The sequence below is a fragment of the Danio aesculapii genome, chromosome 6 (assembly GCF_903798145.1).
Source record: "Danio aesculapii chromosome 6, fDanAes4.1, whole genome shotgun sequence".
Taxonomy (NCBI): Eukaryota; Metazoa; Chordata; class Actinopteri; order Cypriniformes; family Danionidae; genus Danio; species Danio aesculapii.
The window spans coordinates 15957897-16025396 of NC_079440.1; the positions used below are offsets into that span (position 1 = coordinate 15957897).

The following is a 67500-nucleotide window of genomic DNA, read 5'->3' on the forward strand; positions in this document are numbered from 1 at the left end:
ATTGTTAAATATTTATTCAGGAAGATTCAGAGTCTTCTGTTGCTTCGAGGGGGCGTTTCCTCCTGCTAGTTCCCTCCTGGAAAAGAGAAAAGGCCAGTTAGCTAACACCACACGTCCCTCTGTTGAGATCCATGCCAAAACGGAACTGATTTACCAGGGGTGACCAGGGACTCTCTGTCCTCTTGCGCCCCTTGCTTGAGTGGCGTTCTCTGCCCGCTGCCTCCTCCTCCTCCTCCTCCACCAAGGCCCTCTCGAAGAGTCTGTGGCGCTCATGTGCTTGGAGAGGGCCGAGGTGAAGCGCGTAGAACTTATCTGAGGTTGAGGTGTCATGGCACATGAATTGCGCCACCTTCCTGCGATCCTCGGAAGAATAAGAATTCTTTGCCTGCGTCAGAGACAGACAGACAGAGACGTTTTGGGGTCAAAGCCGCTGGCAGTTATGGGGGTCAGCAGGGGGGCACTGGCATAGATACTCACGTGGGTCGCGATGGCAGTTCGGACATCAGTGAAGGTGGGCTTGCCAGGAAGCCCCATGCTGGTCCACGCAGATTGAAAATATTTGTGATGGGTTCGACAGGGACTGGGTCTGGAAGTAAAAAAAAAATAGGAGGCCTGGCTGCCCCCGGGGAGGCTAGCCCGCAGCTGCAAGAACCTCCGGAACCAGCTGTATTCTTTGTTGTTGAGAGACAACTGGGCCGCGCCGAAGGCTCGGTTTGTCTTATGCGTGGTGATCTGGGGAAAAACAGAGAGAAGATGAGTGAGCGCCTACCACTGGTAGCCCCCACCCGCAAAGTTCCACTCACGTTAATGACATAGGCGGACTCGTCCGGGCTCCTGGAGGCCTCTTCGACCTCCTAGATGGTCAGGTTCTGGAAGACCCCACAGCGATGGCCCGTGATGCAGGTCAGGTAGCCGGTCAGAAAACCATAGAAGCGCCACTGCTGCCTGGGGTCTGGGCTGGACTCGAGGCCGTCTGATGGAAGGAAGTTAAGGGTTAGACTTTTCCAACAAACCTTGTTACACCACCAACGGTTTAAACTTAGCGATAACTGCTGGTGCCCCAAGGCAAAAAGATAATCTCTGCTGACGTGGCTCATTTGACCGAGAGCCGCAGGTGGCCGGGAGCAGAAGAGGGAAGAATGGAGAGAAGGTCAGCGTTTTCACAAGTGGTGGTGGAAACGCAGACCGGCGGGACCGAACACTCACCTAGAAGGGCAGGTATTTTTCTCCCAGCCGTCCGGTGACCGCGTAGCAGGGTGGCTTTGGAGATGAGTCTGTCTTCTTTGGCCTGCTTGATTCTTACCTCGTGTACCACGACGCGGCGGCATATGCCGCGAATGAGAGCTCAAAACTCCCTGCAAACCAGCACCAGGGTGGTACTGGAGAGGCGGCAGGAGACCGGCAGGGTTTCGGAGAGATAATCCAGGAACTGCGCGACGTTCTTCAGGTAGTGCTGCCTCGTGGGCTCAGCCATGCCGTTTGGCCTAGCAGGGCAGACCAGGCTCGGATGCGCGCCGGTTGGTTGAGGAAGGACAAGGTTTCTGGGTCTGCGTGGCCTTTCGCCATGAAGCCTAGGAAGGCCTTCACCCTCGCCAGTTTGGAGGCGACGTTGTTCCGCAGACGGGCGGTGGGCTCGCTCCCCAATTGGAAACCCTCAAACTCTTCCAAAAGCAAGTCTGCAGAACGGGGGCGAAAGTCAAAAGTCAGCCTAGACAACATACCCCCACCACCAGCCCAACAGAAAAGTGCCATAACCATACTCAACTCAAGGCGCGGGCGTGGTCCGGGTACGAGTACTTGGTTGGATCGTACGCTTCCACAGGCCCGGACGCCACCCGGAGACCTCGGGCCGCCCCTCGCCTGGGGGCCGTCCCTCGCCCGGGAGTGGGGTCGGGGGATGGTGCCGGCAGGGCAGGACACGACCTTGCCCGCCGGCTCTTCCTCCCCTCTTCCCCCCTCCTCAACTCGATAGCGGCGGGTGAATTCGAGCTGGGTGGACCTCACCTTGTCCACCTGCTTGCGGAGCTCTGAGAGCTGGGCCTGTATGCGCTCCGTTGCGAGCCTGCAGCGGGGGTCGGCGCAGGGACGCTCGGCTTCCAGGCCATCTAGTTCCCGTTCCTCTTCAGAGGACGACGCCAGCCAAGACACCACGGGTACCATCGGTTGAGTGGACTGCAACCACCGCAACTCTCAAGCCACTTTCCGACGCTTCGCTCGGCCCATGGCCTCCTTCCTGGCCGAGACGGAGAGCTCGGCGTGCTGCATCAGGTGTCTATCTAGGCGGGCAAGCGTCCTCTGGCAGGCGGGCACCGGGCACCGGGCACGCCGTCTTTCGCATGTCCACGTGGCCAGCGGCGAGCACCAGCAAAAGCTTCTTCTCGTTCGCGTTTGACACCTTGTGAACCACGGACAGGTGCGGCAAAAGGTGGCTGTAGACGTTGAAGCAGAGTGCACATGCGGCCATGACCGTCCAAGACCAAGGCTAGAGGGAGATAGACCCACACGCCACGTGGAGCGGTTTAAAAGATGGCGGACGAGGCGTCCACTTCCGCGACATCGACACTGGTCACCCCTCCCCCTCTTAAAGGGGAAGACCGATACCTACGAGACCTCTGGTCCAACATATATAATTTGGAAGCAGTTGTTCCGACTTTTGGTAGATTTTTGTCCTGGGAACAACACACCATTTCAGGCAGCCTTACCGAGTCAGCAGCGGGGACTTTTTTTTGCGCTGCTTTTTGATTCCCTTTTCCCATACAAAGGGATGGGCATGAGCCCCGTCGAACACGCGCCGTTTTGGGCAGCTTGGACTGCGCCAGCCCGCAGGGGCTTTTTGCATAAGCTTTTTATAGTTCCCTTCTCTGCTCCCACAAAGGGATGGCATGAGCCCCGCCAAACACCCACCGTTTTGGGCAGCTTGGACTGCGCCAGCCGCAGGGGCTTTTTGCATAAGCTTTTTATAGTTCCCTTCTCTGCCCCCACAAAGGGATGGCATGAGCCCCGCCGAACACGCATCGTTTTGGGCAGCTTGGACTGCACCAGCCGCGGGGGCTTTATACATGGCTTTTTCCCACTTTCAAAGCAGTTTCGTAGAACCCCATCGACCACGAACCTATTCCAGGGCTCACCACATCATGAACAGCAATCATCAAAGAGGGGGGGGGGGGCCAGACCATAACACCCGGACACCACTGACACCGGCGGCTTGTTTCACCTCGCCAGAGACTACTAGCGGCCACCCTCCGCCACCACCACCCACCCCCACACACCTCCGGGGGAGAGGGGTAGGGGGCTGGTGGGGCAGGGGGAGGGACCGCCGAGGGCTGGCAAGGATAAACCCGAAAAGGTAGGCGGGCTTGCAGGCGGGCGGGAGATGCAGCACTGGTCCCTCGCACACACAGGGGCTGGAGCCGGCACCAGCCTGTACCCCACGCGGCCGCTTGGCTCGATTCACCACGCTGGAGACTCTACCGAGCTCACCAACCACCCCCAGCCCTTGTCCAGGGCGAGGGAGGCGCGGACTGAGAATCAGCAGGGGGGGGGGCAAAGCACAGGGGTCAGGCGGGCGGGCTGACGGGCAGAGCGGCGGACATGCTCTTGGTCAAAACCAGATGGGCCATTTGAGTTATTTCTCCCACAGATAGAGGCGGGAAAGGGGGGGGGTTGTGTGCGGAGGGACACCCCCCCATGCCTCCCTCAAAGCACGCCCGAGGCAGGGAGGAACCAACCACACCCATAGGGGCCGACCCACCAATGTTGGGGGGGTGTTGGGCGGGGGGCCTAACCCATGGGGCGTCAAACGAGCTCCTATCGATCAGCATACTTGGTCCACGCGCGAAACGGTCAAAACCTAAGTCCACTTTTTCCCGGCCGCGAAACCGTCAGAACCTAAGTCCACATTTCTTCGCCTTCCCCGAATTCTTGATGGGAGGTCAGAGACAATTAGCGCCGGAGACGCACCTCTAGGCGCGGGACGTCCCGGAAAAGGGGTCTCCCGTCGGGCATGGCTTGGCGGGCTGGGGCCTGGGTCTTATCAAGTACCCCGGTGAGCGTCGACACTACCAGCCACGCTAATTCTCACTCACCCAACTGTGGCACTGGTGCCCCAAATGGACTTGATTGTTTTCAAAAGCTGACTGGAAAGACCTACCATCCACCAAATCAGGTTTTTTTGTTCCAATCAATTTTTTTTTACTTCCTCCTGTTAACATATGCTTCATACTTCTGTGCATTCTGGTCCCTGCTCATGCAGAAAGGAAACTATTCATTTATTTTCTTTTCGGCTTAGTCCCTTTATTAATCTGGGGTCGCCACAGCGAATGCCCTTCCAGCCGGAACCCAGCACTGGGAAACACCCATACACTCTTGCATTCACACATACACTACGAACAATTTAGTTAACCCAATTCATCTATAGCACGTGTTTGGACTGTGGGGGAAACCGGAGCACCCGGAGGAAACCCACGCCAACACATGGAGAATATACAAACTCCACACAGAAAAGCCAACTGACCCAGCTAAGGCTTGAACCAGCAACCTTTTTGCTGTGAGTTGATTGTGCTACCCACTGCCTCACCGTGATGCCCGGATTCTATTATATATAAATGTAGCAATGTTCGTTGTTAAGGGAAGAAGAAGACAGGTTCGGCGATTCAGGTAAGCAATAGGTTTTTATTTTTCTTTAAGTGGGTGCACAACACCCGTAGTGTGCGTGTGTGTGCTCTCTCCCTCTTCTCCCGGCTGCTCCTTCTGTTCTCCTTAAGAAGGTTGTCTCTCCGGCCCAATCACTAGAATAAACAGGTGTTATTTATTATTTCTGATTGGCCTGCTGATTAGCCGCCGGGCTCCAAGCCTGCTCTCCCCCCTCATTGGGTGTTCGATCATGCTTACCTCTCCACAATAAATATTATATATTTTAGAAACTCTTCATGCATTGCAGTAATGTTGTCTCTGGTTGTTTAGTCTGTGCTTACAGTTGTTTAGTCATGTTAACATTTTCCATGATGAGCAATATTGCCTCAAAACTACTTTTTATTTGTGAAGCGATTTTTACGTTTATGTATGTTGTCAGTGGTCTATTGAAAAGATTTCTCAATCTTATTGACTTAGTTTGGTTCAATGGATAAAGGACTCCCCTCATGTTCAGGGCAATATTTCAGATCTATGTGAAGAAGAATTACGAAGACTTGCCATAGTTTTACCACAGTAAAAAAAAAACAATTGTTAATGTGGTTGTAGCTGAGTGTCACGGATTGGCCAGGCTCTTCCACCAGCATCACGCAACGAGCACCTTCACCTGAGTATTAACCACGCACAGCTGCACCCAATCACTCCTATTCACTATATAAGCACACACCTCACTTCAGTCAGTGTCCGGTCTCGTTCCCACGAAGCGGACTCATAGCGAGTACCTCCTGGTAGTCACTATCACATTGATCTAATCTCTTGAATTTACCTGATCTCTGTTTCGTTCCAGTCTGTCCAGTGTTCCCGGTATCCTGTCTGTATTGAGTGTGTCGTCAGTCTGTCTTCCCCGCAAGCCCCCTGGTGTGTGCATTCGGTCTCCCTCAGTGTCTGTCATCCATCCTGCTCCGAAGAAGGAATATCAGCTCAACCAAACTACATTCACATCCCCATTGTTATCCTTGTGTGCTCCGCTGCTGTAATAAACATCTTTCATCATATACTCACCTAACTTGTCCGTCTGCTTCCCTAACAGAAGACCGGACCCCTTCAACTACAGCATGAGCACTCCCGATCCCATTCAGGAGTTGGTGGACTCACTGAAGGGAGTTCTACTGTCAGCTACTCCACTTCCCGAAGCACCACCAGCACCGAGCACTTCTTCACCGTCCACCCACTCATCCAGTCCCATGGCTCGACCAGCGCCCTACTCTGGCGGGGCGGAGGAGTGCAATGGCTTCCTATTACAATGTTCTCTGATATTCACAATGCAACCAGATTTATATCCCACAGATCGGTCCAAAATTGTGTTCATCATCTCCCTTCTCTCTGGGTCGGCTCTCCGATGGGCTGAGACCATCTGGCAGCAAGCTGGGCCGGTAACAAATTCCATTCTTACCTTTACCAATTATTTCAAGGAGGTCTTTGGTCGTGCAGATGGAGAAGTAGCAGCCGGAGAACAATTGTACCACCTTAAACAGGGAGCCATGTCCACACAGGACTATGCGCTCCGGTTTCGTACTCTGGCTGCTGCTAGTGGATGGAATGAACGATCTCTCCTAACTACTTACCGGCTCGGATTGGAGCCCCACCTTAGGTTACAGCTGGCAGCCCTCGACGATACCATGGGGTTGGAAAAATTCATCCAACAATCAATTCGATGTTCTGATCGTCTGAAGATCTACCAGCATGACCTACCCTCAGTGTCTCAAGCACTCCTTCGTCAAGAGCCAGTCGTCCCTTCAGAACCAGAACCTATAATCATCGAATCTGGTAGACTCACGATCACTGAGCGACAGAGGAGGCTGACCCGGGGTCTGTGTATGTACTGTGGTGCCGAAGGACATGTCAGGCTGGACTGTCCCATTCGTCCAGTACGTTCCTTGGTGAGTGTGTTCAGTTCTCCCATTGAAAAAATGCACCCTCTCACCACCAATGTTCAGTTAACTGCCCATTCTGTCTCTATTTCATGCACGGCCCTCATCGACTCTGGGTCAGCCGGAAATTTCATCTCGCACGCCCTCTGTCGCCACCTCCAGCTCCACACCGAGGCCTCGACGCACGTCTACCAGATTCAGCCTATCACCAACGATATCCATTCCCAGGCACGTATCCATCGTAAAAGTGAACCCGTCACTCTCCAAGTGGGTTTACTTCATAAAGAAGAGATTCAATTTCTGGTTCTGGAGGGAGCATCAATGGACATCATCCTAGGGCGCCCGTGGCTGGTGAAGCATGATCCCATCCTCTCTTGGGGCACAGGAGAGATTAAAAGATGGGGTAACGAATGCGTCTCCAGCTGTTTTCCCTGACCTACCCTTGCAGATTCAGAGACCCATAACAGTCTACGCCACGTCTGTCGAAAGTCCAGTCGAGAAACAATCCATCCAGATCCCGAAGATCTACTCCTCATACGAGGATGTATTCTGCCCCAAGAGAGCTTCCCAGCTACCTCCACATCGGCCATGGGACTGCGCCATAGACCTGCTTCCAGATGCTCCTATGCCCAGAGGTAGAATCTACCCGTTGTCCCTTCCGGAAACTAAGGCCATGGAGGAGTACATTCAGGAGGCTCTGAGTCAGGGGTATATTCGCCAGTCCACATTACCCGCTGCCTCAAGCTTCTTCTTCGTGGCCAAGAAGGATGGAGGGCTGCGGCCATGTATAGATTACCGAGTTCTGAACCAAGGCACCATCAAATTCAGGTACCCACTTCCTCTCGTCTCTGCGGCCCTGGAACAACTCCGATCCGCCCGGATATTCACCAAGTTGGACCTCCGCAGCGCATACAACCTGGTACAAATACGCGAGGGGGACGAATGGAAGACGGCGTTCGTGACCCCTACTGGGCACTACGAGTACCTGGTCATGCCCTATGGTCTGGTCAACGCCCCCTCCATATTCCAGAACTTCATCCACGAAGTCCTCCGGGAGTTCCTCCATATCTCCGTCATCGTCTATATTGATGATATCCTGATTTACTCCCGGAGTGAGGCCGAACATCGCCACCACGTTGCGGAGGTCCTACAAACCCTAAGGAAGCATAAATTGTATCTCAAGGCTGAGAAGTGCTCATTTCACTTACCATCTGTTCAGTTCCTCGGATACATCATTGATCGAAAAGGGGTTCGCATGGACGAGGGGAAGGTCACTTCCGTCATCTCCTGGCCTGAACCTAAAACCATTAAAGAACTCCAACGATTCCTAGGGTTTGCCAATTTCTATCGACGTTTCATCCACAACTACAGTCTTATCACCGCTCCACTCACCAACCTCCTAAAGAATCAACCCAAAACGCTGTCCTGGCCACCCGAAGCTGCCACAGCCTTCCAAAGACTCAAGAAGTCCTTCACGCAGGCTCCACTCCTGACTCACCCCAATCCCGACTTACCTTTCGTGGTCGAGGTGGATGCATCGACCACCGGAGTAGGAGCCATCTTGTCCCAGCTCCATGGTAATCCTTCACTACTCCATCCATGCGCCTTCTTCTCCCGAAAGCTCAGCCCGGCGGAAAAGAATTATGACATCGGGAACCGTGAACTTCTAGCCATCAAGCTCGCCCTGGAGGAGTGGCGACACTGGTTGGAGGGAGCTAAACACCCATTCCAGGTGATCACCGATCACAAAAACCTACAATACCTTAAAGATGCAAAAAGACTCTGTCCTCGTCAAGCCCGGTGGTCCTTATTCTTCTCCAGATTTCAGTTCTCCATATCATATCGACCAGGATCCAAAAACATCCGGGCAGATGCACTCTCTAGAATCCATGACCAACAGGAAATCAGTGAGACCCCGGCCAAAATACTCCCAGATCAGATCACTGTCTGTCCTATCACCTGGTCCGCTCCAACAGCTGTCGCCACCCCAGAGTCTAGAACTCCGCCGGGCTGTCCCCCCAATGGACGATTCATCCCTGAAAATCAACGGGTAGATCTCATTCACTCCAGTCATACATCTCTGGGCACAGGACATCCCGGGGCCAACAACACCCTCTCGCTGCTATCCCAACGCTTTTGGTGGCCGAACATGGCGAGGGATGTGAGGAGATACATCCAAGGCTGTAGAGAATGCGCTATGTCAAAGAGTCCTCGTCATCTACCTGCAGGAAAACTCCATCCCTTGCCCATCCCAAACCGCCCCTGGTCACACCTAGGAGTTGACTTCATGACAGACCTCCCATCATCTGAAGGTAATACTTGCATTTTAGTCATTGTAGATCGATTCTCCAAATTCTGTCGTCTGATTCCTCTGAAGGGTCTACACACAGCCCTAGAAACCGCCGAAAACCTATTTAACCATGTCTTTCGATGTTTTGGGCTACCTGAAGACATAGTCTCGGATCGAGGACCCCAATTAATCTCCAGACTATGGAAAGCCTTTTTTAGACTCCTAGGTGTGACCGTCAGCCTCTCGTCTGGCTATCACCCACAGACCAACGGCCAGACTGAGAGGAAGATTCAAGAAGTGGGGCGGTACCTCAGGACCTTCTGTCAGTTTCTGGAGCCAGTTTCTGGGCTGGGCGGAATACGCCCAGAATTCCCTGCGGCAACCTACCACCGGACTTACGCCATTCCAGTGTATTCTGGGCTTCCAACCTCCACTCTTTCCCTGGGATGGCGAACCTTCTGATGTCCCTGCAGTGGATTACTGGTTCCGGGAGAGCGAGAGGGTCTGGGACGATGCTCATCACCATCTCCAGAGGGCAGTTCGCCGAGCCAAGGAGGTGTCAGACAAGAAGAGGATTCCTGGACCTATCTATGCTCCGGGGCAGAAAGTTTGGCTCTCCACCAGAGACATCCGCTTGCGACTGCCCTCCCGAAAACTTAGTCCCAGATTTGTTGGTCCCTTCACCATCCTGGAACAGGTCAACCCAGTCACCTATAAGTTACAGCTACCATCACAAAATAGAATCCACCCCACATTCCACGTGTCACTCCTCAAACCCTTTCACGACCCTTTGATTCCCTCCACAGAGCCTGGCCATGAAGAGGAACCCCCTCTTCCACTGATGTCAGAAGAAGGGTCCATATATAAGGTCAAGGACATTCTACGGTCCCGACGTCGTGGTGGTCATCTGGAATACCTCGTAGACTGGGAGGGATATGGTCCAGAAGAGAGGTCTTGGGTCCCCAGATCCGATATATTATATCCCGCACTTATGGAGGAGTTCCACTCCAATCACCCCGAGTTCCCAGCACCTCGTGGACGAGGTAGACCACCGAGGCGTCGGCGGTCTAGGCCCTCAGGAGCGGGCCCTGGGGAGGGGGGTAATGTCACGGATTGGCCAGGCTCTTCCACCAGCATCACGCAACGAGCACCTTCACCTGAGTATTAACCACGCACAGCTGCACCCAATCACTCCTATTCACTATATAAGCACACACCTCACTTCAGTCAGTGTCCGGTCTCGTTCCCACGAAGCGGACTCATAGCGAGTACCTCCTGGTAGTCACTATCACATTGATCTAATCTCTTGAATTTACCTGATCTCTGTTTCGTTCCAGTCTGTCCAGTGTTCCCGGTATCCTGTCTGTATTGAGTGTGTCGTCAGTCTGTCTTCCCCGCAAGCCCCCTGGTGTGTGCATTCGGTCTCCCTCAGTGTCTGTCATCCATCCTGCTCCGAAGAAGGAATATCAGCTCAACCAAACTACATTCACATCCCCATTGTTATCCTTGTGTGCTCCGCTGCTGTAATAAACATCTTTCATCATATACTCACCTAACTTGTCCGTCTGCTTCCCTAACACTGAGAGAGCAAAAAAACAACAACAAAAAAAAAAAACTCAAACTACAATTATACTGTACACCAGTGGTTTCCAACTGTTGTCTTCCACCTGCCCCTTTTGTTGTATATTCCCAGTGTGTAAACTGAAGGGTTTATGATGTCACTAACCAATAATTATTTTGTTTTAGTCCCCTAACAGTTGTTCGCTGTAGGCTTAGCTATGCTAATTTTGCAAAAGTTAAAAAGATGAATATGTATTTAAGTGTCACATATGAAGTGTTGTCAGATATTGCTATGAAAAAAAATCAAAACAATCCTTCGAAAAATGTACTAAATAAGTTAAAATATTGTATTTAGCAAATAGGGTACTGAATCGCTAACCACAAACTCCATGCTAATAATGACTAGATCTGGCAACAAGGAGGTGTAGACGCTTCAGACATGACTTCTGGAGGTGGTCGCTTCAGGAGCTCATTCTCTCAGTCTGCGTCTGTTGGACGTGAATTTACTAGAAAGAATAACACAGAAGATCTTCATATTTTTTTGTTCTGGACATATGTGATCTCAAAGCTGGCAGTAGGTCTGGCTAACTGCTTCTATTCTGCGCTCCCCTCTTCCATTGTGTGCATTTGATGCATCCTCTAATTTTCATGGAATTCAGGAGCTAATTAATTTTATCTGAATTTTATTATACTACAAAAATCATTTCTAGACTTTTGTAGACATGTACGGATAAATATAAAAAAAGATTTATACAGTTATCCAAGCAATTTAAAAACAAACAAACACAGGCTCATTGAGAAAACGTACCCTGTATACATTCCTGGAGAGCACGAATTATGTAGCCAGAGCAATGCATGGCTGCATTTCGTCTTTAAAACGAAAGCTACGAAGCGGTATGATGCCCACGGTTTCTGTTTCTTTTTGCGCTTACCAGCTGACCACTTACCTGCATGTGGACAGCTTTTTCGTGGTTAGCAGTTTTCCCAGTTGCTCGCCATTTAAGTCGGCAGATTGAGACGCAGAGAGGTGTTGACCGTGATGACGGGTTTCAAGTCTGATAAAGAACGGTTCCAAAAAGCAGGTAAAATGACAACAAAAGGCAAAAAATAAAATAAACGAGTAGATTACAGGGTGAGAACATGGTAAGATCTAAAAAAACACTCAGTTGGGTTTAGGGAATGAGGTGGGGTAATCGGTCAGTCAGTCAGTCAGTCAATCAGTCGACAGCGGCCTCCAGTGGATTTATGCGAGAACAGCAGGCATGAATGGCACTTGCAAGAGAAACTTGAGATCTGAAAAAGCGTACACAGAGGCCTCTGGTGGATTCGCAAAAACAAAAACTGCAAAAAACTTACCTCCTCGAACGTATTTTGCAAACTCCAGAAATGTACATAGAGGTACATATCAATAATGAGCCTCGGTTGAAAAATAAAAAAGGTTCCTACTGGTTGTGATAACTACATATGTATCGCAATTACGATAGTAAATGATTACTGATATTTAAGATGAATATTCCAATTGTTGTGACATGACTAATGTGAATTAAGTAAATTGTAACATTTGAAACGTTCTGTTTTATCATCCGACACTTTGACGTGTTTTTGTGTTGACTTGTGTGATGTGTGATGTGCAGATGGTGATGTATCAAAACGCAGTTAAACTAAATTACTTAAATATTATTTTATTATAGAATAATTGTATGAGTGTATACTGAATTCAGAAAGTACTTAGAAAACTATATAAATTGTGTTAATACCAGGAAAAATGAAGCAAATAATTGCTGTTTATAGAAAAGTGACAAAGATTAGACAAAGATGTTGATCTAAAATGGCTCATTATTCCCTTGAAGTTATTCCCAAACAGCTCTGTTTCCAATTTAAAAAAGGTTTAAAAAAATACGCACATCCAGAAGGACAAATGCATTCAGTATACTCAGTCAAATAAATGGTCCCATTAAACATCCTGAGAGTGATATATTGGCCTCACATATACAGTATAGGAGCTTTCAGTTATTCACTGGTGGCAGGATCAGCTTCATCCTCATGGCGACTTCATGGACGGGCATTTGTTTGGAGTAAAGTCCCTGAATGCTAACCTCATTATTCACAGAAAGCAGGATGGTCTGGATGTCAGCACCCCTGGCAACATACAAATAGATACATAACCAAATTAGTACATATAGTTATTAATAATATATACAGTTTATTACATATAGTTTTATCAGTTTGTAATCTTAAAAAATGTTCATACTAAACATGCAAATGCTCATGACATTCTTATAAACTTACAGTGGACAGTGTTTTTCCAGGTTTCTACAAAGTGACTGAATAAACCAGGAGCCTTCGTCAGGCTTTCTGTAAGAAACGTGTCCGTCTGTGGTTGATCTGGCAATCAGGAAATCTGTGTCAGATGGGATAGTGATGTCAAAATCATCACCATCCACCTCCATCTCTGACTCTCCATCTCCTGGACCATCTGCTTGAGCATTCACACGAAGTTGTTTTCTCAGCCCTCGACATGCCTGTATGAAAAACAGTTTGGGCTTCCCGACTAGCTTTTGGCAGTTAATGCCAGTGAAAGGATCTCGTATTTCGTCAACAGACACAAGATCGCCATCGGTTCCACACACTCCTTCTTTCATGCCATGGGAGAGAACGCAGCACACAAAACAGTCTCCGTCTACTGTCCTTCCAAGAGCTTGCAAGATGCTCTTCATTTCAGCTGCAGTTTTATTTCTGTGCGTCACCACCTCGAACCCTAGCCAGCGGAAAACTTTGGCTAGGTACTCTGAGAAAGAGTGAAGAGAGAAAATGAGCAACTCCATCCATTCATAAATTATAAATAAATAAAAAATTTAAAAAAATTGTAAAAATGTATGATTAAAACCTTTATTAAACCAAATTTTAATACCTATTAAATTTCTTTACCCAATAATTAAAGCAAAAAAAAATAAATAAATATATATATATATATATATATATATATATATATATATATATATATATATATATATATATATATATATATATATATATATATATATACACTTTAATAAATGCTGGATTGTTGTAACCTAACATTGATTCAAATATGGCCAAACCCAATGTGGGGTAATTTTGTTCAATTCAAACTTAATGGTTGGTTTTGTCTATATTTGACCCAATGTTTGTCCAAATTTGACATTTACGGTTAATACACTGTAATAAATGGTAATATCCTATGCTAAATACAAAAATATATATTAATAACAAACTTTGATCCTCATCTGATCCCCTTCTTTCTTTCATGCTGGTAAAATCGACATTATTGATGATGACACAGATCCCTCGTGGATTTTGTGTAATTTTGTATTGAGAGACCTGAAATAAAAGCCCATGTAGATACATCAGTGGATAAAGCACATACTTGATAGCAACATTTACTTTATTTTGAACGTATAATTGGAAGATATAAACATCACCTGCTGCACTGAAGAAGCAAAAATGGCATGACCCATTAATGCTGGGAAATTTTCCAATACACAATCCTGCCTTAGAAGGGCTATGAATTGGTCACAAGTTTCCTCACCTCTTCCCATAAGTTTGTCAAGCAGCTTGATGATTTTGGTCTCTCTTTCGGAAACATCTGAGAGGTTATTATAGTCACGCTGAGTGATAAGTTTAGCTTGTTGCACATTCTGCAGGATAAAACTGGCTTCTACAGATAAAGTGTCTATGAGGAAGACTTTATGTTTGAGAATCCTTTGAGTGGATTCCTTTTTACTCATGGTTCAGGATCAACTCAGAAGAACTAGAGAGGAGAAGAACAGAGATGTTAATGGATGTTAATAACTGCACTGCAATGCACCCTCTACAGATTGAATGGTAGTACATCTTGTGCTCGACAGAGTTTAACTTTTTTTTAAGTTTTACATCAAATACACCTAAGTAGATATCGGATAATCTTTTTTAGCCCTACTTTTGACAAGACCTTACATGTTTTGGATGTTCCCTTACTGTTTACTAGTCAACCACATTCAATACATTTTTCAAAGTTTGTGATGTACAGCTCAAGCCATGTGCCGAATTTGGCATTCCATCTGATGAATTAATTCCTTAATTCAGACTCAAAGACAACTAAACATTATCTTTGCATCTTTATTTTACAAACGGTTTTTATTGCATTGGAATGGCACTGGCTTCAACACCTGATACTATACACTCATTAGGTACTTTATTAGGTACACCTTACTAGTACCGGGTTGGACCACCTTTTGCCTTCAGAACTGCCTTAATCCTTTGTGGCATGGACTCAACTAGGTAATGGAAATATTCCTCAGAGATTTTGGTTCATATTGAGATGATAGCATCACGCAGTTGCTGTATCAACTGTTGATACAAGGCATGATAGATCCATGCTTTCATGTTGGCACCAACAACCATGCCACGTTCAAAGTCACTTAAAACCCCTTTCTTCCCCATTCTGATGCTCAGTTTGAACTGCAGCAGATCGTCTTGACCATGTCTACATGCCTAAATGCATTGAGTTGCTGATATGTGATTGGCTGATTAGACATTTGCGTTAATGAGCAGTGGGACATGTGTACCTTATAAAGTGGACAGTGAATCTATATCTATACTTGGAAAAGATGAAACATTAAAATTAGAGCGTCTGACAAACTCTCATGTTTGACACTCCTTGTTATCATATTTCTCTGCTATAAATGTACTTCCTGGGCAAAAATGTGATTTATATTGCAATTATATTGTATTTTTACCACTGCAGCTTACCACTGTAAGATAAAAATGCATTATCCCTAAATTTAATATCATTCCTTTCTTTGTTTCCTTAAATTTTCTATTATTCCTCTAGTGTTATTTCACAACACTATCCATTTACATTTTTGCAGTTTTTTTTTTTTATTTTATTTAGATTTTCTTGCATATTTAATATTTTATTATGATTACTATTATTATTACTATCAACACTTATAATAACCATTGTGTTGGAGAGGTTTTATAAAAACAAAAATACAGTCGCTGTATAAATAATGACATTTGTACTTAAATATAATGGCATTTGTACTACAAACAAATAAATGGGAAAAAAATACATGCTAATGCACGAAGTTACAATGAGTCAATAACCTAATAATAGCCAGTAGTCCTCACACGTGCACAAAGTGAAATAAAAGCTCTGTTCATATATTATTAACAATAAGTAACACAAACCAGGTAAGAGGCAGCTTGTACTCGCTAGTTTATAGATTTCTCGAGGCTTGATGTTCACGCAAGGAAACTGTTTCATGTCACCGCGTTTAGGTGAGCTGCTCTTAAAATTACTCTAATGTGTGAAAAAACGATATTAAAACTGTAAGGCGAGTCTGATAAAAGAGCTTGACATGTTCGTTGTTTGCTTTCGTTTTCATTGTATCCAGCAGTATCTAGCAGAAGGGTTTTGCACAACATAAATCACATTTATACAAGTCGTTTGCAAACATCGACCTCTAAAATGATCCACAGTTATAAGTTAGACGTGTAGAATAAATGTGATACTTACGGACAATTTAAATGGGAGTTTGCCTCGCAAAACTGGCCGCGGTGGGTGTGAGTTAGTGTGGTTGCCAGATATTCTGGGTTGCCTAGTCTTCTGTTTTTATCTACCTTGATTAATAGTCTGCAAAATAGTGTTGGAAATGTTAATAGTCAACCAAGGACGTCAAGTTAAATTGTTACATGAGCGTCTGTATGCTTTTCATTGTTAGATTTATAGCTTATTGTTTATTTTCTTTTTATATCGTTAATTGTCTATATAAATTAGCTATGCTAGGCCAATCTGTTGAAACCTCTCTCTCTCTCTCTCTCTCTCTCTCTCTGTGTGTGTGTGTGTGTGTGCGTGTGTGTGTGTGTGTGTGTGTGTGTGAGAGAAAGAGAGAGAGAGAGAGAGAGAGAGAGAGAGAGAGAGAGAGAGAGAGAGAGAGAGAGAGAGAGACACAATGTAACATTACTTAAAAAACGAGTATATACTGTAACCAAAATTTAACCATTTAAACATTGTTTTTTCGAGCAGCAGACTGTTATGGACTTGGATAACATTGGTAAGTTTACTCTCTCAATTATTCAAAATTAAAAATGTCAGAAAATGTTGAAAAGAGAAGGATCAAGGAGGATAAATGACATGTGAGTGTTTGAATATATGAATTATTTCTGAATATTGTATGTGTTTAAAGGGGAATTTTCAAATTAAGCTCACTGTGATGTATATTTATAAAGTAGATTTATTATTTATTGAAACTAGTGCTGCTTGGGGTATAAGACTGTGTTCTCAGTTTATTTTATTTAGCAAAGTCCATTGTAGCTCTCAATTTAAATACTGATGAACTTTTTAGTTAACAACATGTACTCGGGTATTTGATTTTATTTAGAGCTGGTCATGATTAAAAGGGAATTATGTAATTATGCACAATGTACTGTTATCACTCTTGTAAGTGCATGTTATACCTTGACGATCAGGGTGAGGTCAATTTTTTGGTAAGGTTAGTTTGTGTAATAGATGCTTCAGTTAATCAAATGTATGTGTTAACTTAAATTACATCTAATATATTAAAGTTTTCAGTGTTTTTGTGAGATAGGCTATTTAGTGTATTCTGGTTACCTGATTAGCTATTTTGGCTTAATTTAGGACAAACTATACAAACAATGCATCTAATTTCAAGTTACTTTTAGGCAATATATAGAAACAAACACCTATTACGCTGTCTATCTGCGCTTTAAATCTGTCAGTTTCAGACTATTCAATTACTTTTTTCTTGCATAAACTGATTGGTGCAATTACGGATTCAGAATGTTTTAGGAGTGGTCAAAATATGTCTATTCCCCCCCCCCCCAAACAACTTGTTTTGACATCCTTTATTGAGGACCAAGGCTTAATTGGGAGGTTCAATCCCCCCAACCCCCTATAATTCGCACCCTGCATGTAAAGTGTAGCAAGAGCGTTGTCAAATAAAGTGTTACTGTTTTATGCTTGTGTAGTCTACTCATGTGTTGTTTCATTCATTTTTCCCTCAGAAGGTCTGAATGAGGTCCGTCTTGTGGTGTACAGAGCGGCTCTAAAGCTTCGATCATTACAAAAACTATGTCAGAGTGAGTTTTCTTGTCTGTGTGTGTTTATCAGGACACAAATTTGTATAATAACATGGGTATGACATAAGTATTACAATGTTGAGGTGGTTTGTGAGGACATGCCTTGTGTCCTTGCAATTCACAACTGTTAAAACATCGTATTAATTGAAAACCTTTAAAATATGCTACAGGTTTGCTGTGTAATAACCAGTTTTACTGTATAAATTACATTATGCTAATGAAGTCTATACCACCAATACCAATGTTTGTGTGTGTGTACTGAATGTGTGTGAAATGTAACCAAATGCATTATGACATAACTTTATCTCACCAACTTATATGCCTCATCATTTTTTTTTATCTCAGTGCATCTGGTGTCACTGCAGGATTTGCGTCCAATTTTGAACACTTTATGGACTTCTGGGGAACCAATGATTAGTCTTGCTCAAGAAGATGTACAGCAGCATCTAGAAGAGCTATTCAGGAGTATCTCCCCTGAACTTCCTGATCAGGCGGTTTCTGAAGCCACAGATCAAACCACCAGTCTTCTCTTTAAACTGTTTGACAGGTGAGGGGTGGATTTCAATTAGAAAATATAGTCTATTTTTGCATTTATAGATGTGTACTTGAAGGTCTCTGCTTTCTTTTAGAGGGCAAACTGGAGTTATTCTGCTGAGGTCAGTGGAGGCTGCGCTGATCGCCCTCTGTGGAGACACTCTCTCAGCTAAACAAAGGGGTTTGTTCCACATTAGTTTCATTTTTACTTCTTATTCTGATTTTGCTCTCAACTTTCTGGATGCTGTCATGATCATGAGTGTTGAGAGTGTGCTTGTGTTTCTGCAGCTCTGTTCAGACTGGCCGAGAGCTACAGTAGGAATCAGGAGAGCGACAGAGACTCCATAAGTCGCAGTGCACTCAGAGTCCTGCTGGAAGACCTCAGCCAGGTCAGAAAATATCACCGTCTGAGACAAAGAATTACAGCCAATTGTAAATAAAGCTAATGTGTTTCTAAACTCAATATTCTGGTTAAGGTTCCGGCTGTGGTTCAAGAAAACCATGTTTTTGGTCATGCTGAAACAGCAGTGTCGTCCTGCTTCAGCGGGGTATGGCCATTTTTTAACACTGTTAATGACTAATTGGTAGGCCCACATGGAATCTGCGTGCGCAGAATTCCGCAGATTTTTAGCCCAGATGGTTTAAAAACTTTTTTTTTAAATAAATTTTTACATTTTTTTATAATAATAATAATTATTATTATTAATTTAATAATTAATTAATTAATAATAAAAGTAATAATAAGTAACATTTTTATGATTTCTTCCTGCCTTACAAACATGAGTTACTTTTTATTTTATCAATTTTTTGACAAGATAAAAAATAGAAAAGATATATATATATAAATAATAAAAATAAAAACAAATATATATATATATATATATATATATATATATATATATATATATATATATATATATATATATATATATATATAAATGTAAAAATACAAAAAAGTATAAAAATATTAAAAAGTTAAGTTTAGATATAAAAATAAATTTAAAAGTAAAACTAATAAGGGTTTACATTAAAATTACAAGAATTAAAAAAATTGGTTAGCATTGTCATAAATCTTAATATAGCGAGGTGCACAAGTAATTACAATTTATTTCTTTAATTTTACATAATTCTAAATTAAAACAGTAATTCTACTTAAAAAAAACAGGAAAAAACACTGTGTAAATAATACGGCAATTTTATTGTATAAAACAGACAAGTTGCTGCAATTTGTCATTAATTATATAATACATAAAATAACAGTCAAGCTGTTAATTTACAGATATTGTTTGTAATTTAATGGAGTTTTGAATATAATTTAAAATAACAGAAAAAATACTGAATAAATAATACAGTAATTTCCCTGTAGAAAAAAACTAAAATGTCAGTAATTTGTCTTTAATGGTAATGTAACTAAAATGAAAGTCAAACTGTTAATTTAGAGGGATTGTTTTTTTACAATGTATATAATCTAGATGATATTATATACACATCCTATATTGATGTATGCATGTTTTTCTTTCCTTTTTTTATAAAGTATGTAAACATACTAGTGTCACATAATACACATAATAGTGTTAATTAGGAAAATTATATTTACTCATTCATAACAATTCATTAATAATATAATAATAATAATAATAATAATAATAATAATAATAATAATAATAATTCAGGTAATACTTACAAATTCACTCATTTAATCAAATATGCTAAAGAACACACACACACACACACACACACATATATATATATATATATATATATATATATATATATATATATATATATATATATATATATAATACTGTATAATATAAAATATAGGGTCTGGGTACATAACATCTCCCTAGAGAAACGCTATTTTTATTAGCAATTTGTAAAAAATAATTTATGTAATAATCATCCTAAAATAAACAGGTCATAAATATATTGAATTGTCATATATATAGAATGAATTATATCTGTAAAGTTGCAAACATTTTGACTTTAAAACCTAATGAATGACTGAAAACCTTAGCAGATATTTTGCTTCTGATATTAGCTCACACATATGTAAACACATCACACACACTTAAATATTTGAAGTTTTAGCATTTTATATGTATTCTTTTTGCTCTCAGGTAATCAGTGTAGGTGTGACTGAACAGCATTTTATTTGGTGGCTGCAGTCAGAGCCGCGTCTGCTCTTGTGGCTGTCCACACTCTACAGGATTTCAGTGAGTGAGGCTGTACAACACAGAGTTCACTGCCATGCCTGTAAAGCCTTTCCCATCACTGGCCTCAGGTGGGCATTTCCAGAGTATTTATTCTTGATGTGGGTTAACAGCCTAGTGCATGTTGAATGTGTGATGCATGTGTGTGTATAAAAAGGTAGTAAAGCATTTGTTGCCAGACTCGAGTCAAGAATTTCTTAAAATGGAGAAAAAAACAGAACAATTACAAAATCTTGTCAAAACCAGAAAATATCATTGTTCAACAAAATATAAAAATGCCAAAAGGTAAAAAAGGAACAAGACAAGAGAAAAATATCCAGAAAAAGGCAAAAAAACAAAAACAAACACTGGATAATAAACGCTTCGAGGGGACCGTGCTTTCACTGTGGTGAGTCCTTGACTATGTAATGAGTTGTCTCTGCCCATTAGACAGTCCTCTTCTTTGTTTTCATTTAAATCAGTTCTTTTAAAACTTTTTTTTTTTTCACCGTTTAGATAGTTTAGATATTTTTTTATCTCTTATTTTATGTATTTTATACTATTTTGCTTACACACAGCACTGTCTTTTCAGCACTTTGGCTCACTTTTGTGTTTTTAAAGTGCTCTATAAAAAAGTTTGACTTGATAATAATCAAAAGTCCCTTTATTTATCAGGGGTCGCCACAGCTGAATTAACCGCCAACTTATTCAGCATATATTTTACGCTGCGGATGCCCTTCCAGCCACAACCCAGTACTGCGTAACACCCATACACTTTTGCATTCACACACAAACTCATACACTGTGGCCAATTTAGTTCATCCAATTCACTTATAGCGCATGTCTTTGGACTGTGGGGGAAACCGAAGGAAACCCGGGGAGAACATACAAACTCCACACAGAACTGTCAACTGACCCAGCAGGGACTCAAACCAGTAACCTTCTTGCTGTGAGGCCATAGTGCTAACCACTTAGTCACCGTGCCACGAAAATCTAAACCCAAGAAGTTACAAAAAGAAAAATACAATGGCAAATTAAAAGAAAATTGAAAAGAAAACTGCAAATAGATGTTTAAACGATGAAAATTGTATAAATGAAAACTCAGTAATGATTTGCTCAATGACTTGATCCGAACCATTTTGAGTTTTTTAATTCTGTTGAGCACAAAAAAATATATCCAGAAGAATGTTTGAAATATGTAACCACTGACTTTTATGGTATTAGTTTTATCTACTATGGATGTTAATGGCTACAGGTTTCCAAAATTCTTCAATATGTCCTCTTTTGTGTTCAATAGAACTAAAAAAAAAACTTTAAAAATAAACTTAAAAATAGTTTAGAACACGTAAAGGGTAAGAAAATGCTGACAGAATTTTCATTTTTGGGTAACCTATTAATAAATGAATAAATAAATATCAATAAAACTATTATATAGTGAGATGCTAACGGTCTAATCTGATTAAATTATTTATGCTAAGCTAAGCTAAAAGTGTTTCCACCAGACCTGGAGATCAGCTGAATGGGTTTAACACTCAGTGATTGAAAATGAGCTTATTTCTCAAAAAAGGAAGAAAGTCCTATAGTATAGAATGATACTAAAATAAAACTTATATTATCATTATTTGTGTTTGACCTGGTCTGACCTCCTCAAACTGCAGGTACCGCTGTCTGAAATGCCTGAATGTACACCTCTGCCAAAGCTGCTTTCTGACAGAGAGATGCAGCAGAAAACACAAGCCCTCCCATCCTGTCCTGGAGTACTGCACTCAGGTGAACAAACAAGCATATCACAATTTACATTTATTATTATAAAGATATTAAAATGCTCTAATACAAAGGTAAATGAATCAATAACGATGTGTGGTTTGTTCAGCCCTCCTGGAAGGAGTCGATGGCATCACTGGCATCCAGCGCTCGGCATGCTTTGGTCCCTCGACACACCCGGAGGGAAGCAGAGAGGAAGAGAGCCCTGAGAGCAGGATCCAGCACAGAGCTGCGTTACAGGTACACAGCTTTTAACACTGGATAAGCCACAAATATTACAGTTTAAGAGCATACAGATGATTGCATGTGTGTCTATGTGTGTGTCTGCAGCGCCTCGTCTCCAGCGCTGCAGTTTGCTGGATATCCAGACACACATGATGCTGCGGAATCAAGTTTGACTGCTGCTCCTGCTGCCGTTACAGTAGAGTCTAAAAGCCTGCAGACAGAAGAGATAAAGATCCCTCAGGTAAATCATCTTTTCATTATATGTGTACAAATACATCCTCCCATTTCAATAAAAATGTAAATACTGTTGCACAGATATCTTTACTTACTGTAACAATAAAAGTATATAATGCACAGTTTTAAACAACTAATTCTAAAGCAATCTCTGATGCTATAACCAACATAGGTTCATTTTGAAAACATATCCCTATATACATTTCTGGAGATCACAAATTATGTAGCCAGAAGTACGTATGGCTGCATTTCATCTTTAAAACGAACGCTACAGGACGGTATGCCGCTGTTCCTTTTCGCGCTTACCAGCTGACCGCTTACCTCCGTATGGACGGCTTTCCAGATATTACCAGTTTGTCCAGTAGCTCGCCATGTACGTCAGCAGACTTGAGACGCAGAGAGGAGTTGAGCATGACAACAGGGTTCCAGTCTGGCAAAGAACGTTTCCAGAAAGTGGAAAAGACAAAAACAGAATTCAAAAAATAAAATAAACAAGTAAATAACAGGGTGAGAATGTGGTAAAATCTGAAAACATGGTAAAAATCAGGGCTTTTCTTTTTCTGGATTGCTTTTTGCTGTCGGTTGGGTTTAGAGAAGTGGGTGAGCGGGTCAATCTGTGCTTTTGAAAACACTATTGATTGGGTTTAGGGAAGGAGGAGGGTGGGTCAGTTCATCGGTCAGTCAGTCAGTCGATAGCGGCCGCTGGTGGATTTACGCAAGAACATCTGGTGCGAATGGCACTCGTGAGAGAAATCTGAGGTCTCAAAAAGCATACACAGTGGCCTCTGGTGGATTCGAGAAAACAAAAACTGCAGATAGAATGCACCTCCTGAGACGTATTTGGCACTCTCCAGAAATGTGTATATCAGGGGTGTCCAAACTCGGTCCTGGAGGGCCGGTGTCCTGCAGATTTTAGCTCCAACTTGCCTCAACACACCTGCACGGATGTTTCTAGAAAGCCTAGTAAGTGCTTGATTAGCTAGCCCAGGTGTGTCTGATTGGGGTTGGAACTAAACTTTGCAGGACACCGGCCCTCCAGGACCGAGCTTGGACATGCCTGGTGTATATATAGCGGTACGTTTTCAGAATGAGCCTGGGATGTCTATAGCAGGTACATGTAAATAATAGTTCACCCAAAATAAAAACGTTCTTACTATTTACTCACCCTTTACTTGTTCCAAACCTGTTTGCATTTTTTTCTTTTGTTGAACACAAAATAAGATACTTTGAAGAATGCTGTAAATCTGTAATATTTAACTTTTTCAATGGTTACAGAACAAAAACGTACAAATGTTTGGAACTACATAAGGGAGAGTAAAGAGTGAGAACATCTTATTTATTTATTGTGGGGGGACTTTTTTTAAAGTACATTTGCTAGCATAAATGCTAAGAGCACATGGCACTAATAAAATCAGGATTAAAATTTTTTAAATTGTCCTATGTGTGATCAATTAAATATTCTTTTGGTAACAGTATTGACAGTTTAACAAAACATGTAAGATCTTATTAAATTAAAGTATTTTCTCAGAGAGCGCGCACACACAAACACACACACACACACACACACACACACACACACACACACACACACACACACACACACACACACACTCACCTTCAATTGTTTCCGATCTTATAAGCGAGGGAAAGTGACAACATTTTTTGTTTTCACATGTCTGTAGGAGATAATTCCATCAATTTAAAGACAAAGCATGGCATGATAACAGTATTGATGCAAGATTTACGGACACATTTTTGTTAGAAAAAAAGTTGTAGAATTAGCAAAATTACCATTTACAACTTGTATAAATTAAAAAAAAAATGCCAGAAGAACAATAAAATAGAATGCAATGACACATAATGGAAAAATTACACTAATTTGGATATGAAGAAATCATGATTTTTGGCAATATAAAACACTTTTTACTGGAAATATAGTATTATTATGGCATGTAACATCTTTTGATCTATGAGAGTAAGTAATACATTTTATATACAATCAAAGATCAAATAATTTTTTAATAAAGCTGAAAAGATTATGGCTTTGGACACCAAATGTACCTTCTATTATAGAATCAATGCTTAAATCTTGACATCGAAAATTTTAGATGGTGAATTTTGTCACTGTCTTGAAATACAATAACGTATAGATAAACTTAAGATGAACATATTGATACTACACCTTAAATAACAATAATTTTGATTCATCATTTCTCTTGATAGATTATTACGATGCTGGTTAATGTAGATGCATGGAATAAAATACTTTTATATCTATGGTGTTACAGAGAGAAACAGCTGAACTCCAGAAAGACATCAGTGTTACCCAGATGGCCATGAGGGATTTGCAGAGAGACAAATGGTGAGTTCTTTTCTAAAATAACTCATACAGAAAGAATTGAAAAGACTGCATTGGAGCTCAGTGTGTTTGTATGTGTGTTATGATCAGGCTCCTGGAGAAAGAGTTTCAGGTGTGGAGAGTCGCAGCTCAGTCAGAGCACGATTCTCTGGAGGACAAATGCACTGAGCTGAAGAGCATGATGGAGACGCTCAACCAACAGAACCAGCATCTGGAAGAAGAACTAGACACAGTCAGACATGTGAGAAGCAGCATGAAGAAGATTTATCTAGGCCTATTTGCCAGCTTTCAATGAACACTCCACAAATAGACTCCTTATACAACGTACAGTTTTAGCTTAGCTTAGCATAAATAATTAAATCTGATTACACCACTGGCATCTCACTCAAAAAGAAAAAAAAAAAAAAAGAGTTTAGATAATTTTCCTATCTAAAGTTTGAGTCACCTCACAGCAAGAAGGTCGCTGGTTCAAGCCTCGGCTGGGTCAGTTGGCATTTCTGTGTGGAATTTGCATGTTCTCCCCGTGTTGGCGTGAGTTTCCTCCGGGCGCTCCGGTTTCCCCCAAAAGTCCAAGAAAATGTGCTATATAAGTGAATTGGGTAAGATAAATTGTCCGTAGTGTATGTGTGTAAATGGGAGTGTATGGGTGTTTCCCAGGGATAAGTTGCAGCTGGAATGGCATCCGCTGTGTAAACCATATGCTGGATAAGTTGGTGGTTCATTCTCCTGTGGTGACCCCAGATTAATAAAGGGACTAAGCCAAAAAGAAAATGAACGAAGTTTGAGTCCTCTGTAATATCATTGTGCCTGCTTGTTGTTCCTAGCCATATCAGCCTGGAAAATAGCAACTTTTCATTTTCCATCAGTCTTAAAATACAGTTTATAGAGTGTACAGAAGAGTCAAGCTTTGGAAAATTATCAAAACTCTTGTTTTTTTTTTTTACTTGAGATGCTAACAGTCTAATCTGTTTCAATGATTTATGCTAAGCTAAAAATGTTTTCCCCAGACCTTAAGATCGACTGAATGGATTAAAAAATGATGAAACAAATTTTTAACTCTAGTTGACTAGAAAATAAGCCTATTTTCTAAGAAAAAATCCTTTGAGTTTATATACATTTCAATTTCCATCCATCTTAAGGTGATGCATATTTGTTAAGTGCAAGGTAGAAGTTGTCCATTACTGATTACAAATTACATGATAACTTTATTATATTTATTCTATTTGACCCCTTATTCTGAAGCATAGATCATAAATACATTTATTCTTTGGTATTTATTTCTATATAGTGAATATTCAAAACTGAATCATACAATACAGTGGATTTTTCAAAAAGAACATTTAAAAAGAATTATATTTTGAGAATATTGTAAGAATAATTTGCAATCATGTTAGCCATTAAAGTAGATGTAAAAACCTTTAGATGTAAAAACCTTTAAGTGCGTCAGAAATTTCAATCGAAAATTAGCATTATTCGCAGCTTCCTTTGTTTATGTTGAGTTATTTTCACTTTGAAGACCAGGGAAAGGACTTATTCTTTGCCATAAAAGTGAAATTACTGAACTTACGCACAGGAGCCTGATAAAAATGCTCATTTTAGAGGAAAATTTCAGATGGCATTTAGAGGTTTTTGCATCTGAACGATTTTAATCTGACTATGAACGTTTTAAAATGAATCTAATACATACCACATGCAATAAGATACGATCCAACTTTGTGTCATTCATACTTTAATAATAAAAATAAACGAATAAATGGCATATTAAGTAAAGATATACAGTACAACCCACATATACGGAAATTATATATGCAATCCAAGTATAGATTTAAGCATTTTTGGAGTGTATGTAGGATATAGTGGTTAAACCATGGTAAAATGAGTATCTGTGTTCAGTTCACTCCATGTTAAGAACTATTTGAATTATAAGAATTATACTATTATGTAATTTCAGCTTGTTAGTGTCCTCGTAAAACTTTAAAAAGCAAATTACAACTTAAATAAAAATGTTCTGAGAACTCTAACATGTAAAAGAAAAACTACATGACTATGGTGCCATCTGACTGCTGCAGACTTATTTAGTAGAAAACATGAAAAAGCATAAGTTCAAGGATATGAACAGCTCTGTGTGTTACAGGGCTGAGGCAGACTATATCATTCATAAACAAAATATATCAATCAAAAGGACATAGTCTATACTTTGTAAAGAAAGAATGGCTAGGTGACACTTTAAAATAATAGTCCATACATTAATATATTTACTAACATGAACAAACGATTAGTAATACATTTATTATGGTATTTATTCGTCTTTGTTAATTAAGTTCATGTTAACAAGCACAATGCATTAGTTATTGCATTATAATGCATGATAACTATGATTAAATGCTTTGTAAGATTCATACTTTGTTAATGTTAGTAAATACATGTCACAAGATGGTGAATCACAGAACACAAGAATCCATGCGCAGCAGTTTATTTGAACAAAAATAAACAAAGGATAATCCCAATCTTGCACAGAAACTAAGCAACATACAAAAATCTAGAAATTAGTCCAGACAAAAGAACTGACAAAAATCAGTAAATACTAAACTGGGTATAAGTGCTAACTAAACCAAACAAGAATCCAAAAAAATCAGTAAATACTAAACTGGGTATAAGTGCTAACTAAACCAAACAAGAATCCAAAAATCAGTAAATACTAAACTGGGTATAAGTGCTAACTAAACCAAACAAGAATCCAAAAATCAGTAAATACTAAACTGGGTATAAGTGCTAACTAAACCAAACAAGAATCCAAAAAAATCAGTAAATACTAAACTGGGTATAAGTGCTAACTAAACCAAACAAGAATCCAAAAAAATCAGTAAATACTAAACTGGGTATAAGTGCTAACTAAACCAAACAAGAATCCAAAAATCAGAAAATACTAAACTGGGTATAAGTGCTAACTAAACCAAACAACAATCCAAAAATCAGTAAATACTAAACTGGGTATAAGTGCTAACTAAACCAAACAAGAATCCAAAAATCAGTAAATACTAAACTGAGTATAAGTGCAACTAAACCAAACAAGAATCCAAAAATCAGTAAATACTAAACTGAGTATAAGTGCAACTAAACCAAACAAGAATCCAAAAATCAGTAAATACTAAATTGGGTATAAGTGCTAACTAAATCAAACAAGAATCCAAAAATAAGCAAATACTAAACTAGCTCACCAAACAAACCAGGAATGAAGGACAAAAAAATCATAAGGCAACTAAAATACAAGACAAAGGGGTTTATAAAGACATGGCTAAATTAAAAAACAAGAAACAGCTGTACCATAATGCAATCAGAAGTGCAAAGGATTATAGGAAATGAAGTTCAACTACAAAGCAAGCTGGTGCCCTCAAGTGTCTAAAGAAGGCACTGCCACAGGTGTGATAATACATTAACTAACATTAATTATTGGTCCATTATTCTAAAGTGTTACCAATGGCTATATTGGAATGACACCACTTTCTAAGCAAAACAATATTGGATCATGTCATGTGACCATGTTATTTTTATTTTATATAAAAAAATAATAATTTGCAGACATAACATAGGCATAACAAATTATTTAACTGTATTCGCTTGTTATTGTCCCAGTTGCTGAGTCTGAGGCACAAAGAAGAGCTCAAAAGATCACATTCAAACCTTCAACCAGAACAAGATGGCAGCATTAGTGAGAACAACTGGATACAACCTGGATGTTTAAAACCTCATGAAAGCTCCAGCGCAGAACATGAGGTGGAGAAGGAGGGAGGAACTCATCAGGAACGAAGGTTTGAAGAGGAGGAGGACACTCTGTATGATGTTTCAGAGGACATCTTCACAAATCTTGAGGACACAGAGAGTGTTCTGACTCAGGACGTCCACACAGCTTTAGTACAGCAAGTGGAGGAGAAGCTACAGGAAGAGGAGGAGGAGCTACATACAGAAAAGGAGGAGCTACAACATGACGGACAGGATCTTTCTTTATTTCAAGGATGCATGTCGGATTTAGCACCGGATGGACACTCAGATGATTCAGAGATGGACGATGAGGAGGATCTCTGCGAGCTTGTACAGAGACTCCGAAATGAGCTTTCTCTATATAAAGCCACAGGTTTCTGCAGTTTTGTTATTATGTTTTCAATTTTGTAAGTTTGTTATCTACATATAGGATTAAATGTTAAATGTAAGGTTTAAATGAATCATTTAATACAATATATGCAGGCCTGTAGCTAGCCTATTAAAAGGGGTAGTAATAATAAATAATAAAATCCTTCTTTTATTGGTTATTTTATTGGTTACTCTTCTTAAAGCCTTCTTCTATTGGTTATTTTCACAATTTATGATGGCACACTGTCAAAAATGAGACAAATGAGCTCATATAGGGGCCAAATGCTGAACTTTGTCTTTCGAACCCCCCGAACCCCCCTGGCTACAGGCCTGATATGCAACATTATATATGCAATATTTTGTAAGTACAGTTGAAGTCTGAATTATTAGCTCCCTGTATATTATTTTACCCAATTTCTGTTTAACGGAAAGAAGAATTTTTTTCAACACATTTATAAACATAATAGTTAATAACTCATTTTTAATAACTGATTTCTTTTATCTTTGTCATGACTATTCAGCTTAAAGTGCAATTTTAAAGCTTTTCTGGGTTAATTAGCCAAAATAGGGTAATTAGGCAAGTTATTGTATAACAATGGTTTGTTCTGTAGACAATCAAAATATTTAAATATTGCTTAAGGTGGCAAATAATGTTCAGCTTAAAAATTTTTATTTTTTTTTTCACTTTTATTCTAGCTCAAATAAGACTTTTTCCAAAAGAAAAAATATTATCCGAAACACTGTGAATAATTCCTTGCTCTGTTTTATCATTTAGGAGATATTTGAAGAAATGTGAAAGAAAGATACATGCAAGAAATTCACAGTATATAAATAAATTTGACTTTAAATGTACACTGTAAAATAATCTTGCTGCCTTACGTTTACTTTTACCTTTACTTTTTAGTTATCGTAACTTACATTAATCAAACTGACTAAAAATATTAAGTTATTGAGTTAAAATATTAAGTAGTTGAAACCTGGTCAACTTATTAAAATAGGTTAAAGCAGTGTTTCTCAACCACATTCCTGGAGGACCACCAGCTCTGCACATTGTCTATGTCTCCTTAACCAAACACACCTAAACACTTCAGATCATCAGCTTATTAGCAGACTGAAAGACCTGTAATGGGTGTCAGGGGCGTAGATTTAGCATGGACCGTGGGAACGCGTCCCCACCAATATCCACCGCTTACTGAAATGTCTTCACCAATAATTTAATTTGCACTGTCAATATAAACATAGACATGCAGAAAGGGTTAAATCACATTCTATTTTTATTAATACTGATATATAAGACATGTTTCATTTGCACTATGGCTAAAATAAACATACGTCTTTATTAAACTCTCTCTTTATCAGTTTATAAACATTCCTTTCAATGAATAAATTGTATGAAGAGATGATTAATACAAATATATTTTAACAGCATTATTATTATTATTATATAATTTGGGGGTTGAATTCATCAGTGCCCACCAATGTCAAGAGCAAACCTACGTCCTTGATGGGTGTGACAGACAAAAGCCGCGGTCACACTGAACTTTTCATCTCATAGACTTCCATTCACACATACGCGAATGCGTCAGACTGTAAATGCAAGCTCGTGTGACAAGTTTCAGAGTTCGCTGCGTTTGAAGGTTCAAGCTTGGTGAAATCTGACATGCAAAATTGCATCATATGACTGTGTGAAAATAAAAACATGCCCTCTCTCCTTTTTTAATCCAATCATCTTGTTTGATCCCGCCCCTTTTCGCAGTGCCGTACAACAGAATTTCACTAGTGTGTTCACTAGTGTGACCGCGGCAAAAGAAGACATCCTAACCATGCAGTTTTGGTGGTCCTCCAGAAACGTGGTTGAGAAACACTGGGTTAAAGCTACATAAAAATGTTTGTTGTCTTGACTTTTCGATATTAAATTTTGTACAGTGTAGGTATACAGTCGAGGACACATTTGTTAGCCATCCTTTGAAATTTTTGTTCTTTTTTCAAATATTTAAAAAGAGCAAGGAAAAGTTTTATGTTGTATTTTTATTCTGGTGTAAGTATTTATTTATTTTTTGGCTGGAATAAATTGGAATATTCAAATGTAAAACTGCCATGGTCAATATTACTAGCTTCATTAAGATTATTAAATTATTATTTTTCAATTGGCTATAAAACAAACCACTGCTGTCCTTGACTTGGCAAATAAACCTAATTAGCCTATTTACAGTAAGTTAATTAACTTTAGTAAAGTGAACTGCTAAATATTATTAATATCTAGTCAAATATTATGTACTTTCATTCTGTCAAAGACAGTTATTATAAATAAGTTATTAAAACTACTATGTAGAAAATCTCTTCAGTAAACAGCACTTGGTAAATATTTGAAAAAGGGTTAAAATTTCACAGGAGAGCTAATAATTTAGTCTTTAACTGCATTTACATTTAAGTGATATATTTATATATATATATATAATTACTGTCCTAACCTTAACCTTATTAGCAATAGAAGTGTTTAAACACATTATATAATTTAGTCTTTAACTGCATTGACATTTTACTGATATATTTATAAATATATAATGAATATAAATACTGTCCTTAACCTTATTAACAATAGAAGTGTTAAGACACATAATATAAAGTAAACTATATTTTGTTTCCTTTATTAAATATTTATCAAACATTTTCTTTACAAATGTATGATTTTATTAATAAACGGAATAATAGTAAATCAATATTTACATTGTGTACATCTAAATTGACGTGTGCTGGTTTTGTGTGTTCTCTTCATCAGGGTCAGTCTGTCTCCAGAAAGAAATGCTGATGACGGCAGCAGAGGGAGTCAGAGACTCCGTTTCTCATCTCGTCACTTCTGTAAAGACCTCCAGTTTGGCATGATGGTGACAATCACAGCTTAAAAACAAATTGTTCCTTGCATTTGCACTAATTACATTTACAAGTCATTCATTATAATTCAGAGTTTGGAATTAAAGGATTAGTTCAACCGAAAATGAAAATTATTTCTGCTATTAACTAGGCTACTCACCGTCATGTTCGTTCTTCGATCATCTTTGGGAACACAAATGAAGATATTTTAGATGAAATCCTTGAGCTCTCTCATCCTCCATAGATAGCAATAGCTATGTTTCCATCCAAAAATGCAAATTAAATGTATGTGCAAAACTGGAATATCACATAGGAGATGTGCGAATAAAGCAGCGTTTCCATTCAATGAGTCAAAGACAACAAAATCGTCACTTCCTAATTAACTGGCACCAAAAATCAAAAGTATAAACTGAATTTGCTGCAGTAGAAGAAGCTGCGTGAATCTTTTCTTTATTTAATAAATGACTTGCGCCTCAGAAGACAATGCCGACACACAATGATCGCGTGGTGGCGTTTGAAGGCGTGAGCACCGCTAGGGGGGTAAAAGTTCAGACGATTCTAAGAGCCACAGCACTAGAGATGTTTTTAGGGGCCAACTGTCCCTAAAAACCCCCCAGCTTTGTTTGAGTACAGTTCAACCACTGAAGTCGCATGGAATGTTTTTAGTTCTTTTTCTAGACTGCCGCGGTCACACTAGAGTTTGAGCATGCAAAATTCTGTTGTACGGTGCTGCGAAAAGAGGCGGGATAAAACAAGATGGTTAGACAATAAAAAAGCAGTCACGTGATGTAATTTCGCAGGTTAGATTTCACCAAGCTTAAACTTGAGTAGCGAACTGTGAAGCTTGATGCACGAGCTTGCGTTTACGGTCTGACACATTGTCATGGGTATGAATGGAAGTGTATGGTGAGAACAACGTGACGTTTGGTTAAGGAAACATGGACAATGTGCAGAAAGTCTGATCTGATATGGAAGATATTGGCAGAAAAAGTAGTTTTATTATTTTTTAGGTGCACAAATATGTTCTTGGAGCTTCGTTTGATTACAGTTGAACCACTGAAGTTACATGGAATGTTTTTTTCTAGTTCTTTTTCTAGACTTTTTTTAGACTGTCGGGGTCACACTAGAGTTTGAGCATGCAAAATTCTGTTGTACGGCACTGCGAAAAGGGGAGGGATTAAACAAGATGATTAGACATTAAAAAAATTCCTGTCCAGAGAGGTCATGTTTTGATTTTCGGTTGGTCTCACGCAGTCATGTGATGCGATTTTGCAGGTCAGATTTTATTTGAAAGCTTGAACTTTCAAATGGAGCAAACTTGTCACACAAGCTCGCATTTAGGGTCTGACGCATTCGTGTGTGTATGAATGGAAGTCTGGGGAGAAAACTCCAGTGTGACCGCGAATGTTTTTAGTTCTTTTTTTAGCCTTTGAGCTCCTCTGGATCATTTATAAATAGGCAGAAGTTCAGAAATGTTCAAAAGTAAATTGAGAAAATCCATTATTGTGTTAAAAGCAATGTGTGGTTTCATCAACCCAGGCTCATTATCATTATGTACCGCTATATCAATTTCTGGAGAGACCGAAATACATCCTAGGAGGTATGCTCTTTTGCAGTTTTTGTTTTCGTGAGATCTCAAATTTCTTTTGCAAGTGCCATTCGCGCCTGCCTGCTGTTCTCCCATATATTAGAGGCCGCTGTCGACTGACTGAGTGACTGACCCATCCTCCCCCTTCCATAAACCCAATCAATAGTGTTTTCAAAAACACCAATTGACCCGCCCACCGCTTCCCTAACCCCAACCACAGTGTTCCCTAACCCCAACCCTGGCGCCTGATTTTTACCACGTTTTCAGATTTTACCATATTTTCACGCTGTTATTTACTTGTTTATTTTATTTTTTGGGTTCTGTTTTTGTCTTTCTGGAAATGTTCTTCACTAGACTCAAACCGCGTTGTTGTGGTCAACTCCGCTCTGCGTCTCAAGTTTGCCGACGTACATGTAGAGCTACCAGACAAACTGGTAACAGCGGTAAAGCTGTCCATATGGAGGTAAGCGGTCAGTTGATATCTCGAAAAGGAATAGCTTTATACCGCCCCGTAGCGTTTGTTTTAAAGATGGAATGCAGCCATACATAGCTCTGGCTACACAATTCACGCTCTCCAGAAATGTCTACAGGGCTACAGTTTTCAGAATGAGCCTATTTTGGGGTTTATAGTGAATATATTTGATGTGCTTTTTTTATGGATTTTTTAAACTATACTTTGAATCCTTTTCCATAAACATTGTTATTTTGAATATATTTTGCATTTAATACACAATACAGTTATACTAATATGTGTGATGATTCGCTAAAGGACGAATGAAGAAACAAGAAGTAAATTTTTATCAATTTTATTATCATTATCTGTTGTTTTGGCGATGTTTCCATGGGAACATGGGATGGCTGTAAAAGGGCTCAGGGTTTAGAAGATGAGTTCAAAAACCTGATGGTGTAGATCAATGGTAGTATAGAAAAACACCCTCTCTCTCTCTGCTCATATTTCAGTGGAATCGGCCAAAATACGAGCTCCCTCCATTGCAAAAAGCCCCGTTCTATTAATAATATCGCAAGTGCCTCAAGTTTATGCTGTCCCACACAGATGACAATGACGTTTGTGTTTTTCAGAAGCTGTGATTTTCATAGAAACATTCATTTTAAGTAATCAGAAGCTTATTATAATGTCAAACATAGATGGCCGAGCATATAAAAGACTGCCTTATTAATAATCCGCTAGCTTGAGATCAATTTCATTGTTAGTCTCGGTCGAGAATTCTTTACCAAACCTTTGGGTTTGTGCAACGTTTTCCCCTTTGCATAGTAAGTAAATGTTAACTGTTTTTTTTTTTTTGACATGCAGATACCTTGAAAAGCGCAGCAGGCTGTGTGGGCTCCGCCCCCAGTGCAATTACATCATGCAGCTCTCTGATTGGCCAGTTACGGCATTCAGGTCAGGGCAGACCTACAGGGCCCAGCCAGTTTTGTTCTCTCATTTTTTTCTCTCTTTTAAGGGGAATTGATGTCATCAGGCATATATAACTGTAGTGATTTCATCATGCAGCTGTATACGCTGCTGGCCAAATGGATTGATTTTTTTTTCTTTTTTTACTTTTTCATCTGGGTGTCTTCATTAATACTACAGAAAATGGCTGCAATAACATGCTAAAAAAAGACTGCCTTGAAATGTTTGTCCGAAGAAGATATGGGTCCCTCTCATTAGACATCATGGTAAAACACACACTCACATGTGTCACCAACCTACTGGAACTTCAAGTCATTCTTCTTTAGAACAAATATGTTCTTGCATTGGTGTCCCTCCTTTGCCATGCGAGGTCCACAGCTGAAGCTGGTCATGCCTGGGTCGGAACCGGAGGTAGGGGCGTGTAAACCGGAAGTCATGCCCCGATGAGTGCTACCATCCTTTATCAGTATTTCGGGCATTCTCAGTATGGATGCTCTGGACCAGAGGGCAAAGGAACAGTGGGGGATGGGGGTAGCGCTAGAGAAGCAGTTCTATGTGACATCGGATGAAAAAATGATTGATCATTCAGTCTCTCTCTTCTCTCACTTTCTGTCCTTTTTTTAATTCAAGTAATGCCGACGCCGTCAGCAGCAGGAGAGGGTACAGTCCAGTGGGTTCCCACTGAACCCAGGGGCACACTAGGCAAGGGTGCAGTTCTCTTAGCCTTTAGATGGCACTGGCGTTAGGGTCGTATCGTCTTTTCTTGACATTTCTTGGTGTTGAGGACAAACAGGACAAAACAAACAAAAAGGGGTTAGTGCGGGCAATGCCAGAGATATCAACATACAACTTGCTGCCCATCGTACTGCCTTACCCGCAGCAACCACCTACTAGATGTTTGGTCAGATTCTTAATTAGAATAATTAGCTAGTGGTAATGACTTGTTTTGCTCTTGACATCAAGGGTGTCCAGTCCTGCTCCTTGAAAGGCAACTGTCCTGCAGAGTTTAGAGTCAACTTTAAAGGGATAGTTCACCCCAAAATTACTGTTTACTCAATCTAAGGTGGTTCTTTATTCTGTTGAACATATTTTGAAGAAAGCTGAAAACCTGTAACCACTGACTTCCAAAGTAGGAAAAACAAATACTGTAGAAGTCAACTGTTACAGACTCGTCAAGTAAGACTAAGCATTAGCGAGTATATATAGAAGTTTTCAGCTGCCAGTTTGTGGTTAAAGTTTTTATGAATAACAACACAATGTAGTGAGAACTACAGTCAGTTTTTTTAGAGATTCGCTTGTCCAGTTTTGGTATCTGGCTGGAACATGTTCCTTTGTTGACCAATCAGGTTTGATGTGCCCCTCCCTACTTTTGCTTTCCACAGCTGTGCATTCATTAAATAATCTACACAAGTGGCACATCTGATAAAGCATGAGCACATTATCTGATTATTTCACAGGATGGTAACGTCCGGGATAGCGAGAACAGTGTTTGAATGAATTGACTGCCATTTTCAGTGAGTGACTGCTCAAAGAGAAACCTTTCTCAAAAGAGGTTTTAGATATACCAGTATTTAGAAACACTAGCCCTTACTAAGGATTAGGGTTAATGGGGTTGTTTGTAAAAACAAGAGATTGCTAATTTGACTGTCTGATTTTCAGTCAATAAAATGAATTAATTCACTTTTCAAAGAAACCGTAAAAAAAGGTTAACAATACCATTAATCGGTTTGTTTAGAATTTTTTCTTAAAAGTTAAAGGGTGCCTATGATGCAAAATCTTTTGGAAGCTGTTTGGACAGAACTGTGTGTAGGTATAGTGTGTCCACAGTCATATTGGAGTGAAATAAACAAAATAAATCTCTTTTTTAAAATTTCCTGACGTTAAAATAGGATCCAAATCCCAGTGATTGTGAGGCCCACCGCAACGTGATGTAGGAGTGCGGTCCCGCCCACAGAATTAATTGACAGGCATGTATTAACACGTCTCCATAGTTACATATATAAACATGTCCACAGAACAAAGAACATTTGCAAAAAAACTGGGATTAAAAGATCTGTTCCAGCTCTCTGTGATCATTCTCTGTCACTGACTGCTGTTTATTTAACGTAATACATGAGAAGCAGACACGCACGTGAAAGTGGTGGGTGGGGAGAACCAGCTTATTTGCATTTAAAGGCACAGGCTACAAAACAGCCACACTTTGCTCTGAGCCCAGAATGGGCATATTTTTGCATTGTAGAATAAATAATCAGATGAGTATTTTGAGCGGAAATTTTACTAACACGTTAATAACACGAGACACCAAAGACAAAATAGGAGCCCTTTAAGCATTGATAAACTAAAAACCACTGTAAGTAAATTAGTTAATGTAGTAATAGTATTACTGCCTCTTTCAAAATGGCTGGTTAAAAGAAATTTCGGCTGGTAAACTTTCTTCAAAATAATGGGCTCTATCATACACCTGGCGCAATAAGGCGCAAGACGTGTTTGGCATGATTTGTTGATTTTCAGATCAACGCAACCCTAATTTTCCTGTTTTGCACCACGTTGTTTAAACAGCAAATCCATTTGCACCGCTTTGTTGACTCATGGGTGTGGCGGTCAAGAAAGGAGGTGTGTTAAGGCGCATTGTTGGCACGTTGCTATTTTGAGGAACTAAAATAGACTGCGCCATTGACCAGCTGGTCAAGTCCAGCGCAAAGTGCATTAGTTGTGTGCCTTAAATGTGTACCCATTTCTTAATACACACAGGATGTACAGCAATACACAATTATCTTTACAAATGAAAAAAATTTAAAGATTAAAATTTTACAAAAATAATTTTTTTCAACAATAATATAAAAACCACTGCCTCAATGCCTTCATCTCGGGGGGCTTTTTTTAGTTTATTCATTACAATTTGTATAATGTTATTATTAGCAATATTATTTATTATTTGTATATTTATATTTGTTTTATTAAAAACAAGTTTAGAACTGTCCACCTGATGGGTTTTGGAGATGTATGCATCACCATATGGATCATAAGAAAAGGACGTGTGGATATAACTGTACCACCTCTAACCACACTGTAGTATTATAGTTCATTTATTCATAAGAGGCCGAATGGGGGAGGCTCATTCTTTATCCTCACGCTGCAGATGATCTGTCTAACTGTTTTCGCGCTAGTGAAGCATTTAAAATTTTTCCACTTACAAAGTCCGCCATTTAAATAGCAAATGCGCCATGGCACAACGCAACTGACTCCTAAAGGGAATGGGAGATAAGACTCGGATTGGTTTAATGCACATTATACTCAAAACTCACCCATAACTCAATAAGAGAATAAGCACAACCCTGTCTGACCATGTGCCATGGCACGCTCCATATTATTCCGTCCTTAAAATAGCAAAAGTGGATTTGGACATGCCGTTAATGCTTTTACGATTTAGACTTTGCGCCTAGATTGTTAAAATAGGGCCCACATTTTCAGATTTGGGTGAACTATCCCTTTGAATGAAGACCTTCAGACTCCTTAAAAAACTCGTAGGCAAGCCTGGCTGGAGCTAAGATCTGCAGGACAGGCACCCTCCAGGACAGAACAGCCCAGTCTAAATGCATCTGGTTGCGGTGGGTAAAAGCGGCAGTCCTTCGCAGCGATCGATGACTTCAGGTGAGTATGTGTTAGAAAAGACAACAAGGGATGTGGAAAAAGAACATTACCTCCTGGGAGAAAAACATGGACATAGACATAAAGAACAACAAGAAAGAGTGTACAACATCGAGGGTCAGAAAAGGACGTCACACCCACAACAAGAACGACGACGATACCACCAGGAACAACAAGAAAGGCAACAAGAACTGCAACAACACCAACAACGACAGGGGTTTGACACAACCTCCCCGTAGCGTGGCTTGATGTGGGGCATCCCAGCAGTTTAACATGCACCTGTCCATAGAGAGGTTAGGTGGGAGACGCCACTATCGCTGTGTAGGGGGGAAAGGGGGGGGGGGGTAGGGGTGGGGGTGACTGGGGTAGCATGCAGGTGCAGTGCAGCGCGTGTGTCTGTACCAGGTCTCTGTGAAGCAGGCAGTAAAGGCAGCGGTGCCGGGCGAGTCCGGGTGGGGGGTGAGGGCTCTTGCTCTGTTCTAGGTTTTCAGGGGGGCCCAGGGCCTTCCGGGAGATAAGAGGGCGTGGCAGCCAGCCATGGCACAAAGGCTGCCTACGACACAACCTCCACCCCTCTCCGCTCAAACTCTCACCCTTTCAGACAACGGAGGGGGGATTGAGAGAGAGATCACGGCGAGGAGAGCGGGTCAGAAAGTCGTCATCCCGTCCCGTCCCATCCCGCCCCAACAACCCACCCCGCTTCTCAAAGCAAGGAAAACAACAAACAACCCCTCCCTTCCCTTCACTTGAGGTGAGCCCAGCCTTTGTGCGATGCTCTGATAGCACTCCGCTTTAGCTCTGGCTTGGTGCCAGTCTGCATGCAAACTCTAAATGGGCTCAGTCAAGATGCTATGTGCAAATGAGCATGCTGCGGTGAGCTACGTTTTCCTGGAGGACCTCCAGATCTCAAAGCTAGCTTCCCAGAATTTCCTCCTTGCTTTAAAAGGTTCTACAAGTCCGCAGACTCACTGCAAAAAATGCTTTTCCTATTTAGAGTTCCTGTCTTGTTTTTAGTCCAAATATACATACTTAGATAAAGAAGCATTAGATAGACACATAAAAAATATTGTTTTGTTTTCAGAAATAATACTGATAGTTTTTCTATAAAACAAGCAAATTAATCTGCCAGCGAGGTGAGTGAAAAAACATACTTTAAAGCACAGGTGTCAAATCCAGTTCCTGGAGGGCCACAGCTCTGCAGTTTAGTTCCAACCCTGCTTCAACATACTTACCTTTTGGTTTTAAACAAGCCTGAAGGACTCAATTAGTTTGATCAGCTGTGTTTAATTAGGGTTGAAGCTAAATTGTGCAGAGCTGCAGCCCTCCAGGTTGTTACAGTGCTGTTACAGTGTTCAGACAGTAGAGAGACGCCATGTTGTGTTGCCAAAACAAGTTGAAGAAGAAAAATTGTTTGGAGACATGGGTCGTCAATGTTGTTTATAAATGAGCCGCAACGAAGGTTTTGTTTTCAATTACCCGCAAGGAGAGCACAGCTGGACTCATGTGTGGACTACAGTAGTCTGCTAACAAGCGACTAAAATGACGTTTGTAAGGAACATTTTTTATCCTAGAGCTTTTCGCATCTGGAAATGGTGAAATCTGGATTTGCCGCTCATCTCCTTTTAAACAAGACGCAGTTCGAGTTGGTGTTGATTGTCCTGTCTCTACAGATTTGGTAAGTGTGTGATCAGTGTTCTTTGTTAATGTTTAGTTAGTAAGTTAGTATCGTCTGCTGTGCTCTTTCAGTTTTTAAAGACATATTTTAGTCAAAATGATTTAGTTACTAAGTTTACAGTATTTTAATATCACTACAGATTTATAAGATAAAGATCTGCTGTAAATGCTCCTCTCCGAATGTAAACACCTTAATCAAACTATTACCGTCATGTAGGAGTTTCGCCGCATTTTGTGACAGGATAGTTTACACACACATGGCTTTCTGATGCTACCAATTGAGTGCATCTAAATTACGGAGAAATGCAGAGTTTTTTTTCTCCCATTCGCCATGTGGTATCAAACATTCCATTAAAACTACACTCTTCCAGCAGTTCCTCGCATCCAATATCTCTTTTGTCACAGGGGACATGCATGAAATGTTCCTGAATGAAAGTGAAAGTGCCAAACTGCAGTTAAAGTTAACAATTTAATAATTTGGCAAATAATTCGATTACTGATGTCCATGTAAACATAGTCTCTGTTTTTCTCCTCAGCGTCTGTGATTGTCTGAAATCAGCGTGTGCCAGAACTGAAACTCCTATTTTTATGCAAAACCATCCCCCTTTCCCTTCTCCGACACTCCCACCTAAACAGAGCTGGACTCCCCCACTTTCTCACTTACTTTGGATGCATTATTTCGGAAAACAAAGCAATAGTTTTTACTTGTCTAGAAAATGCTTCTTGATTTAACAATTTGTAGATATTTGGACTTGAAACAAGATAAAAACTCATTTTTTTGCTAATCAAATTTATATTCATATACTGTTTTGTTTTTGAACCAAATGCACTTGTATAGTTATGCTAAAAACATATTTGATGTTATACACATTTAATGATATTTTAAAGCTACACTATGCATCTTTCTGCCCTTTAATGGATAAATCACAAGTTACTTGCAGAAAAAAACATTGCGAGAATGGTTTGGCTCAGCTATTCTACATGGATGAATTCCTTTTCATTTTAAAACAAACAATTGCTTTAATATCATGTTACAAAAGTTCAGCAATGCTGACATTACACATAATTGCTTTTCATATTAGACACAGTAAAATGCAAGCTTGGCCAAAAGGCTAAGCACTGAACCCAGTCGACGCACAACAAATTTCACAAAGTCAGTGTTATTACAATTTTTGGTACAAGTTTTTTTGTAGCAACTAAAAAACCCACTGCATATAATACTAGCCTGACCCTCTCTATTTATTTATGAGTAAGACATAAGCATGTATAGGTGTATATGATTGAAGTATTCTGCTAAATCCATCCCAACCGCTTTAAAATAACGAGTCACAGTAAGTTGAAAACACAGTTTGCAAGGTCAATTTATGATCTGCTCAATCAGTATTAAAAGATTATTGTTTCACAAAAAAAGTTACATAGTGTAGCTTTAAATAAGCATACAAAGTTACTTTCTCCAACAATTCCCACCTTACTATGTAAGTTGGTCATGGTATATTACTGATACTGTACACTGATAGTGATAGCAAAAATAAAAGAATCTTCATTTTGATATTATTGTTAATCAAAAACTGTCATTACACATCTTGCTCAGTATCCATTTTACCATTTTGCTCGCATGCATGTCAAGCGATGGGCCAGTTTGCACGAGGTTCTGCTACAGTCTACAGAGCGCTAAACCAATGGGCTTATAAGTCTCGACAAACTCTAAATGACCTATTTTTTGTTTTTAAGATCGTTTTAGTAGCCAATTTTACGTTCTTGATCTAGTTAACACGTGCTTATGAGCTAAGCTAGCATCTGCTGTCATATATAAATAATGTATACTTAAAAATACTACATGTAGACAAATGTAAGGTTATTAAAGTGTGAAAAAAACAAGAGACTAAGTACACCAGGCATCCTTTAGCTTTGTCATTTTATCCTAGCATTAACTCAAAATTTTATCTTAGTTTTAGTATCTGTTGTCTGTAGCAGAAGCCCAGGCCCTTGTGTGTGAGTGTGTGAATTGGAGTGTGTAGTGGTAAGTGTTGTGTGCATGTATGTATTTTGTGTGAGTGTGTGTGTATGTTTAAGTGTGAGTGAGCCTGTTCCAGGCTGGCAGGCAATAGGAAGCATGCGGTGCAGCTCTTACTTAAATCCCCATCCCGTCCCCCCCAGCACTATGGCTGCCATCAGGATGGCCCCTGCGATGGAGCCTATGATAAGGTTGGTGGCGCTAGGACCTGCAGAAGGGCATGATGGGAGAGAAACATGGCGTGAGCTGAAGAGGGCACCTGCACAGCATGCAGGATTTACACAACAAATGCTGGACTTCACTTATGTTATACACGCTTTCAGTCATGTGATTGGTGTGACATACTGTAGGAAAAGCTTGGGAATCCGTAGGGTAGATTTGGCTCAACTTACCCTTGATAGCATAGTGTGTGTTTGTGTGGGATGTTATTAGGGGAATTTAGCGGCTGCAGATTTGGGCACAGTGGTAAGTTGGTAAGATTTTAAAGCACTGAGGTGTTTTGAGCTGCGCTACCAATGCAGGACTGACGCAAACAAATGCATAGACACACACACAGACATACAAAGTAACACTAACCTACAAACACACTCACGCTGAAGTTTCACCCACTCGCGCACACATCGGACCTAGTTAGACTGGAATATTTAGCTCAGCTCAAGAAAATAGGCCAATTCCGAGGGGAATTTGTGTCAGTCGTCAATGTCAGTCCAAGTCATGATGTTTTTCCACCTTCCTCGTTCGTTCTTCTTTCTTCTCGCTTTGAGTCTATGTAAATGCCCCACATGGACCAGAGAGGGAAGCACCGCAACACTCCATTGACACAGGGTGATAATAAAAAAATCCATGATAATAGCAGCCAAGGGAGAGGAGAAAATAAGAGATATACCAATCAATCAGTCCAATTACACGACAGAAAAAAAATGACAAGGCACCATCACATTCAACACAACGGACAAAGCCACTGGGAGAACACTTACACACAACCGCACATACACGCGCACACATGGGAGCACAGGATCTCCCTCTTGCTGGGGGAGAGGCATTAAAGGGTTAAGAGGTGCTTACTCTATTCCCCACCCTGTGCCTCCAAAAATCACACCCAGGGCCAGAATGGTCCCTGCCACTGCCCCTATCAGCCTGTTTGTGGCCACGCTCACTGTGCAGAGGAAATAGGGGTGATTCAGCAGAGAAAATGTCACTCAAGGCCCCATTCTTTTGTTTTGTTTCTTAAAAATTATGTATGTAAAAGTCTTTTGAGTGGGAAAGTCACATTTACCAAAATGGGCACCTAGAAAAAAAAGCAGTGATCTTTGGAAGTGGCTTTGCAGTGGATTTGGAGTTAAAGTGTGTATGCAAGTGACAGCTAGGTTGTAAGTTGTGTGTGTGTATATATTGCAAGGTTTTTGTGTTTAGAGTATTAAGGAGAGGTCACGAACCCTTGGGACCCGGGTCCTCGATGACAGGCGGCTCTTTCGGCGGATCATGCATGCTGCAGTCAGTTCCTGCCCAGGTAGCATCACACGTGCAGGTTGCTTCATTATTGCACACCTAAAAGGTCAAACACAGTTGCGGAAAAAAGCTTGCTGTAATCGGTGAATCAAGTTCCTGTTTACAGAGTTTGATGTAAACAGAAAACCAACTTAATAGTAAGAAATCAAAGTAGTAATTAGTAGCTTTGCTAAAATAAAATAAATGTAAAAATCTAGTATATACAGTAGATGCCTTTCATAAAAAGCAAGTCGACAGCTACACTAGCACTTTGACAACTGCACTTTGAGAATGAAAGGACCTTGTATAATAATCTATAATAAATAATCTTCCCAGGCTGGTTGAACTCTCAGTCGGGTTTGTCTGTGTTATGTCTGAGACAAATGAGATTGGGGATTTGGCCTTGTGACGAGTTCACACAGTGCAATATTTAAAGTTGTCAGATCACAGATGTTTTCACACTGCATGACTATCTGGGGTAGCGTTCAGTTGCTGCCATGTTCACGCTGCAGAGCAAGTGGTCTCCTAAGTGGAATCCCCCATCCCTTTAGTTTCTGATGTAAAGTCAATTACATCATATCATAATATAATATAATAATATATCATATATATGTATATATATATATATATATATATATATATATATATATATATATATACACACACACACACACACACTCACCAGCCACTTTATTAGGTACATCTGTCCAACTGCTCATCAATGCAAATTTCTAATAAAATTTGGTGTCAACAACATCAAAGTATGGATCCATCCTGCCTTGTATCAATGATTCGGGCTCTTGTTGGTGGTGTAATGTGTGGGGGATGTTTTCTTGGCACACTTTGGGCCTATTAGTACCAATTGAGCATTGTGTCAATGCCACAGCCACAGAGTATTGTTGCTGAATATGTCCATCCCTTTATGATGGCTTCCATCTTCTGATGGCTACTTACAGCAGGATAATGAGCCATGTCATAAAGCACGAATCATCTCAGACCGGTTTCTTGAACTTGACAGTGAGTTCACTGTACTCAAATGGCCTCCACAGTCACCAGATCTCAATCCAATAGAGCACCTTTGGGATGTGGTGGAACGGGAAATTCGCATCATGGATGTGCAGCTGACAAATCTGCAGCAACTGCATGATGCTATCATGTCAATATGGACCAAAATCTCAGAGAAATATTTCCAGTACCTTGTTGAATCTATGCCATGAAGGATTAAGTCAGTTCTGAAGGCAAAAGACGGTCCAACTTGGTACTAGTAAGGTGTACCTGATAAAGTGGCTGGTAAGTGTATATGTAAATATAGTTCCATTATATGTTTACTCATCTATTATACATATATATATATATATATATATACAATATATATACAACACAATAGGCTTAAAAGTTTTTTAAAGGAGGTAAAGAAAAGATGTGAGAAAGAAATAATCAACAGTCAAACCGCAAATATTAAGTTTGAATCCATTTGCTCTATAAATGTAAAGCCTGCTCTATACAAAGCACAGCCTGCCAAATAAAATAAAATAACATTTTCAGTCAAATATTTTGAGCCATTGGTGGAGTACTGAATCTTCTCCATTGTAAGATAATACATAAGATCCCTAGTTTGATGATTAATAGTTGGTGGAAATTTGCCCTTCCATTTAAGCAATATAAGATGTCAAGCAATTAATATTGAAAAAGAAATCATACTTTTAGTATTATTGTCTAAATTAAGCAGACCATTTTAATTTCCAATAAATCAAATAATAAAGAATATAAAAAAGAATAAAGTAATTTGATGGCGTTGGGCTGAGTAAATAAAAGCAGCTTGTGTTATTTTCAGTTGTTGAGGAATCAGTTGTCATTCCTCTGATATAAACTGAATTCAGGGAAATGATTGAATCCCTACTCTTCAAATTCTGGGTTACATTTGCGAGCTTGTTTGAATAGATTTCTGGATTATTTTTAAGAATTATTTTAAATCTGATGTGTTCAGATCGTGATCACTCACGCCGTGAGAAGAGCAGACTCGACCGCCCGGACCAGACGGACAGGCTGTGAGGTTCAGAGAGGAGATGGGGAGACACTTCCGCTCAAGGCACATCATAGAGGGGCCACATGGCGTACCGTCTTCCACATACCCAAGATCAGTGTCATCGTCCAACAGCACATGCCCACCACTACAGAAAAGGAAAAATAATATATATGTATTTTAGGAGATTTATCCACTTGAGACAACTCTGTTGATTGGATTTCTTGAATGAATGTATAAGTTTATAGACATATTTATTGATAAAATATTTCTATAATTTCAGCCTGTGGAACTTTGCTAAATAACCCTATCTTTGCTAAATAAACTATCCAAATCAACCAGTAAATCAACCAGTAATTGGACTGATAATTTTGCATGACCCTAATAAGAAAGGAGGCATTCCATATATATAATTATTAGCTAAAATAAACATGGGGGCTAATAATTCAAAGGGGGCTAATAATTCTGACTTTAACTGTATTTTTAACTTTAACTTCCATTATAGATGAACAATGGGAGATATATAGGTCATCAGTATGACCTTGTACAATTTAAAGCAATACATTGTTTACATTGGTTTTAAAAAACTTGGTAAGATATTCCCAGATGTAGATCCCGAATCTGATCGTTGTGGGCTGGAGCCAGAATCATTGGCTCAAATGTTTTGAAGCTCCCCAAAATGATCATCCAAATGGAAAAAAGTTTTTCTGACATTTTTAAAAATATCACAAAGGCCTACAGTATATATCCAGATATTTCCATTTGTTAGTCTACTAGCATGAATATTATTATAAAAAAATGGAAACATAAAGTTGCTCCATAAACATATATCCATTTGAAGTTAAAATGATTAGCTCTCCTTTTTCTTTTTCAAATATTTCCCAAATGATGTTTAACAGCAAGGAATTTTTCACAGTATTTCCGATAATATTTTTTCTTTTGGAGAAAGTCTTATTTGTTTGTTTTTTTTGGCTAGAATAAAAGCAGTTTTACATTTTTTAAAACCATTTTAAGGTCAATATTATTAGCCCTCTTAAGCATTTGTTTTGATTGTCTACAGAACAAACCATCATTATACAATGATTTGCCTAATTACCCCAAATTAACCTAATTAACCTAGTTAAGCCTTTAAATTACACTTTAAGAAAATGCAATGTGCTTCATTGGAAGTGCCCAACTCCTCCACCACTTAATAGCTGGTTAAAAGATCTCATGTCATTTCTTTCTCTAGAAAGGTTAAATATTCCATTCAGGGCTCTACTGACAAATTCTATAAAACTTGGACCTCCATTCTATCTTTTTTGACTCTTTGACCTCATTAGATTCTGACTGAGATTGTCAGTGGTGAACTTGTCTAAATATTGTATTGTACCATCTGGTTGTGTGAGTATTCTCCCTGAATTGTATTTATGTTATTTCCTTTCCTTTTTTTTACATTTATGAACCATATACTTTAATATATAGTCTCATTGTTTATTTTTTGGGCGACGCAGTGGCACAGTAGGTAGTGCTGTCGCCTCACAGCAAGAAGGTCGCTGGTTGGAGCCTCGGCTGGGTCAGTTGGCGTTTCTGTGTGGAGTTTGCATGTTCTCCCTGCGTTTGTGTGGGTTTCCTCCGGGTACTCCGGTTTCCCCCACGGTCCAAAGACATGTAGTACAGGTGAATTGGGTAGGCTAAATTGTCCATAGTGTATGAGTGTGAGTGAGTGTGTATGGATGTTTCCCAGAGATGGGTTGCGGCTGGAAGGGCATCCGCTGTGTAAAACATGTGCTGGATAAGTTGGCGATTCATTCTGCTGTGGCGACCCCGGATTAATAAAGGGATTAAGCCGAAAAGAAAATGAATGAATCAATGAATGTTTATTTTTTGTACATTTAAAAACATTGGCTAGTTCTAACTTGAACTTGGGCTTAAAAAACAAAAAATGTTGACAATGTGTTGTTCTCTGTTGTGTTTTGCTATGTTTTACCTGTCTGTGTAATAAAGTATATATTTAAAAAAATTGCACTTTAAGCTGAATACAAGTATTTTGAAAAATATTTAGTAAAATAAAAAGTAGTCATCATGACAAAGATAAAAGAAACCAGTCATTAGAAATTAGTTATTAAAACTATTATGCTTAGAAATGTGTTGATAAAAATCTTATTTCCGCTAAAAAAAATTGGGGAAAAAATTTACAGGGGGGCTAATAATTCTTTTACTCGGACTTCAACCATATATAAATCTAACGAACATATATAAATCTAATGTATGTATGTAATGATACATTTGGATTAAAGACAAATTCTATAAAATTCCTATAAAACCTATGACAACCTTTCATAGATTATTAGAATAAGACAAATTCTACAGGAAATAGTTAAAGAGACCATATTATGGGTTTTTGAAAATGCCCTTCCATGTAGTGTGTAACACAGCTCTAAGTGAAGTGAAATATCCAGCTAAGGCTTAAATCTGTAAGTGTACAGTGTTTAAAACTATTGATTCATCTATAAAAGAGTCGACTCATAGTTCTTCAAACGAGTCGTCTTAATAACGAGTCATTAGGTGTTTCGTGATGACGTGACTACGAAACACAAGTAGTTGCGCGCGCAAACCTGGGAGATTTGAAACCTGCGGCCCTGCCCACTAACACAGAAAAAAAGCCACACACACACACACAGACACAGGTCGAATGAAGTCATGCTGTGCAGATGGATATTATTGACAGTCAACTCAAGGATGAAACTTCAGCATTATAGCCCAGCCTTGAGCAGTTCGAGTGCTTCTGAAAACTACATGCTTACAAAGAAGACTTCATCGGCTTCACAAGTGTAAGTACGTGCAATTAAAATTGTTGCCTCGTTTACTCTAGCTTGCAAATGATGTCACGTTGAAAACGCGACGCGTGCCGCTTTGTTTACGGATCGTCAGCTGTTCCTACACGCATGCAACGGTCAAGTTTCAAAATAGTTCAGCTCAGGTTCGAGGTGAATTGTCTAAATTGCACCCAGCAAGCTGAACTGGCGCTCTAGGCGAACGGTGATGGTAATGTGTGTGTGTTGTGTCTTCTGAGGAGGAGGGTAATGTGTGTGTGTGTGTGTGTGTGTGTGTGTGTGTGTGTATTGTGTCCTCTGAGGAGGAGGGTAATGTGTGTGAAAAGAGCAGGCAGAGTGTGACAAGCTAGGAGATCTCCTTGCCAGTTCTTGGAGTTTTTCTAAAATAGTTAGTCGACTGTATTTACATTCACCCACTGATAGCCAAAATCCACGCCTTAAACTATGAAGCGTGTTTGCACGGTGACTACTTTTATATTGTTGTTTAGCAGCTGGACATTTCACTCTGTCTCGCGCTGAAGACTGTCAGTGTCGACCAATCGCAGCAGGCTGTCATCAGTCCAATCAGCGCAGATTAGCTTCGCGCTGAGGAGGGGTTTGGGAACAAATGAATCGCTGAATGATTCAAATGGGATTCGCTGGGATAATTAGGTAAAAATAAATGCAGATTATAAGACCATGAAAGTGTTTTTTTGATCTTGCATGCATATTAGACTGTTGTTGGAGACCCTTACAACCAAAATATGACCCTATTTCATGTATAATAAGGGCTCTTAAAATTGAAGGCTAATACATACGGTATTTATCAGCCTAAAACAATCACAATTTTCAATAGTATTACAGCACACTGTGAGCATACTGTTTGTTTGTACCATTTGTTGTTTGCTGTTGGCATCTGACAGAACATTTTGGAGCTAAAAAGTGTGACGTGTGTCATCAGATCTAACAAGTGGACTGAGAGGAGATCAGCAGAGATCCAGGAACAGACCTGCAGTCCACCAGTCGCCCCTGATGGTTGAAGGTGGTGGGAGTGACGTCTCCTTTCAGGGTCCCGATCCGTGGGATTCTCCCAGTACTAGAGCACAGCAGGTACCCGCAGAACACATCGCTGGAAAAATGACAGGTTTTTGGAATCCATTAGAAATAGTAATGAAATCCGACAGTAACATTGGTTTATTCTACAAAATTCATGTGGGGTTATAATTTTTTTAGTGGCATCCAAAATAAAAGTTTGTTCTTACATAATTTAAGCATGTGTGCTGTGTATGTTTATTATGTATACATAAATAAACATCATGCATAGATATATTTGAGAAAAGGTTTATTTATTTTGAGATCTAAAATATATGTGTATATGATACAAATTATACACAGATTATAAATATCTATATAGCAAAATCGTTTTTGTGTAGTGTTGTTTCCATGTAGGTTTATCACAAACTCATAAGTTTAAACATCACAATTATAACATTTTTCTTAGTATTGTGAATTTACATTTCAAAATTAGTTTTTTTGTAAAACAAAACTTGCCATATCTAGTTTCATTTGCACAAAAACAAATAAAAAAATTGAACCAAATACATTTTCATTAATATAAGCTAAAGTGAAGATGTTACAATTAACCCTCCTGTTACCCTAAAATCTGCTAACACCTTTTTTTCCACTGGAGTCAATTTGACCCCAGCAATTTAAAACCTACAGAATATGATTTGATAACACTTTATTTTGATGGTCCACTTTAGTATTTGTAGACTTTCGGCTTAATAACAAAATAATAACAATTTCTTTTAGCAAGTACTGGAACACAATAGGGTATATGCAGAAGCATGCAGAAGGACTTTAAATTTGTCAGTAACCTTGGTAAAACGCTTCCGGTGAACTGTATGCAGTTACAAAATCGGCGCATTAAAGGTCTGTTTTCTTTTAAAAAAATCAACGATCTTCACTGCCTAAATGATATACGCTATAAAGTGGATCTCAGAATGTACACGAAGCACTGTATTGAATTACATTTTTCCGCCCCATGTCTTTAACATATTTAAATTTATTTTACTCCAGTATTTCCAATGGTCTGCTGATCCTGACAGGTGAGTGCGTGTAAATGGCTTTTCATCTCGGTTATATCTTTAACAACTAAATGAATGCTGAAGTCTATTTAACTGAGTATATTTTAATTACATTACAGCATCATAAAATTTAAAAAATCACATTAACTGTTCAATTAATGGGAGTATGAGAAGAAACACTAGCTCTGAATATACCCTATTATGTATGGGGTCAATTTGACACCAAGAAAAACAAACATGGCTTGCTGGGCATGTATTGTCTAAATGGACAGCGGCCACGAAATGGAACAAGACATTCATCCACAGTGATGTGGGGGCCTGAATTGTAAAGAAAGGGCAATGGCTGACCCCAAATAACACCGATGTGATAAAATGCGTATAGGGTATTGAAAAAATAACATCAGGTTAATTTTATGTTTACTAAGTTTTCTCCATTAAATTAAGAAAAGTCATTCAATCTGAAGCAAAAAAAAAAACAATGAAATAATGAAATACAATTCAAAGTAACTTTGGAAATCAGTACTTTTTATTTGCGTTGTCTGTACTGTACCAACTTTTCTAATTTGGATTTGTAAATGAATAGCTGTAATTGTAACACCATTTCCATGCACAAAACTTGTTAAAATGCAATCCATCAGGTTTCCGTCAGGTTAACAGAGAGCGACAAAGCATTAACAGCAAAGCGCATACCAGAAAACTTTGCAAGCACAACATTTGCTATCTGGACCCGACCTTGTTTTGCACCATATTAAAGTTTCATGGCGCTGCATATTCCTGCTCTCCAAATAATTGGGGAAACTGACTTACTGTTTGCTGCAGGGCACCCATTTGTCTCCATCTCTCCCACAGTTCCCCTTTTCTGTTCCCTCTGTATTTAACTTTTCATAGCAGTGCTTCTCCGACCCTCCAGCCTCTGAGAGAAAAGAGAGAGAGAATGAAGCGTGTGAGATGGAGAGAGCAAAAAGAAAAAGCCCAAGCGACTTTCCAGAAAGACAGAGTGAGTGTTTTGCAGTTTTGTGCTTTATTTGTCAGGAACAGCTGAATAAGGGCTCTGAGGGCCATCAGTGTCACTCACTTGGACCCCAGATGTATTTGCACTGACTTTCCCGGGTCTTACATTCACCACTGTAACAGCGACCCTGCAATAACAGCAGATAAAGAGAATGGGGTGTGATTAAAAATAGATTAAATGGTGTGCCTTTAAATAGCGACATATAGACATGATCTGATGCATTCTGACCTGATTGAGCTGACAAGAGTAGCCATCTTGCTTATGGAGATTAGGAGGGCACTGTAGGAACAGCAAAGATATTGACTTTGTTTTATTATTATATAAATATATACATTTTTAAATCACACTATGTAATGACCAGTGTTGGGAGTAATGCATTACAAGTAACGAGGGTTATGTAATAATATTACTTTTCTAAGTAACGAGTTAAATAACGCATTACTTTAGAGAAATAAGTGATATTATTTGAGTTACTTAAAAAAATGTAATGTGAGTTACTTTTTGGTTTAATAAATTATCTTTTAAAAAGTAAATTGCTGAATTAAACTTAACATAGTCACATTAGAGCATACAGAAATGAAGATGGCAGCCCAGAGCCTTACACTACCTGACAAAATTCTTGTCGCCTATCCAAGTTTTAGGAACAACAAATAATAACTTGACTTCTAGTTGATCATTTGGTATCAGAAGTGGCGTATATGAAAGGCAAAGGCCTCTTGATTATGCTTATTTTACCAAAATAAAATATGATCATGCCTTGATTTTTTATTATTTTGTCATTCAACAAAAATGCTGTCAGTATAGAATATAAAGATATGGTGCAGTGGAAAAATAATTAATATTGTGTATGACTGTGAGCTTGGAGGACTGCAGCCATACATCTCTGCAGTAACTCAAATAACTTATTAATAAAGTCATCTGGAATGGCAAAGAAAGCGTTCTCCTAGCAGGTCTCCCAGTGTTCATCAAGATTTTTTGGATTCATCTTCAATGCCTCCTCCTTCATCTTACCCCAGACATGCTCAATAATGTTCATGTCTGGTGACTGGGCTGGCCAATCCTGGAGCACCTTGACCTTTTTTGCTTTCAGGAACTTTGATGTGGAGGCTGAAGTATGAGAAGGAACGCTGTCCTGCTGAAGAATTAGCCCTCTCCTGTGGTTTGTAATGTAATGGGCAGCACCAATGTCTTGATACCTCAGGCTGTTGATGTTGCTGAACGTAACCCCAAACCATGATTTTTCCTTCACCAAACTTGACTGATTTCTATGAGAATCTTGGGTCCATGCAGGTTCCGATAGGTCTTCTGCGGTATTTGTGATGATTGGGATGCAGCTCAACAGATGATTCATCTGAAAAATCTACCTTCTGCCACTTTTCCAAATGATCAGCTAGAAGTCAAGTTATTATTTGTTGCTCTTACAACTGGGATCGACGACAAGACTTGTCAGGTAGTGTACATTCCTGCAATGGAAATATTCTCATTATATTGAACACATGAAAAAAAAGACATTGTCTCAATCAACAGCGATTTTACCTAACTCATATAAGGAAAAAAGTGCAAAAATAGCAAACACATTAAACTTTTATTAATCTGATACAGCATGTATACCTGAAAAAATGAAAAAAATAAAAGTTTTTGTTTTCGCGAATCCACCAGAGGGTGCTGTGTACGCTTTTCAGATCTCAAATTTCTCTTGCGGATGCCATTCGTGCCCGCTGTTCTCTCGTAAATCCACCAGAGGGCGCTGTCGACTGACTGACCCACCCTCGTTCTTCCTTAAACCCAAACAATAGTATTTTCAAAAGCGCCAATTGATCCACCCACTTGCCCAACCCCAACCAACAGTTTTCAAAAGCAATCCAGAAAAAGAAAAGCCCTCTCGTGATTTTTACCACGTTTTTCAGATTCTCACCCTGTTGTTTACTTGTTTATATTATTTTTTGGCTTCTGTTTTTGTCTTACCCGCTTTCTGAAACAATTCTTCGCCAGACAGCCCCTTCGTCGAGGTCAACTACTCTCTCCCTCTCAAGTCCGCCGACGTACACGGCTATGTACTGGACAAACTGGTAACAGCGGGAAAGCCGTCAATAAAGTAAGCACTGAGCTGGTAAGCGCGAAAAGGAATGGCATCATGCTGTCCCATAGTGTTTGTTTTGAAGACGAAATGCAGCCATACGTATTTCTGGCTACATAATTTGCGATCTCCAGAAATGTATATAGGGCTACATTTTTAGAATGAGCCTTTGTTGCAACCAACTAAGTGATGCAACTAATTACTTTTTTGGGGAGTAACCCAATATTGTAATGCATTACTTTCAAAAGTAACTTTTTCCAACACTGGTAATGAAGCGTTACTCAAGGCTTTTATTTTTTCATCTTTTGATTTCCAAGACATGCAGTGAAAATTAGAAATGAAAGGCTTGGGTTATTTTTTTTTTCAGCTGACTTTATTGCATCTGTAGTGAGTCGAGTGGTTTGGGCTGCAGATGTGTTTGAGAAGCAACTTGTAACATTATAATTTTATTTGGCACACTGAACAAAATGAAGAAAATGACTTGAATGAAGCTTTGTTTATCTCACTGAACGAGACTCAAAGGTCTTAGTCTGTAAAATGAACGTCCATGACTATCTCAGATGAAAAAATGTAAAAGAGGGGAGTATTTAAATGAATCATGCTGTAGTCGGTTTTCTGGTTTTTGCACCATTATTGCCTGGTTTAGTAAATCTAGCAAATTTCCATCACAGAATCAAAAAGAAATTAAGCAATGGCAAGTTTTTATATCAGTTCTGACTATTTTTTCTTACAATCTTGACTTCTTTATTCTTAGTATTTTTATTGCATATCTTGCAATATTAGCGTTTTTTAAAGAATTCTGTTATTTAAATTATTTGTTTTTTAATTGTTTACATTCTATGGTAGAAACAAAGTCAAGTTACTTCTTTGGATTTTTAGTTACTAGACAGACACACTTTTAATACAAAAATGGTAAGGTTTTTTGGAGGGCAAAATAAGAAACAATTAACAAACGGGCTTTCAAAGTTAATTCTTTATTCAGCATATCTTCTAGAAGCGTTAAAACTGCAGGAGGGCTGTCATTTAGTGAATAACAAGCCTTCTGTTATGGCAGTTCTGAAGGAAAGTGATGTTTTGGGAGTTTTTTTGGGAAGGAACATTATCATCCTGTGACTGTCATGTAGTAACTGTTACATATTTTAAATGAAGGGATTATTTGTCAGGAAAGGCTGTCCATGACTTATTTACAAATATAGTTTTCAGAAAAATCAAACACTGGAAGTTCTCTACAATAAACTATTAATTTTTGTGTTCTGAAAATATGCAGGTTAAAAAAATTAGTAAAGAACTGAACTAATAATTATCACCATATTTCCCATTTTACAATTCCAAAGATTTTTTCTTTGCATTACAAGTTTCCTAAAAAGTTGTTTAAATATGTAAATGAGATATTCCTAAAATATGCACTAATTTGCTTACATTTCTGGCACAAAAATCTAACACTGAAGTCAAGTTTAAAATTCTTGTTTTATTTTTTGACATGATTTTGGGAATCCCTTTTAAATCTCCACAGTTCAGAAAATTCTGTGAATAGCCAGAAAATAAATGAATGAAAAGAATATAAAACTGGCAGCACAGCAGCGCAGTGGATAGCACTGTCGCTTCACAGCAAGAAGGTCGCTGGTTTGAGCCTCAACTGGGTCAGTTAGCATTTTCTATGTGGAGTTTGCATGTTCTCCCTGTGTTGGTGTGGGTTTCCTCCCGGTGCTCTAGTTTCGCCTCCAAGTCCAAAGACATGCACTATAGGTGAATTGGGTAAGCTAAATTGTCTGTAGTGTATGTGTATAAATGGGTGTTTCCCAGTGATGGGTTGCAGCTGGAAGGGCATCCACTGCGTAAAAACATATGCTGAATAAGTTGGTGGTTCATTCCGCTGTGGCGACCCCTGATTAATTAAGGGACTAAGCCGAATAGAAAATGAAGGAATGAATGTATTTTAAACCAAGGATGTTATGTATGAGCATATCCCACTGTAAAAACCTTATAAATAAATGAATGAATAAAACTGTTAAGTCTGGTTTATGTAAATGCTGCTCAGGTAGATGTTTATGGCTCGCTGCAGGAGAAAACACTCATTTTGAGAAAGGAACCGTTTATGTTTTATGTTTTCTTTACATCAGACAAGAACGAATATCCCAAAATGTCAAACTTGACAGACACATGAAAAGATTTTGTCTGCAGTGTCTCATCTTAAATAATCATATTAAAAAAGCTGTGTTTCACATTTAGTTAAAAAATGTATTTGTCTCCTTGGTCTGCATCACAGGCTCCATCTTTTTAAAATGTGGATATCACAAATTACTACATGGTTACCACTAGCAAAACTTACCTATGACAAACATAAAAAAATCAGACAGATTTTGTGGAACTCAACATTTTTTTTCACAGTGTATCTATTTTGAAGTATAACATAAGAAACGAGTGATGGAAATGCCAAATTTCACAAAAACGTTTTTACACTTGCTTGAGGTGGTTTTGGACTTGTGTGAAAATGAATTTGCTTGCAACCTAATCAGCTGCTTCCATTAAGCTTGCCTTGTTTAATGTTGGTTACAAAATACAAATGTTGGTACTAGTTAGTTAGTTACTAGTGTTGGGAGTAATTAGTTATAAAGTACAAAGTTTTTTCTGCCAAAAAGTGAGGTAAGAGATTACTTTTCATTTTTAGGTCATTTAATTACAGTTACCTATAAAGTACCTGCTCCAAATATTGTAAATAAGATATAAGCTGTACATAACAGTTTTATATAAATTAGGGCTGCATGATATTGGAAAAACTGACATTGCGATAATTAGTTTTTCTGCGATTTATATTGCCTTTTGACTATAATTTCACATGATGACTCGAGTAACTCTAATTGGGAAGTATTTATAATTTTAGGGGAGTGCATCTGCAAAAAACATACAAAATAATACAAAAATATGCCAAATAAAATAAAGCACAAATGAAAACGATAGAACAAAGATAAAAATGAAATCAACAACGCTTCATAGTTTAGTGGAGTCTAACAGCATTGAGGTTCAGAAACACAATAATCAAATGCAAATTAACACTGTATAGTCTTCAGTGTATACATAAACAATTCATTTTTGTTAAAGTGACAAACTTCAGAATTTCTTGTGCCCAACTGGTTTAAATTTGATTGAAATCTTAGTCTCAGGGCTCAAAAATACATTAAAATGTATTTCACACTATTAGAACCTTTTTGATTTGGTCAAATTTTATTTATCCTAACATAAAATTGCAGTTACACACATTGTGATATGGATGCTGAAACAATATATTGTGCAGCCCTAAGAGCAATCTCAGAGTAATAAATAGAGTAATGAATAATTGTCATTCAAACATATTTTGCCAAATAATTCTTCTTTTAGCTAAAGAATAGACTAAATAGACTAAATCTATCATGATGAATGCACATGCTTCAGATAAAAAGGAATTAAGTGAGAAATTAGTTAATGAAAATATGTATTGTTATTCATATATTTTGCACAACTAAAGAATATTTGATTTGTTCAACATTTTGTCAATATATGGTATGTATGAAATGTGGTGTGATTATTTTAAACCCTTTAAAATCTTTTTTAGGTGTTTTTTTTATAACAATGAAAGTTCCTGTTTGATTAAAATCAAAGAATTGAAAGAGCCTGTCTATGAGTTGAGATTATTCTGGATTTTAATTGTCATGCAGTCAAGTACAGTGCCTATAGAAAATCATCATACCCTGTGAAAATCTATACATTTACTCACACTACACCCTGCCTTCGTGATAAAAGTTGTAGAAAGGCTACAGATAATAAAGGCTTAAAGGTAGTGTAGGAGAAGAGGCTACAAAAACAATTCAAAGACTGGAAAAGTTATTTGGAATTTGATTTGATTTCAGGCTGTTTAACAAGTAAAGTCAATATTTCAAAGGGGTATGACAATTTTCTATAGGCACTGTAATTACATTATGATTAAGTTCTTTTTCAGACAAAGTAACTGATGATGTAATTAGTAACTCATTAACTAATAATGTTAACTAATCTAGAATTTATTTAATTTATAATAATTAACAAATTTTATTAATTAGGTAATTAATTAACTAATAATAGTAACTAATTGTTTATTGAAGGTTTAATATTGCATCATATTTAAATGTAACATCATATTTAAATGAGTGGCATATAATTAAGAGAATTTAAAAAAAAAAACAAGACCTGTCCTGAATCTCCTGAACACGTCTCTGATATGTCACAATCATTTACAGCAAATCGACAGCTGTATCCCCGTGGGTAGAACTGAGAAAAGTGGAGATAAAACTGATCAGCGCATGACAAGAGCCTCAGCAGTTGAAAATAATGGCAGATATAATAACGGTTGAGTCAATAGTCAGGTGTCTTACCAAACACGTGCCATTGCAGCAGGGCCCGTCACTGCAATGAGCTCCACTAGACAATGAGCACTTTTTACAGCAGTCTTTATAGCACTCCTGCACACCCAGAAAAATCAAAAATCACATCAATGCTTGTTTTTTTCAGTATGGAAGGATTTAAGAACAGAAGCTCTTACCATTCGCGCCCCACAGTCGCACTCTTCTCCCACTTCAACATAACCATTGCCACATTCTGTAGCCTCAAAAAGCTGCCAACACAAAGACACAAGTTGATTCCCTCATCATTTTTAGTGTACAGTTAAAGTCTGAATTATTGGCCCTTCTGAGTTAATTTTTACCCTAATTTTCTGTTTAACAGAAAGATTTTTTCTACACATTTCTAAACATAATGGTTTTAATAATTAATTTCTAATAACTGATTTGACAGAACATAATATTTTAGATACTTTTCAAGACACAAATATTCAGCCTAAAGTGCAATTTAAAGGTTTAACTATGTTAATTAGGCAAGTTAGAGTAATTAGGCAAGTCATTGTACACTCACTGGTCACTTTATTAGGTGCACCTTACAAGTACCATGTTGGACCCACTTTTTCCGATAGAACTGCCTTAAGCAGGTCGCACACCAGAAGCGCCGCTACATTTCAGAATTCTAAACAAATGTTTCTATCAGGGTACACGCACCAGAGGCTGTCCGTGGCGCCCAGCCACGACTGAGGACACTGTTCATTTCTCTGCCGCGCCACAGGGCGCCATCTGATTAGTTTCATGTTAAATATCATGCAAATGTCCGCATCTGGTGTGTGATACTTTTGACTGTCATGTGCGCGATGTGTCGCAACGCCGAGAGGCGCTTCAGGTGTGCAACCTGCTTTAGGCCCAATCCCAATTCTATTTTTGGGGTTGAACTCATTCAACTCGCACAGTGAACTCATTGTCATGTTAAAAAAACTGTCTGAGATGATTCGCGCTTTATGACATGGAATGTTATCCTGCTGGAAGTAGCCATCAGAAGATGGGTACACTGTGGTCATAAAGGGATGGACATGGTCAGCAACAATACTCAGGTAGGCTGTATCATTGACACGATGCTCAATTGGTACTAATGGGCCCAAAGTGTGCCAAGAAAATACGCCCCACACCATTACACCACCAGCCTGAACCGGATGGATCCATGCTTTCATGTTGTTGACGACAAATTCTGACCCTACCATTCGAATGCCGCAGCAGAAATCACGACTCATCAGACTAGGCAACGTTTTTCCAATCTTCTATTGTGCAATTTTGGTGAGCCAGTGCGAATTGTAGCCTCAGTTTTCTGTTCTTAGCTGACAGGAGTGGCACCCGATGTGGTCCTCTGTTGCTGTAGCCCATCTGCCTCAGGGTTTGACGTTTTTTTGTGTTCAGAGATGCGCTTCTGCATACATCAGTTGTAACAAGTTACTGTTGCCTTTCTAATAGCTCGAACAAGTCTGGCTATTCTCCTCTGACCTCTGGCATCAACAAGGCATTTGCATCCACTGAACTGGCACTCACTGGATATTTTTTCATTATCGGACCATTCTCTGTAAACCCTAGAGATGGTTGTGCATGAAAATACCAGTAGATTAGAGGTTTCTTAAATACTCAGATCAGCTCGTCTGGCACCAACAACCATGCCACGTTCAAAGTCACTTATATCACCTTTCTACCCCATTCTGATGCTCAGTTTGAACTGCAGCAGATCGTCTTGACCATGTCTACATGCCTAAATGCATTGAGTTGCTGCTATGTGGTTGGCTGATTAGAAACTTGCGTTAAAGAGCAGTTGGACATGTGTATCTAATAAAGTGTATAATGATGGTTTGTTCTGTAGACAATTGAAAAATCATATTGCTTAGGGGGGCTAATAATATTGACCTTAAAATGGTTTTAAAAAATTTAAAACTCTTTTAATTCTAGGTAATATAAAACAAATAAAACTTTCTCTAGAAGAAAAAAATATTGTAGGAAATACTATGAAAAAACCTTACTCTATAAAACATCATAAGGAAAATATTGAAAAGAAAAAAAATTACAGGAGGGTTAATAATTTTGACTTTAACTGTATATTGACAAGAAGTGCTCGATTTTCGCTTTGGGTTTGATATCAAAATCAGATGCTGTTTACAGATGAATGGATGACATTTGATGTTAGTGACATCCAAATAGCTCTTTTAGCTGGAGACCCATGTTTCATGTGTACAAGAACAGAACTAACAGAGAATGCCACGTGGATCCAAAAATAGATGCACAGAAGTGTGGGATCCCAAAAATAGCACAAAACTGAAGCATACATTATTGAAAAGATGTGTACACCAAGAAAGCAGGATTTTAAAAGAGATGAATGCTTAGAGCAGAAGTGATGTCCTTCTTTGTTTCTTCAAAACGTCTTAGAATGAGTATTAAAAAGAAAAAATTATATTATTGTTATGTGTAAGAAAATACGACTACTGTGTTTTACTGAAGGTGTTAAAAACCTATTCATTTTTTTTATTCTGACAAATACCAAATGAAAAGTGAGATTATTAGTTAAACACTTTCCTGTTTGACAGAGCTTTTAACACATGAACTGAGTTGCTTTCATATTTTACTGGCCTTCAAACAGCTAAAAGTTATCTTTTTCTTTTATTCTTCATATATATATTTTTTACTTGATTTTGTCAATGACATACTCTTTTTTTATTTGAGAAAGTAGTTGCTTAGATTGCAGCTATACAGTTTATTTATAAGGATAGTGCTTATTTTAAAATATTAATAATTTCAGAGAGACAGCGCGTCGGCGGTCATTAACCTGTCATTGAGCAGACCAAAGACGGTTGACATTGTCCATCCACAAGATGGCGACAGAGATTATATAATAAGCCCTTACAATGTATGTGTTTTGGCCACTCTTTGTATAACCCTGAGTTACTTTTTTTTTGGTTGGCCATCTGTTTGTTTTTAATGCGTCTTCTGTTTTCATTTCTGCAGAATAGTTCAGTAAAAAGAAAGAAAGAAAGAAGAAATGGCCGCATGTGTTTAGCATTTTTCCTTATCGCAAACACAACAGTAACCTGGTAGTGATTGCACTGCTTTGACTTTTACAGGGTTAATTATTGTGATCACCCGATTTCAAAAGAGAAATACTGGGAAATCCCTGTAGACTGATGGCATTTCATTCCGTTTAGCCTTATAATCTTTAATTGTGAGCAAAATCACCAGTTTTGTCATCACTTTAGATATTACGCTAGAGAATCATTCAAATACTAGCTCTGATGTGACATTTGTGAATGAGCAATGGTTTCTGCTGTTCTGATGTCAGCTGCAAATGTGTTTGAACGGTGAAAGAAAGTAGTTCCTAATACAAAAGGGTGTTTTAGACTCTCCATGTTTGATTTTCATTTTTATATACTTGAGTATGCCGTCGAACTGTTTTATAAATGCAATATCACACTCGTAGCTTATGGCTATATGGCTGTGTATTGTCACTAGCGGGACACTAAGGCATTCAGCCTGCGGCCTCGAGCCAACGTACGCCTCTCACCAGTGCCGATATACAGCCATATCGCACTGCTACTCGTGTGATATTGCTCATACTTTGATATACCCCCTATATATATATTCTATACAATTATTGTTAATTTTCAACATTTGATAGTTACATATACATACCCTTAACCCTAACCATAAATATTTATTGTTTTATTAATTTAACAAAAAATGTCAAATAATTTATTTAATTTTATGAAAAATATCAATACCACTCAAAATGAGGGTTCAAACTCAAGTCAATCACGTCAAAAGTACTCACTGTGCATCTTAAAGGGACAGTTCACCCAAAAATGAACATTCCCTCACACTGAAGCGGTTTTAAACGCTTATGCAATTTTTTTCCCGTTGAACACAAAACATGAGTGAAGAATGATTGTTGGAAAAAAAACAGCCATTGACATCCATAGGAGAGATAAAAAATACTATAGAAGTGTTTTTTCACCAAACATTCTTCAGTGTATCTGCCTTTGTGTTCAACAGAATGATGAGTAAATGTTGACAGATTTTTCATTTTTGAGTGATCTATCTAACCCTAATATCTTCACTGAATTTGTTATTGTAAGAATATGTTTGTAATATTTATAGTACAGTTTATACCAGGGTTTGGTGGGCTAAAAGCCTCTGTCAGCGGGATAGGAACAGTATTCGTACATCATGTAAATAGACACTGTTCTTAAAGCCTACCTTATTGGGTTTGTTAAACAGACATGAAGCACCTCCTCTGAGAAGGAAGTTCCTGTAGTCGGTGATGCTGCATTTGGAAAACTTGCGTGGGTGTTGTACTCTGTGGAGGAGAGCAGGGAGAAATAAACCTACGCAAATCGCAAAAAAAAAAATATGACTGCAAAATAGGAGCTGAAATGCCTGGCAGGTGCTCAGGAGAGGCTATAGAATAATGCTTGTGTTTAACGATACCCATTGTCTTCCATAATACATCCCACCCAAGAATCCATGCAGCCACACTCCTCTGAGAAAACACAAAGTTCATAGAATAAAGTCTGACTTTAAATTCTAAAACATTATAGTTAATGAGTGAGAAATCCAACGTTTGTTAGGACAATTAGACTTACTCCTCCTGAGAGAAGGATCCCATTGGATGCCCAGATTTTGTGCTAGGCTCTGAGAAAAAAATGCAGCCATCGCCCAGTTGTTGCCAAACTGAAAGAGAGGATGCCAGTTTATTTGTCATTTGGAGTGGAGTAATAAACTGTTCACCTCTTCTACCCAGAATGCTTGTTTTGGACATACGCACCTCATTAACACCAATCCCTCTTGCTTTTGAACACACTCCGCCAATATACCCCACACTGCTGTGACCATAATGAAACGTCATATTCCTGCAAGTACAAAAAGCTCTTTGTTTTTCTATAACCACATTATCAAACAGTGGTATTTAGTCTAATGATATTCAACTTGTGAAAATGTATTATTACTAAACAAAAAAGCTGATGTGCTGTATTACATTTAACCCTGTCACAATATGTTTGTAGGCATGCAATTTTAAAAAGATAAATATTGAGATTAGATGGATAAAATATAAAAAAGTCTGATATTAAATAGAGAAAAATTCCGTCAGGGTATTATTAACAGTATACATATTGTCATTGTATACATATGAACGTATTAAAATGAAATACGATAATATATGCTTTGATAAATGCTTTAGTCTATCAATATGTACAATAGACTATAGTGTTTCATATTTTACTTTCAAAAGGCTTGGCTTCAACTGGCTATAATAGAACTGAGGATTTTAGATATAAATGTAAAAATTATTGTTGATTTAATGATGTTCACTATGATTGATGTGTGTGTGTATATATATATATATATATATATATATATATATATATATATATATATATATATATATATATATATATATATATATATATATATATATATATATATATATATATATATGCAACAGTTCTGTCTGGTTCTTGAATCTGACTGGCTGATAGCTGTGTGATATTTTGCAATAACAGTACTTGTACAGCCTCTTCACCCTTCAACCTTGTGTATTACTCCGCCCACATACAGCGATAAGCAGAGGACACTCTACAGTTTGACAAATATTGCTGCTGTTTATTTATAAGGATAGTGCCTATTTTAAATATTTATAATTTCAGGGACGCAGTGGCGAAGTAGGTAGTGCTGTCGCCTCACAGCAAGAAGGTTGCTGGTTCGAGCCTCGGCTGGGTCAGTTGGCGTTTCTGTGTGGAGTTTGCATGTTCTCCCCGCATTCACGTGGGTTACCTCCGCGTGCTCCGGTTTCCCCCACAGTCCAAAGACATGCGATACAGGTGAATTGGGTAGGCTAAATTGTCCGTAGTGTATGTGTGTGAATGAGTGTGTATATGGATGTCATCTCAGAGATGTGTTGCGGCTGGAAGGGCATCTGCTGCGGAAAAACATGTGCTGGATAAGTTGGCGGTTCATTCTGCTGTGGCGACCCCAGATTAATGAAGGGACTAAGCCGAAAAGAAAATGAATGAATGAATTTCAGAGCATTCAGATTCAGTGCATCGGCCACCATCAGCCTGTCTGAGCACACCTAAGAAAGTGATGGTTGACATTCTGCCAAGCAATGGCGACAGACACCGCAAAATAAATCCTTAGAGGGAGAAAAACTCAAGAAATTTTTCTCAACGTAAATTTTAAACTACAGCTGAACAAATCATTATAAATCAGGTAAGTGACATTCTGAGTCGATCTCTCTCTTTTGTATTTTGTAGTGCTTTATTTATATCACAGAAACTGGTAGTGTTTGCTTTGGCTATTTCAAGGTTAATTATTGTGATGTTACATTTGCATCAGAGAAATACTGGGAAATCTCTATAGACTGATGGGATTTCATGCCCTTCAGCCTTACAATCTTAAAATATGAGCAAAAATTACCTGTTTTGTCATTACTTTAGACATTATGCTGGAGAATCATTCAAACACTAGCTCTAAAGTGAGATTTATGAACTGACAACGGTTCTTGCTGTTCTGATGTCAGCTGCAGATGTGAATGAGTGGCGTAAGAAAGTAGTTTCTCATACAAAAAATTTTTGGAGACTTTCTGTGTTTGATTTTCTTTTTTATACACATGATTATGCCGTCGAACTGTTGCATATACACAATGTCACATGAGTAGCAGTCCGATTTGGCTGTACATCGTCACTGGTGGGACACTAAGGCACTCAGCCTGCGGCCTTGAGTCAACGCAAGCCACCCACCAGTGCTGATATACAACCACATTACAGCATAATTAATACAACAGTTCAACAGCATTATATATATATATATATATATATATATATATATATATATATATATATATATATATATATATATATATATATATATATATATTGCTGTTGAACTATTGTATAAACGCAATATCATACAAGTAGCAGTGCAATGTGGCTGTATATCAGCACTGGTATATATATATATATATATGTATATATATATATATATATATATATATATATATATATATATATATATATATATATATATATATATATATATAAATATATAAATATATATATTTTTTTTCCCAGTTTTCCTCATAGGCTAAACTGAATCCTTTTTTTCTACTGGCCAGAATCAGGAATCAACCAGTAAACCAGTTTAAAGCGTCCAAAAAGCACAACTCACGTGAAGAGATGCACAGCGTCAGCATTGATGTTGATGTTCTGCTGTCGGTACTTTGAAAAATCTTTTAACATTTCCAGAGGTTTCACACTTAGAGGAATCCGGTCCTTGTCTGTCCAAATCTCCACTGCAACCAGAACCACACGCGTATTCAGGTGCTCCTTAAAAATCTGAAGGGAAACATTTTTACATTTTAGCTTATGTTACATGCAAGATGGGTGAACATTAGTGGAACGTTCTGTAGCATTGAATATGCAAACCTACAGCGTCCACGAGGTTGACCAATGATTTGGCTGTGTTCCGGGTATGCTTCTTACTCCTATGCCTTTTAAACTATAAAAAAAAAAAAGTGAATCAGTTTTAAAGTATTCTGAAGTATGCATAAAATATGGAAACAATTGTGATTCAATGGGGCGGCATGGTGGCTCAGTAGTTAGCACTGTTGCCTCACAGCAAGAAGGTCACTGGTTCGAGTCCTGACTGGGCCAGTTAGCATTTCTGTGGGGAGTATGCATGTTCTCCTCGTGTTCGTGTGGGTTTCCTCTAGGTGCTCCAGTTTCCCCCACAGTCCAGAAACATGCAGTATAAGTGAATTGGATTAACTAAACTGGCGGTAGTGTATGAGTGTGTGTGTGTGTGTGTGTGAATGTATGGGTGTTTTCCAGTACTGGGTTGCAGCTGGAAGGGCATCCGCTGCGTAAAAGATATGCTGGAATAGTTGGAGGTTCATTCCGCTGTGGCGACCCCTGATAAATAAGGGACTAAGCCGATGGAAAATGAATGAATGAATGTTATTCAGTGACCTCAAGTGGATAATTTTACAGAAATCTCTACAGGAAACAACAGTGGATTGTATATTTTTCTTTTTCATCTAATTTATTTATATAATCAGGGACAATACACATTAATTATATATATGAAAATGGATGTAAAATATTTTAGCCAAGATGTCTGTCATCTAGAGATTCATGCAAAAAAAACTAATATATATTTATAGACATAATAATAATGGTTTTTAGAGAAATTATATTGACTTTTTCTATCTTTAATATTATAAGGCATCTATTCCAGTCATGTGTTCCTCTAAAAGTAAAATGTAACAAATTTTCTGAACTTTTATGAATTTCTTTATTCTGTTGAAGTTGAAAACCAGCAGCCATTGATTTTCATAGTAGAAACAAAAAATTCTATGAAAGTCAATGGCTGTTTTTTCCAACATTCTTCAGAAAATCTTGTTTTGTGTTCAACAGAAGAAAGAAACAAGTGGAGGATAAGTAAATGATGACAGAATTAAAATTTTTAGGTGAACTATCCCTTTAAAATCAAATGCCCAGGCAATTTCAGAGCAAAAATACATTAAAAAAATGTAAAAATCAACTTTCATTTATATATTATGAATCTAATGAGTATGAGATGAACCCACCGTATTGTGATCAGCAACGATCATTATTTCCAGATACTTCATTTCCTCAAAAATGTTACGTGGCATCTAGGAAAACAAAAAAAGAGTTTATTAAAATAAAAGTATGATGTTGAAGTATGAGGTATGGAATTTCTAGAGTTTTTCACAGAAACACAGTTGGGTTTTTTCACGGGTCATTTTCTTACAGCTCTTTTCCTCCTTCTCTTTAGCCAAGGCATGCTGGCGAAAATACGCTTTTCCTCATCTGGGTCATCAGCAGCTGTGGGAAACAGACAAGAAGGTAACCATGGAGATGAGGGTGAGCATATGATATCTGGCTACGTATCTTTAAGACTTCGGCACACTTACTCCAGTCATCTGGGACAGAGGTTAGACCGAGAGATGATGTTCGTCGTAAAGTGTGAGGCCGCGCCTCTGTCTCCTAAAATATAAAGGGTATATCATTATTTCACAATGACTTGAAAAAATGTAGCTGACTATACTTTTTTTTTTTACCACAAACTATGATGTATGTTCATAATTTTATGAATAGACATGTAGAACGGATTTTATGTATTTATAAAATTTTAGAATTTTTATTATTACAGTTTTAACTAAATAATAACTGCAACATTATAAATACAATAATGGAAATTCTTACTTTGTACAGGATTTACTAGCTATGTGTTTGAGTAAAAAGGTAACCTATTCTTAAAGTAACCTATTCCTTGAAATAAAAGTGAAATGACTGAACCCAGACATAAGAGCCTGTAACACACAAAAACGCATTTTATTTCACATAGTTGCCAAGCAAATATTTCTCATTTTCATTTAGTTTAACTTATGTACATGTATTAAAACAA

The 67500-nt window shown here is 38.8% G+C and overlaps 3 protein-coding genes and 1 long non-coding RNA gene across 7 annotated transcripts in view; 1 reads left to right on the plus strand and 3 right to left on the minus strand.

Moving 5' to 3' along the window:
* Positions 1-12076: 12076 nt before the first annotated feature.
* LOC130230047 (caspase-8-like) lies at positions 12077-16140 on the minus strand. The gene is made up of 5 exons (XM_056458993.1): positions 15950-16140; positions 13872-14200; positions 13665-13770; positions 12700-13198; positions 12077-12549 (listed from the first exon to the last, which is right to left on the minus strand). Exons 2-5 carry the CDS (start codon positions 14175-14177, stop codon positions 12417-12419), a joined length of 1044 nt encoding a protein of 347 aa, XP_056314968.1. The 5' UTR covers positions 14178-14200; positions 15950-16140; the 3' UTR covers positions 12077-12416.
* Positions 16141-16468: 328 nt separating this feature from the next.
* On the plus strand, positions 16469-31941 carry dytn (dystrotelin). The gene is made up of 14 exons (XM_056458994.1): positions 16469-16487; positions 17458-17532; positions 17878-18079; positions 18162-18247; positions 18355-18455; positions 18543-18614; positions 20187-20350; positions 21917-22028; positions 22132-22262; positions 22353-22488; positions 24770-24843; positions 24931-25081; positions 28474-28972; positions 31748-31941. Exons 1-14 carry the CDS (start codon positions 16469-16471, stop codon positions 31849-31851), a joined length of 1926 nt encoding a protein of 641 aa, XP_056314969.1. The 3' UTR covers positions 31852-31941.
* LOC130230049 (uncharacterized) lies at positions 22044-22459 on the minus strand. Its single transcript, XR_008837899.1, has 2 exons — positions 22317-22459; positions 22044-22227 (listed from the first exon to the last, which is right to left on the minus strand). It is a non-coding gene; the product is annotated as an uncharacterized LOC130230049 (long non-coding RNA).
* A 2276-nt stretch (positions 31942-34217) lies between the features above and the next one.
* The window catches only part of adam23a (ADAM metallopeptidase domain 23a), a 54083-nt gene continuing 20800 nt past the window's right edge, over positions 34218-67500 (minus strand). The window contains exons 7-27 of one of the 4 annotated variants that reach the window (XR_008837961.1): positions 67007-67079; positions 66844-66917; positions 66659-66724; positions 65500-65568; positions 65239-65405; positions 62840-62924; positions 62658-62745; positions 62503-62554; positions 62272-62371; positions 58212-58283; positions 58045-58131; positions 57860-57940; positions 51811-51861; positions 51646-51709; positions 51378-51483; positions 49493-49612; positions 45668-45836; positions 43614-43725; positions 42295-42385; positions 38892-39083; positions 34218-35613 (exon numbers count right to left, since the gene is read on the minus strand). Coding sequence is in view for 3 of the 4 variants with exons in the window: in XM_056459657.1 (XP_056315632.1) it covers positions 35568-35613; positions 42295-42385; positions 43614-43725; positions 45668-45836; positions 49493-49612; positions 51378-51483; positions 51646-51709; positions 51811-51861; positions 57860-57940; positions 58045-58131; positions 58212-58283; positions 62272-62371; positions 62503-62554; positions 62658-62745; positions 62840-62924; positions 65239-65405; positions 65500-65568; positions 66659-66724; positions 66844-66917; positions 67007-67079 (1773 nt within the window). In the remaining variant the exon portion in view is untranslated. Of the gene's footprint in view, positions 35614-38891; positions 39084-42290; positions 42386-43242; positions 43334-43613; positions 43726-45667; positions 45837-49492; positions 49613-51377; positions 51484-51645; positions 51710-51810; positions 51862-57859; positions 57941-58044; positions 58132-58211; positions 58284-62271; positions 62372-62502; positions 62555-62657; positions 62746-62839; positions 62925-65238; positions 65406-65499; positions 65569-66658; positions 66725-66843; positions 66918-67006; positions 67080-67500 lie in introns of those variants that run through there. The other 3 variants (XM_056459657.1, XM_056459659.1, XM_056459660.1) reach the window with 3 other exon arrangements.

Excerpts from the sequence above, each read along its gene's own strand:
- LOC130230047 (XM_056458993.1), bottom strand. The coding sequence starts at position 14,177 with ATGAGTAAAAAGGAATCCACTCAAAGGATTCTCAAACATAAAGTCTTC. Across the intron at positions 13,199-13,664 it reads GGGATCAGATGAGGATCAAA|AGTACCTAGCCAAAGTTTTC; the intron begins GTTTGTTATTAA and ends ACTCTTTCTCAG. Across the intron at positions 12,550-12,699 it reads CTGGAAAAACACTGTCCACT|GGGTGCTGACATCCAGACCA; the intron begins GTAAGTTTATAA and ends GTATGTTGCCAG.
- dytn (XM_056458994.1), top strand. Across the intron at positions 18,080-18,161 it reads CTCTTTAAACTGTTTGACAG|AGGGCAAACTGGAGTTATTC; the intron begins GTGAGGGGTGGA and ends GCTTTCTTTTAG. Across the intron at positions 25,082-28,473 it reads AACTAGACACAGTCAGACAT|TTGCTGAGTCTGAGGCACAA; the intron begins GTGAGAAGCAGC and ends TTATTGTCCCAG.